This window comes from Nicotiana tomentosiformis, chromosome 6 (genome assembly GCF_000390325.3).
Source record: "Nicotiana tomentosiformis chromosome 6, ASM39032v3, whole genome shotgun sequence".
Taxonomy (NCBI): Eukaryota; Viridiplantae; Streptophyta; class Magnoliopsida; order Solanales; family Solanaceae; genus Nicotiana; species Nicotiana tomentosiformis.
In genome coordinates this window covers 45,548,103-45,620,191 of record NC_090817.1, presented here as the reverse complement: position 1 = coordinate 45,620,191, position 72,089 = coordinate 45,548,103, and the positions used below count along the sequence as shown (strand labels likewise).

The 72,089-nt window shown below is 39.0% G+C and overlaps 3 protein-coding genes across 4 annotated transcripts; 2 read left to right on the top strand and 1 right to left on the bottom strand.

The window, feature by feature from the left end:
- The first annotated feature begins 28,619 nt into the window (after positions 1–28,619).
- LOC104086057 (DExH-box ATP-dependent RNA helicase DExH10-like) lies at positions 28,620–53,788 on the top strand. 2 transcript variants are annotated; one of them, XR_011408551.1, is made up of 17 exons: positions 28,620–29,747; positions 30,389–30,703; positions 30,812–30,916; positions 31,001–31,069; positions 32,674–32,841; positions 32,921–32,992; positions 33,077–33,193; positions 40,783–41,007; positions 41,138–41,296; positions 49,266–49,355; positions 49,478–49,570; positions 50,932–51,085; positions 51,645–51,793; positions 51,867–51,962; positions 52,629–52,828; positions 52,926–53,018; positions 53,297–53,391. XR_011408551.1 is itself a non-coding variant. In XM_070177321.1 (16 exons), the coding sequence occupies exons 1-16, from the start codon at positions 28,779–28,781 to the stop codon at positions 53,405–53,407; spliced, it is 2,985 nt and encodes a 994-aa protein (XP_070033422.1). In that variant the 5' UTR covers positions 28,621–28,778; the 3' UTR covers positions 53,408–53,788. The 2 variants fall into 2 exon arrangements, 1 of the variants encoding a protein (XP_070033422.1); XM_070177321.1 differs by lacking the exon at positions 52,629–52,828 and having other exon boundaries at positions 28,621–29,747; positions 53,297–53,788.
- Positions 34,432–48,482, top strand: LOC138893450 (uncharacterized). The gene is made up of 3 exons (XM_070178058.1): positions 34,432–34,846; positions 34,888–36,525; positions 44,909–48,482. The coding sequence occupies exons 1-2, from the start codon at positions 34,432–34,434 to the stop codon at positions 36,225–36,227; spliced, it is 1,755 nt and encodes a 584-aa protein (XP_070034159.1). The 3' UTR covers positions 36,228–36,525; positions 44,909–48,482.
- Positions 53,789–56,197: 2,409 nt separating the features above from the next.
- LOC104086056 (FCS-Like Zinc finger 14-like) lies at positions 56,198–63,740 on the bottom strand. The gene is made up of 2 exons (XM_009590207.4): positions 63,000–63,740; positions 56,198–56,593 (listed from the first exon to the last, which is right to left on the bottom strand). Exons 1-2 carry the CDS (start codon positions 63,500–63,502, stop codon positions 56,434–56,436), a joined length of 663 nt encoding a protein of 220 aa, XP_009588502.1. The 5' UTR covers positions 63,503–63,740; the 3' UTR covers positions 56,198–56,433.
- Positions 63,741–72,089: the final 8,349 nt, after the last annotated feature.

Sequence of the window (72,089 nt, the reverse complement as noted above, 5' to 3'; positions counted from 1 at the left end):
GGCTCTATCTATAATATGTTATGACTGATTATCTATATATGTTTGTTATTAATCCATAACTAATCACTGAATTCTAGAATTATAAGCTCTTTAATATTATGAAATCAGAGCCACTTACTATTTGGTTATTCTGGTAATCCTAATGAACATGTATTTTGGTGACTTGTATATATTGTTAAGCTTCTGAGAATAACAAAGAACATTCAAACGACCTTAATAGTTTTCTTAATCTTCTGGTGTTCTGTTGTAGCTCTCATGTGTGCTATATTAGTTTGTCTTAGTATTATTGGTATGATTCACTTGATATATGGCCTAAGTGGATATGGATACATGATGTTGAGTATAGGGCTGTCACTTAATCTAAGCATGTTAGTTTACAATGCTTCAACTATCTCCTTCTTTAATGTATTCTTCTGTGATTCTGTAACTTTAGAACATTAGCGTAAGAACCTTCTTTCCACTCCCATAACTGTTTTATCACACCCGTGAACTTCACTGTATGAGATAATATCTCAAAATAACTGGATTAAGCTATAATGAACCTATTCACTTTTGCTTTGTCTGCTGCCATCTAATTAGTTCAAGTCATGCCTAGAAACCTGATTGAAATTTGCACCTGCTATAGTTGAATACCATCCGATAGAATCAAGTGTTGCAAAACATCATTATGACATACTAATCTACTTAGTTTATAACTGAAATATATTTACCTAGTATAAACCTTCACTATTCTAGACCACTATAATGACATTGTTAGTATAATCCCATGTTCTTTGGTACCTAGTCATATTGTAATATTATAGTTTTATAAGAATATAACATGTACATATTTAAAGGTCATCCATTGGATGTTCTGTACTCATCCCTGTCTCAGTAGAGAATTTCTGCTTGTATATTATGTTTGTGATTGTGTTTTCATATTATTGAAACCTACTAAGTTTACTGCAGTTACTCATGGACTTAGGAGACCCCCTTTGATGTTTATCTACCCTGTTTGTATGTAGGACTGTACATTTAACTCTTAACCAACCTAGGAGGAATGAAACAAATCTCCTCAGAGGTCACTTGTTAATGTATTTGCTTGCCCCTGCCATTTAAGAACTTTGAAGTGGACTGTTAACTCTCATACTTAGTGAAAGGTGGAGTGTTGTTAGATGTCCTCTAAGTCTATACATGACTAAGTAGATGTTTATAGCTAATAATTTTCATAAGCGTGAACCTGCTAGTAGGATTATTGAGGCCGATACACCTGATACCTTCTGTGCTCCTTTGAACTGCATGACTTACTTATTCAGAGTTCTTATATTAATGTGTTGTTATGCTTCTATTGCTTTCCCGTACCTATACGGATCCTGTTGAGTAGTCTTAAGCCTAATAAAAGTATATGGCAGTGTATGCTTGTGTGCAAACTATGATAGATTTGATGATGTTTTGGTGTTCTGAACAGTTATTTGTAAAATCATACCTCTCCTTGTGTATAGTCACCACTATGGTATTAGGATTTACATTGAGTGCCTCATTAGTACCTAAACCTACAGAGAAGAGTAAGTGTGAGTAGTTAGGGTATTTGAAAGTAGAATTTTGTTCTTGGTTGAGCTACTCTCCATGACACAAGCACTACTTGGGGTCCTTGAGACCCTTATAAACTTTGAAGTGCCAGGGATCCAAAGGGTATTTTGTCCATGAATGGAATTTTACCCTAAGCCCTTAATATATTGATATTTGCTAATCTCTTTAGGTTTAGTGTTAAATAGAAATAAAGGTTTTTACTATAAATTGCTTTATTATATGTGACGTAATATTAGTCTTGCATTCTTGAATAATGTTGATTGTTACAGTTTATCTTGGGCCTATATTGGTGTTACTTATGTTTAAATAGAATATTCGGCCACATATCTAATGACTTTATCTTACTTTCTATACATGTATCTAAATTTGGCCTGCCGAGTTCTCAAAGAACTCATGCCCAAATTCCTTACCTGAACATTGGAGTCATCAGAGCTGTTTGTCTTCGCTATATGCTAGGCCTAATTTCCTTCCGGCCCAAACCAAGAGTCGATCCCTTTCCTCTATCGCTTTTAATAATTTGTTGCTTTTGTTATTTATCCGACACTAATGATATTTGATTGAATACTTTCTTTTATTTCTTTGAGTTATATCAATAATCTAGGAAAGCCCTTAAAACATAGGTAAAAATAAAAATAGCAATGCAACCTAGTAGTAAGCAATTCAAATTGTCGATCACTTTTATTTAGTTCTTAACTCTTACTAACAATCTTCTTTCATGTAATCTTTGAAATAAAGGTAGATTTGCAAAAGAGTCAACATTTTTCTTTTTTAAAAACAAGAAGAAAATCAAAACGAACAAGAAATAATTTTCAAAAAGCTGTCTATTTATGTGAATCAAACAGTGCTACAATTAAGGACCTTTTAAATGGTTTGAACTCGAGTACAAAATTCGGAAATCAATATTCAAGGTATACCCAAAGTTTACTTCTTTAAACAACCTTTACTTTTACTAGAATTATAGATGTAGCCATACCATTTTACAGGTACAGTATTTTAAACCTATCCATATTTTTTACAAAGCTTGAAAATATAAACACTATATATACTTCCAAAATTCGTTCAATTATGTAGACTTTTCTCAAAGGCTTTTATAAGTGAAACTTATATGCTCTTTTAAAAAGTACATATACTATTTTCTTTCAAAATGATAAGCTCGAAATAAGACATAGAGTAAGCTACCAAACCTTTAAGCTCTAACTAAGTAGAATATAGACATCTAATTCCTTAAACCTAGTCTAAGTCCTATGGAGCTACCTCAGGTAGATTTTAGGGGGTGCCTAACCACTTCTCCTTAAAAGAACAAGAACCATTACCCAAAATTTCACAGTTTAGTTGTTACACCCCATGTTTTCATACATGGAAGTACGCCATACATAAATTAATGGAAGTTCGGGAATGGGATTATTTTGCGTTTATAAGCATTATGCCATTTCAAATAAGTGATGAGTAAATTCATAAAGGTGAGAGAGGAAGCAAGTCAAAGAAAATGAATTTTCGTCCAAGTTTGAGATGTGGGATAAAATATGGCGCGAGCTAAAATACTCGGTATTTATGGACTAGTGCCATACAAGGTACCACATGACCACGATGGTATGATATATAAGGTGTGTTAACATGAGTAGTATTTTAAGTAATTTGAGATAATTCTTTATTATGTGGGTAATTGGTTAATGGGAGAATAACAAGTTGATTAAGATAATTGGTGGTTAATTATTGAACAAAATCCATAACGTGGCAGCAAACCCATCTAAGGATTGTAACTCATAAGTCACTATGATTATGTGAAAAGACTTAAAGAGCATGAGTCATACTCATTAAATAAAGAAGAGACACATTTCATTAGCAATTTTTATAAGTCGTGAATAGATCAGAACGTTAGCCATTTTTGTCAATTCCTACAAATTTTCAAATTCTCATTTTCAAACACTCCAAATCAAATTCTAACCCTTACATTAAGCAACATGAATTCTTGCAACCAAAAGGAATCCAACGAGAATTTTTAAAATCATAGTAACGTAAAATTTTGCGGTTCTAAAGGAGTACGGTGCAACCTTTTCCAAGAACATCATACGGATTTTTTCCTACTCTGATCTTGCCGTTACGTGTTGTCGCAATTGATGTGTGTTAGAGGGATTGTCAAGAGAATTGACTCAGATATGTTAAGGCTATCCCTTCTTTCCTTTTGGCATGATCTATACGACACGAAACGAGCAAATGCACAACTTCCATAAATGATTCTATTCCTAGAAGTATTAGAAGTGTCTATGTTCTTGAATTTTCATGTATCTTATTATTCTATCATCTGTTCATGGGTCTCAGAAAATACTTAAGTTGAAAAAGTTTACTTCATGATATTATTCAAAGGCATAATGGCATTATGACATTCCGAGAGATTTTAATGATGTACTTCTCATGCATTGCATTCATTTATATATGTACATTGACCCATGACCAGATGACGTTATATACACGTATATATATAAGTATTTATATATATATATATGGGATATGGAAAAATATTATGGCGTTATATACACACCACCACCTAATCAGCTAGTATACGTTGATGATTTTGCCCACAGTGGCCGATATTATATGATGGGATGCCCTCAGAGGCCTAATGATGTTATGAAACATGTACCCATGCACGACATGACATTCATACTCATATGCATGACACAATAATTATTTCATAATTTACAGAGTTATCCAGACTTACAGGTTGAGTCATTTAATCTATATTTCTTCCACGCCTGTTATGTACTTATTTATGTGCCTTACATATTCGGTACATTATTCGTATTGACGTCCCTTTTGCCTGGGGACGCTGCATTTCATGCCCGCAGGTCCCGATAGACAGGTCGAGAGTCCTCCAAGTAGGCTATCAGCTCAGCGGAAGATGTTGGTTCACTCCATTTGCTCCGGAGTTGCTTGTTTGGTCAGTATGATTTAGACGCGTATTGTTTGGTATGGCGGGGGCCTGTCCTGACCTTTATGTTAAAGTGTACTCTTAGAGGCTTGTAGACAGATGTCATGTATACGAATGCTTGTATGGCCTTGTCGGCCTATGTTTTGAGTATATGAAAGATCATGCCGGCCTTATCGGCCCGTACGTCATATGCATAAGTTTGGATTACATGTTGGGTCATCCAATGTCGAGTAGTTTCCCCATGTTTTATTCTATTTATCTAACGACAGCCTATCTGGTTCATTTACCTATGGTAGTATGATACGAAAGATATGCTACGTAGGTACTCGGCTGAGTAAGGTACCGGGTGCCCGTCGCGGACTCCAACGCAACTTCCAAAAGGAAAGGTTAGACCCCAGAATAATAGAAATCAATATGGGCTGGTGAATAAGATAAACTAAACGTAAATTAAGGGACTGAGTGATTGGATAATAGTCGGCATTATGAGAGTTTCAAATTTTGTTTCGGCGATGATAGAATGGACAACAAAAGAAGATTCATGAAAAACAAATTCAGAAAATGGTTATTCAGGAAGGCGCTTCCCTAAAGCAAACAATATGAGTAAAGTTAAACTTAAGGAACTGTATGTGCCAATTACACTAAGTGTCACCCCCATGAGTAAGGAATTTTGGTATCCTTGGTACAGAAGGATTACCACAAGGCGAGTAAGGGTCATCGATGATGTGAAAGGATGCCAAAGATGAAGAGGTAAAACATCTGTTGGTAGGTTATCGTAGCTCTAGCTCTTAGTACTCCCCAAAAGGGGGGGGGATATGGAATGATGTGGCATTAAGCCAGAATTAAGTGGTTCTAGTAATTATGAAATGGTAAAGGAAGAATGCAAAAAAATGAAACAGGGATGATATTGTAATTATCCAAATCCTACATATATGCTACAACTCCAGAACTTATGCAAGCGCGACGTCAAGGAAAGGAAGTAAGGTTCCTGCCCGAGATGTTATTGATAAATGAGGAGCGTAAGTTAAGACAAAGGAAATAACCCCAAGAAAGATAACGTGGAATATTGATATGAGAATGGCCCAACGAGTAATTAGTATTTGATTCAGGAAGAGACTAGTTATGGCTAGACAAGAGGATATAGACGAAGCAACAGATCTGCAAGATAAATGTACTAAAACCCAATATAGTGAATTCAGCCTCGCAGTAATATTATTGTAATACATAAGAAATGTTCAGATTGGAGTTGGGGTTGTTAAAGGTACGGTATGAGTATTACGGGAATAAAGGAGAGTTTCATTAGGAAGACAGTCAAAATATCAGTTCAGAAGCAACCCTACAAGCACAAGGGTGTGGAGGTAAGTAACTACGGATAATTGTAGGCTAGGAAGGACATCAAAAATTCTATCGGGAATACGATGTAATAAGCTCGCAGCTTTACAAGAGTCAGAGGGTCCTCCCTAAGTACTACAATGAAAGACTAGCTGAGGAAATAAGAAAGAAGGCTTCAACCTAAGCACAACGACCTAAAGAGGAAATGGTCTTATAACAACAGTCTCACAACAACATTGTATGCACTCCATAAGAAAGTGGCACCTATCGTGGTTAATAAACAGGGAAAAAAATCAAAAGGGTGATATTCAAGATCATATGGGTTGTATGGAATTTTAATATGTGTGGGCACTAAAATAAGCCAAGTATTCATGCAACAAGGGGCAGAACGACCAAGGAAAGTAATTGCTTACATTTAAAGAAAGTTGAGAAGGAACGGAAGGAATAATTCGATCAATGATCCAGAGTTAGTTACGTTATGAGCGCACTTAAGATTTCAGAATATTATCCATGCAGCATATATGTTGACGATCATACAGCTGTAGAAGACTCCGATATAAGTTAAAGAAAGAATTGAGCCCAGGTCATAGATCGAATAGTTAAAGGATTATATCATGGATATTCCATAGCGCCCATGAAAGGCTAAACATAATAACTAAATACCAAGAGCCACATATCGGAAGATAGCTTAAGCCTACATAAAGGCTGATCAGAAGGAAGAGGAAACTAAAGAGTTACATCAACTAAGTAAATTAAGAGTCTGCTTATTGGACCCAGAAAGTTATAGACATCATGATTGGGAACATTGCAGAATCACTCTTAATATCAGAGATGCAAGAGAGATAATACAACCATATTCTACAATGGCTCTACAAGGAATCCAGTTAGAAGGAGTGCCGGCCTTATAAGAAGTCAGTATGAACCTCTCACCGGATTATGTATACACTAGAGGTGCAAGTATTATAATAGAGCTTCAAGTTGTGAATAAGAATTATACCTATGTGGAAGGGAAGTCATGAAAGAGATAAAAGATGTGATGCAAGATTTTAAGGTAACTAAGGTAAAAGTGAACAACATACGAGATACTCAGATGCAGAAGGTTGGGAATAGCCCATACTTCGGATAGAAGGCTAGCAGCGCTGGGATTCAATATCAATAGCGGTGTCGACAGTGGCATATTTTCCAGTCTATGGTTTATAGTTATCGAGAGGTCTAGTTAAAAGAGTAAAGAAGAGTTTGAGACGATGTGATGTCTCACTTGATGTTCCAGATAAGCATAAAGAAATCAGTTGCAAGCTAAAGTATGGTAGAGCGATAAGGGTTTAGGAAGACAGGAGTAAGGATAAGAAAAGGCAAGTGAGAAGGTGACAAAAATGGATAAGTCCTCAGGATTAAGCCTGTGAAAACAAGAAGAGTGATGGTTTCTCTAAGTTATACAAAGCTCACTATAGCCTGAATGAACTCAAAGGAGTCTAAGACTAATAGCATTTAGAAGAGATGGAATGCTACCCTGGTAATAGAATGAGGGTGTAACTATGATAAATAAAGGATGACATTTGGGCCTTTGATTGAGTAATGATCTGACGAAGAAAAGAAAGGGATCTCATGAATTGGACAGGATTAAAATACCGACGCAAGGTAAATCACATTGGGATGTTGTGAGATACGGTCATGAAAGCATGGTATCGCCCCAGGTGGATCAGTCTAATCATTTCAGATGTTCCCCGATGAAACATGAACCCTAGCGGCAGTGTTACAAAAAAAGGTTAAGTTATCAGGGGTAGATTATAGATCAATATTGAGGTGAATCAACAATAGGTAGATGAAAGTTATAAAGTATGAGATGAGATTAGGTCATCATTATTGAGATGAACAGTAATGAGGAAGCATCAAAAGACATAGATTTATATATATGGGATAAACAACGAACGTAACCTGGAGTTTGGTAGCAGACCTCAGTAACGATAAATCAAGGTAAGAGTTATGGTATATTATGACCTACTTAGATGCAGTATAGTCATACGAATGGATAACCGGGTCTATGAAACAAGATATAGCAATATTCGTAAGTTCGACAAAGTACTGAGCGAAGAACTTTAATATGCCTATAGATGCCCAGAGGGACATCTTGTCAAGCTCTGTATATGTTTACAAAGTGAGGCCTAGAGATGGGCTAAAAGTTGGAGGAAAAAGGAGAGAAGAGACGCATAAGCGCACTTACAAGGTCAGAGTCGTACAGGCCGCATGATAGAAGGTAGCAACAGTTACGAGACTGGAAGGATTCCGACCATAAGTCATGGTGTGAGAAAAAGGCCTAACTGGGGGGGGGGGAGGATGCCATGGCCTTTGGATTTATTCACAAAACAGTTGCCTAGATGGCAAGAAGAGTATTAAAGTATTCGCAAGAGCTATGGGTTATGAGAATGATAAGTGCATCAGTCAACATTCGAGGACGAATGTTCCAAATGGGGGGAATGATGTTACACCCCATATTTTCATACTTGGAAGTATGCCATAAATAAATTAATGGAAGTTCGGGAATCAGATTATTTTGAGATTATAAGCATTATGCCATTTTAAACAAGTGATGAGTAAATTCGTAAAGGTGAAAGGGGAAGAAAGTCAAAGAAAATGAATTTTCGTCCAAGTTTGACATGTGGGATAAAATAAGGCACGAGCTAAAGTACTCGGTATTTATGGACTAGTGCCATACAAGGTACCACATGACCACGATGGTATGATGTATAAGGTGTGTTAACATGAGTAGTATTTTAAGTAATTTGAGATAATTCTTAATTATGTGGGTAATTAGTTAACGAGAGATTAACAAGTTGATTAAGATAATTGGTGGTTAATTATTGGACAAAATCCATAACCTGGCAGCAAACCCATCTAAGGATTGTGACTCATAAGTCACTATGATTATGTGGAAAGACTTAAAGAGCATGAGTCATACTCATTAAATAAAGAAGAGACATATTTCATTAGCAATTTTTATAAGTCGTGAATAGATCAGAACGTTAGCCATTTTTGTCAATTCCTACAAATTGTCAAATTCTCATTTTCAAACACTCCAAATCAGATTCTAACCCTTACATTAAGCAACGTGAATTCTTGCAACCAAAAGGAATCCAACGAGAATTTTTAAAATCATAGTAACGTAAAATTTTGCGGTTCTAAAGGAGTACGGCGCAACCTTTTCCAAGAACATCATACATATTTTTCCCTAATCTGATCTTGCTGTTACGTGTTGTCGCAATTGATATGTGTTAGAGGGATTGTCAAGAGAATCGACGCAGGTATGTTAAGGCTATCCCTTCTTTCCCTTTGGCATGATCTATACGACACGAAACGAGCAAATGCACAACTTCCATAAATGACTCTATTCATAGAAGTATTAGAAGTGCCTATGTTATTGAATTACCATGTATCTTATTATTCTATCATCTGGTCATGGGTCTCAGAAACTACGTAAGTTGAAAAAGTTTACTTCATGATATTATTCAAAGGCATAATGGCCTTATGACATTCCGAGAGATTTTAATGATGTACTTTTCATTCATTGCATTCATTTATACATGTACATGATCCATGACCAGATGGCGTTATATATATATATATATATATATATATATATATATATATATATAAAAGTATTTATATGTATATGGGATATGGAAAAAGGTTATGGCGTTATATACGCACCACCACCTGATCAGCTGGTATACGTTGATAATTTAGCCCACAGTGGTCGAGATGGGATTCCCTCAGAGGCCTGATGATGTTATGAAACATGTACATATGCATGACATGACATTCATATACATATGCATAACACTATAAATATTTCATGATTTACAGAGTTATCCAGACTTACAGGTTGAATCATTTACTCTATATTTCTTCCACGTCTGTTATGTAATTATTTATGTGCCTTACATACTCGGTACATTATTCGTACTGGCATCTCTTTTTCCTAGGAACGCTGTGTTTTATGCCCGCAGGTCCCGATAGACAGGTCAAGAGTCCTCCAAGTAGGCTATCAGCTCAGCGGAAGATTGCACTCCATTTGCTCCGGAGTTGCTTGTTTGGTCAGTATATTTTAAACGCCTATTGTTTGGTATGGCGGGGCCCTGTCCCGACCTTTATGTTAAACTGTAATCTTAGAGGCTTGTAGACAGATGTCATGCATACGAATGCTTGTATGGCCTTGTCGGCCAATGTTTTGAGTATATGAAAGATCATGCCGGCCTTATCGGCCCGTACGTCATATGCATAAGTTTGGATTACATGTTGGGTCGTCCAATGTAGAGTATTTTCCCCATGTTTTATTCTATTTATCTCACGACAGCCTCTCTGGCTCATTTACCTATGGTAGTATGATACGAAAGATACGCTACGTAGGTACTCGGTTGAGTAAGGTACCGGGTACCCGTCGCGGCCTATCGGTTTGGGTCGTGACATTAGCAGACCAATAGGATAATGATATTAATGACTAAAATAGGTACCCTAGTAAACCTTTATATATTAGGTGGGGTAGAGTGGCCATCAGAAAGATAGCTCCCTCGAACCATAGGCGAGGCGATTCATAGGCAATTTTGCACGGAGCTCCGCCCATGGCCAATATGGCCAGCGGCTAGCCACCCTCAACGACTAGTTTGCCTCCCCAGTCCATAACTTCATTTCCTAACCCAACCTTAAATAATTCTCAGCACTTAGATTTCTCAAAAATACTAAAACCTAGTTCATTAAATGCAAACATGCACGTAAACAATACTGCCTAGGTTGTTACGCCAATTCCTATCAAGCCTGTCCAATTTTTACATGGAGAACCACTCAAAAAGTGGACTGAATCAGAGGTATATCGAATGAACATCATTGAGGGATTTCAATATGTTGTTATAGGTAAAATCTCTTATGGGTGGCCTTAATTGCATGAAATACGTAGAATCCTTCCCTCTCAATGTGGAATAAAAGGAGAATGTAACGTTGGATTTTTAAGGGATAAGTATGTATTGATTAGATTGACATTGTTTGAAGATTTTGTGAATTTAACGTCCAAGGGTACATATTATTTGATGGCGAAGGATGGGTACCAATATCAAATGTGACCTCTTATTTCTTATGTTAAGTTCAAAGTTAATGAGTAGACTCATTTAGCCCTAGCATGGATTTCTTTTCCAAACCTGTTGCCAACATATTTGGTAAAGTAATGTCTTTTCTCTTTAGCTCTACTATGAAGAAGCCAATGTATTTAGACATGCCAACAATTAACAAAACAATGCCAAGTTGTGTGAGGGTGAAGGTTCAAGTTGATTTATTAGCTGATTTACCAAAGAAGGTGACGATGGATATCGAGAATGAAATTACTTGGGAAAGTGAGAACTGAATGGGTAAAGATTCAATATGACTATATTCCTAAGTATTGTATGGAATGTAGGTTTCAAGGACACAATGAGGAGGAATGTAAGATATTACATTCGGAATTAACTGTAGTGGTGGAACAACAAAGTAGGGAAGGTGTTGAGCATGGTGGAGGAAAGAAGAACAATTTTTAGAAACCAATAAAAATCTTGACAAGTTCTAAAGTTGCTGGTAATGTGGGTGAACAATGGAAAGAGGTAAGAGATAAACGTATAAAAATTGGTGCAAAACAGGTTGATGTTCAAGGAAAAACTGGGAAAGAAATTGTCCCAATTGATAATGAGGCAGTGGCAAATTTCTTTCCCAGTTTTTCCAAAAACAGGTTTAGGAGGCCAACAAATTTGCAGCACTTGAGGTAGAGAAAGTAGAACAATAATCAATTGGCACTGGTGAAAAATAGTCATGTTCATCGCAGCCCTAATGGAAATCCTAATGCGACTAGGAATGTGTCTCCAAAGTTAGCAAACAAATTAATTTCCAAGGCAGTAGTCTTCAAGCCTACATCAATTGGGAGTGAGCCACTGAAGGAAGTTCAACTTCCTACTACCACTGGGCAAAGGAATATTGATCCTATAAACAAAGAATCTTTATCACAATGGGTGCAAATAACTTTTGGTGGTAACCAAGACAAATAATGCAATGATAATAGCGTAAATAAGGAGCAAAAGGAGCATATATGCCTCAACTTGTTACTACGAACCAGTCTTCCCAAGAGGTTCTATCACAAACACTAGTTATTGGCAATGCGCAGCTAGTGAGATTGTGGAGTGATCAAATGGAAGAAGAATCGAGGAAGAGGGTGAATTTAATTCTATTGATGAACATATTAGTGCAGAAGATGATAATCAATCGTGTGGGAAAAATTTATATGAGGTGGTTTAGTTTGTAGAAGAAGAAGAACCTGTTGATGACCTATCACCTGAAGATGAACAACCTGTTGTGGACAAGAGCACTGCAAGTGTTGAATCTGGCAACTTGAATGATAAAAATATTTCTGAACCTAGTCCAAAGCCTCCAGATAAACATACTAATCCTAAACCACCAGCTCATATACCAGAAATTAGCCCTAACCCTAACCTTACAATACATGATACAACCCTAGTAACAGTAAACCCTACCCTTCAATTAAAGAGTAAGCTTAACACTTCAACTAGGAATGATGGTCCAGTGGTATCTGTAGCCCCGACTAATCAAAGAGCATTCAAAGGGAACAATGCAGTGGTTCCTAAACCAGGTAAGAATCAGCTTACAAAGCAACATCAGATTGGGGAAGACGAAAACAATGGGGAAAGGAATGGAAAGGATATGTATGAGAAAACTACTGCACAGAACTTCATGAACGTTGCAGGATATGGTGATCTCTTGTGATGACTCAATAGGTCATCTTATATTTTAGAACCTAATTCGACACTTTAAAGCTTTAAATACCTCATTCTAGCCTTATTCGATTTGCGTGCGCAGTCCGAGTATTTTTCCAAAAAGCTTTTATGTTAAAAACTGAGAAAATATAAAAAATTTACCTTAAAATATATTTGAGTTGACTTTGATCAACATTTTAAGCAAATAGACCCGGATTCGTGTTTTGACGGTCCCGGTCGGTCCGTATCATGATTTGGGACTTGGACATATGCCCGAAACTGAATTCGGAAGTCCCTACCCTGTGTTATCAGACTTTGTTGAAATTGGAAAGTTTGAAAGATTAATGACTTTGAAAGTTTGACCAATGTTTGACTTTATTGATATCGGGTCCGTATTTTAGTTTCGAAACCCGGTATAGGTCCAATACTATATTTATGATTTGTCTGTCAAATTTGGTGAGAAACGGAGTTGGTTTGACATGATTCGAACGTCCGATTGTGGAATTAGAAGTTCATGAATTTTCTTGAAAATTTCCTTTGATTTGATGTTAAATTCGTAGTTCTAGGTGTTATTTTGGTGATTTGAATACGCGAGCAAGTTTGTATGATATTTTTAGACTTGTGTGCATAATTTGTTTAGAGCCCCGAGGGTTCGGTGAGTTTCGAATAGGCTACGGAGTGAAATTTGAACTTAGAAACATTGCTGGTGTGTTTCAGTTCTCGTACAGGCCTATGATCTCGCAATTGCGAGGTCAGGCTTCGCATTTGCGAAGAGAGGTGGGTCAGCACTGAGTTCACATTTGCGATCATTTGATCGCAATTACGAGGAGGCCACTGTTTGCATTTGCGAACAAGTCATCACAATTGCGATGATAGAAGGAACTGTGAGACTTCGTATTTCCAAAGAAAAACTCGCATTTGCAAAGAAAAACTCGCATTTGCAGGGTTTGCAATTGCGAACCCCCAGTCACAATTGCGACACCTACAACTAGTCTAATAGCTGAAAGACGGGATTTATTCCCATTCTTCAAATTTTCAAAATAAGAAAACACTAGAGGCGATTTTTCAAAGAACTCCTATTCCCCAAATCTTTGTTAAGTGATTCTAATCTAGTTTCTTTCAATCCTTTATTACATTTCCTAAGATTTCAACCTAAAATCTTGTGTTTACATGGTGGAAATTAGGGGTTTGAGTATGGGGATTTTACATATTTAAAATCCTTTATTTTTTAAATATGGGGATTCAGACCTCAAATTGAGGTCGGATTCCAAAATAAATTACATAACCGGGCTCGGGGGTAAATGGATAATCGGGTTTTGGTCCGAATATCGGGATTGGACCAAGCGGACCCGGGGGTTAAATTTTTCAATAAAGACCTAAATTGAATCCTTTGCAATCGTGGGTAGTTCTTAAGGCTTAATTTGAATCGTTTGGTTGGTAATTTGCTAGATTCTATTGGTTCGGAGGCTTGTTTGAGAGGCAAAGCCGTGATTGAGCTTTGAGTGGACTTTTGGAGCGAGGTAAGTGTCATGGTTAACCTTGACTTGAGATATTTGGACTTGTTTATCTATTTGCTACATGTTTATATGTTGGGTACAACGTATATATGAGGTGAGAAATCCTAATGCGTTGTTGTCGGGTTAAAGCGTGCAGGTGGGACTTGTTCCTTATAGTTTATTGCTTACTTTAATCATGTTATCCATGCTTAGACTAGTTACTTACTAAATTGATCATTCTTACCGTGTTTACGACCTTTTGTGATAATTGAGTATTGATTCCAAAATTGAGATTTGGTATTGTGGAACCATTGTTGAAGTAAGGCTTGTTCTTGTTGATTCTATCTCCCTGCTATTACTTGTTCATTGTTATGTGGTAAGGGAGAGTGTAATGCACGAAGGGTGTTGTCGTGCCATATTGTGAGTGTAATGCACGAAGGGTGATGTCGCGCCATATTGTGAATGTAATGCACTAAGGGTGGTGTCGTGCCATATTGTGAGTGTAATGCACGAAGGGTGATGCCGTACCATATTGTGAGCGTTAATGCACGAAGGGTGATGCCGTGTAATTTTTTTTATTGTGCTTAATTGTTTCCACTGGTTAAAGGCATATTGACTGTTCTTGTTATCATTTCTGCTATATTTCTCGTATCTTGTATCCCCTTCAGCATGTCCCCCTCCCAATAGTACATGTTTAGATATTATTGTTGTTTTCTTGTACTTATATTGTTATCTGCAAAGGTTTATTATGTGGGTGTCTTGTCATAGCCTCGTCACTACTTCATCGAGGTTAGGCTCGACACTTACGAGCATATGGGGTCAGTTGTACTCATACTACACTCTGCACTTCTTGTACAGATTTTTATACCGGTCCTAGCTGATCGTGAGGCTTAGTTAGACTTACTTATTGGAGACTCAAGGTAGATCTGTTGGCGTCCGCAAACCTTGGAGTCCCCTTCTATATCCCCTATTTTACTATTTCTTTTCAATCAGAACGGTTGTACTTCTTTCAGACTCTGTTTGGGAAAATCTTAGAAGCTCGTGAGTTGTGACTCCAGATCCAAATTTGTATAAGATATTATGGGCTTTATGTTATTCTGCATTTCAGTTTTAGCTTCTGTTTAGTTTAATTGATTTTGTTATTGAAATTGACTAAAATTGGTTTAAAGAATCCTCTAACACTGGCTTGCCTAACAAGTGAAATGTTAGGCGCCATCACTATCCCGAAGGTGGGAGTTCCGGGTCATGACAAGTTGGTATCAGAGCACTAGGTTGCCCAGGTCTCACAAGTCACGAGCAAGCTTAGTAGAGTCTGGTGTATCGGTACGGAGACGTCTGTACTTATCTTCCAGAGGCTATGAAGTTTAGGAACAAATTTCACTTCAATTCTTCTCTGTCGTGCAATTTTGTTCTCTCATTGTTAATTGAACATTTCTGCTCTTATTCTCTCACAGCTGGCAAGAACACGTATCGCATCTTCAGCTGAGCGGCAGCCAGAGCCCCAGTGGCAGCTCCTACGAGGGGTAGAGATTGAGGTCAAGGCCGTACCAGAGGCCGAGGCAGAGGCAGAGATCAGCCCAGAGCTCGAGCAGCAGCACCAGCAGTGGAGCCTCAGGTAGAGTTTGACGAGTAGGTTTTAGGCTAGACTGTTCCTGTCGGACCAGCTCAGGTCCCGGAGGGGTTCATCGCCACCCAGTTCTTCAGGGTGCTTTGGTCCGTTTGGTGGGCCTTATGGAGAGTGTGGCCCAGACTGGCACATTTCCCATGGCACCAGCCGTCGCTCAGGCTGGGGGAGGAGCACAAATTCCCACTACTTCCGCTCCGGAGCAGATGGCTCCCCAGTATCAGACTCCAGCAGCTCAGCCAGTCAGAGTAGTCCAGCCGGTTGTTGCGGCACAGGCTGGTGATGGACCAACTATGTCTTTTGAGGGCTTATTGAGATTGGACAAGTTCACCAAGGTCTTTCCAATTCACTTCAGTGGTGCACCTTTGAGGACCCACAGGATTATCTTGATCACTGCCATGAGGTTCTACGGAACATAGGGATAGTTGAGACCAATGGGGTCGATTTTGCTGTGTTTCCGATGATGGGTTCTGCCAAGAGATGGTGGAAGGATTTTGTATTGACCAGACCAGCGGGGTCGCCTGCTCTTACTTGGGACCAGATCTCTCAGATATTTCTTGAGAAGTTCCTTCCTATCACACTGAGAGGATTTTTGTAGGCAGTTCGAGCGTCTCCAGTAGGCAATATGTCTGTCACTGGGTATGAGACCCATTTTGTATATCTGGCCCCTCATGCTATTCTTCTACTTCCTACCAATAGAGAGAGAAAGAGAGAGAGAGAGAGAGAGAGAGAGAGAGAGAGAGAGAGAGAGAGAGGAGGAGGAGGTTTATTGAGGGACTCACTCACCCTATCAGGCTACATATGGCCAACGAAACCGGAAGTGAGATTTCCTTTCAGGCGGCTACTAATATTGCGAGGAGGATCGAGATGGTTGTTGCACAGGGAGAAGGTCAGGGGTCTGACAAGAGGCCTCGTCATTCCGGTAGGTTCAATGGTTCCTCGTCTGGAGGCAGGGGTAATTTTGGTAGAGGCCATCCTCCTAGGCCGTTTCATTCAGCACTCCAGGCATCCCACGGTGCTTCAGGTGGTCGTGTCCCTTATATGCCTTATTCCGACCAGCTAGCCTATAGTGCGCCACCAACTCCTATTAGTGCACCTCCGCTCCAGAGTTTTCAGGGTGGTTACTCAGGTCGACAGGGTAAGTTTTAGGGTCAGCAGTCACAGTAGCCGAGGTCCTGTTATACTTGTGGTGATCCGAGGCACATTGCTAGATTTTGCCCTCGTGCATCGAGAAGTTCACAGCACCAAGGTTCTGGTGCCATGGTCCCGGCACCGGGTGCTTCACCACCTGCTCAGCCAGCCAGAGGTAGGGGTCAGGCAGCTAGAGGTGGAGGTCAGGCCGCTAGAGGTAGAGGCCAGCCAGTTAGGGCCAGTCCTAGAGATGTAGTTCAGAGATGTGGGGCCCAGCCCTGATGCTATACTTTTCCAGCCAGGCATGAGGCTGAGTAATCTGACGCTGTTATCACAGGTACTATTTCAGTTTGCAGTAGAGATGCTTCAGTTCTATTTGATCCGAGTTCTACTTATTCCTACGTGTCATCCTATTTTTCTTCATATTTGGTAGTGCCTCGTGATTCTTTGACTGCTCCTGTGTATGTGTCCACACCTGTGGGAGATGCTATTGTTGTAGACCATATTTATCGTTCGTGTGTGGTCACTATTGGGAATCTTGAGACTAGTGTAGATCTTCTAATTCTCGATATTGTAGATTTCGATGTTATCTTGGGTATGGATTGGCTGTCACTTGTGAGGAATTAGAAAAATAAGAAAATTTGTTTGAAAAAATAAATGTAAAAAAAAACAAAACTTTGAAGAGAGAGAAAAAAAAGAGATTGTTTATGTATTAGAAAGGAAAAAATTGATTTCTTGCTAGTGGTAGTTCTCATCGTGTTTGTGCTTAAAGAAATTGGGAGCTTGATGCTATTATGTGTGAAGGTTGGGGTTTGCTTCCACACAAGTGTGGGGTGAAATTGTTAATGTATGTATATTAAAGTTCTTAGGGAGGTGTAGTCACTATATCCAAATGTATCCTACCCGACCCGCAACCTACATTACAACCAAAATAAAGTCTTACTTGATCTTTGATTGAATGAGCTCAATTAGTAGAGTATTACACTACGGGCAAGCATATGGTGCGTCTTCGGTGGCACATGAATTATGATTCCTAGAGTGAGTGAATTCTTTATGTCTTGAGTTCCTATTTTTTCTTAAAATTTATTGTGTGTGAAATTACTCTCTATCTTTGGTGTGAGGACACATGACTTGCAAAGGAAAGGCAATGACTTTGACCTCTATGTTAGAGTAAATAAGCAGGTTGTGAAAAATGCGTGGTGCTTTTGAGTCGAGTTTTGAGAGTAGGATGTTATGATATGGTGCTTAGTCTTCTTTAAATATTCTTGGCATGATGCGTTAAGGAAGTTGTTCGATGAGAAGGTCGTCTCTATGTGAAGTGTAGTTTGATTGCTCGAGGACAATCAATGGTTTAAGTGTGGGGTGTTGATGGTACGCCATAAACTCACGTTTTAGCCATATTTTGCACTCTAATTACTACACTTTACTGGTGTTTGAGTTTAATTATAGTGATTTGCACTTATTACGTGTTTTATGCCTTGCAGAAAATGATTCCGGATTAAGAAGATAATTTGGAGCTTTGAAGTCTGAGTAGAAGTCCAAGGAATTAAACCGGGATCGCGTTCGAGGATCGAGATCGTATACACATGTAAAAGATAGAGGAAAAATGCTCAAGGCCATTTAAATGACCTATCATGGCATAATGGCCAAAATGGGGGACAAGGTGACAACAATATGTCACCAGATTCTATTTAGAAAACATTCCCAAGCGTGGTCTAATATGATAGTTGGCCCACGTGTCCAACAAAGGGATTTGCCTATTGAAGTTTGTTTAGGCAGAAACGCATGTCCTCTACTTTTGTCCATTGGCGCGGCGCATGGGATGTCGCTGGGCATGCCGCGCCTGTGCAATTTTGTCAGAGTATTTTCCCACTTCGGCTCAGAGAGGCTAGTTTCATCCCGGCTTGTTCCTACTTGGTATAAATATACTAAGAACACGTTTTTGAAGGAAAATTCGACCTGGGAGAGTTTTCTAGAGCTACTATGGCGTGAAGACACAAGATTTCATCAATTCTCTTGCCAACAATCAGTGCAAAACGAGAGTTTGTATTGTAAAGTTGTCTTTGATATTTTCTATGTTCTTAAACTTATTTGTGATGTCTTTCTCCATATGTATGGAGTAGTTCTTCCCTAGGGTTTTGACGAATATGGTGTTTTCAGTGTTTTTTGTAGATTTAACTCTAGTTTAATTGCATGAATTTGTTAATGGTGCTTTGAATTGATTGCGATTTTTTTCACAAGTTTATTTAATAGAAAGAGGAATATTTTGGTGATTAATTTTGCATTATTTGGTTTGGTTTAATTTAGTGATTTTTCTAAGTAATCGATAGAGCTTTTTGAATTGTTGATTAAACCAAGTTAGGAGAATATTCGAAATATATTTTCCTAAAGACTAGCCCATTAACGTGTTCTTGCATATCTTCACAGTGCTTCATATTAGTTTATTTTGTTGAGTTCAGATTTAATCGAGAGAGTAATCTTGACCTTACGTTTAAGCTAATTATTGAGTGAATTTGTGAGAATCATCAAAACATTAGAAATTAATTTAAACAGAGTTAAATCCCGAATAATTATCTTACACCTCTCATTTAATGGCCCTTATTTCTCATATTATTTACAAACCGTTTTAGTTAATCTCTCATTCTCTGTGATTGGGTCTAATTAATAGTAGTCTTAATTTTATAATTAATTGTAGTAGTAATCACTACAACTCAAGTGTTGATCCTCCTGAATAGCAATTAAGCTATAAATTACTCGAAAATTATTTAAATCCAATCCTTGTGAAAACGATATTTTTCTATACTATCTTTGATTAGCAACCATCAATTTTATGTTGTGCTTTGCGCTCGTCAGCCACAGTTGATTACTTTGTGGGTGTTAGCAACATGATTCGAAGTCACAGTGAGAGAATGAGGCATTGGGTCTCCCTAAAAGCTATCATGGCTGAACGGCAGGGAAATTCTAAGGATTCCCTAGAAGTATTTCATCCAGCTGATAGGACTCGAGGGTATCCAACCATATGCACCATTACAAATTTTCAGGCAGCTTGGGTTGATTCAAGATGTACCTCTCTGGACGAGGACAACACTGTATGAAGATGGGTACACTAGGCAGATCTCGATACCAAGGAAAAGGAGGCTTCAGAAGGAGTGGAACGATCTAATCACGATGCCAATGGTTCAGAATTTGTGGTGCACTCCAGAATACTATGTCTGGATTAATGAACAAGATGAACTAGCTCGACCAAGCAGGGAGAGAATAGCCTGGCTGGAAGATGCAGTGGCGGCCTTGCAAATCTATCATGAGATTTTTCGGCACTACCTCGTGACTACCTCCATGCACCGCCAAGTGGTCCCGAGGTCAATTGATCATATGCTGCCACCTCCCCAAGATGTCGACCGAGTAGTTGAGTGTATACAAATTGAGTCTAAGACAGAAGCAGAGGAAGACCAAGCGGAAGAGCCCGAGTTCAATGATGATGAAGAAGAATTTGAAGAAGACCCGGAAGAAGAAAAAGAGATGGGAAATGATTCTGGGGATGGTTGTTAGAAGCTGGTTGATTTCACCCCTTTTCCATCTTGTATATTTTATCTCAAACCCTTCCACTTCCCTAAAGGCAAGTTTTTTGAGCCCATGTAATCTTATGAATATTGAAAACAATGATGTAACCTTTGCTCCCACCTGTTACAATCCAAATATTATTTATGAAAACAAAGATTTTCTTCGGATTTGAATGTGTCGTATCTATTTGTTTGTCAAATATTCACGATTTAGGCCTACCTCCTACAAAGAGAGGTCCCTCGAATTTCAGGAAATGCGCTAGCTTGAATACGTGAACTAACTACTTTGTGCGCCTGTATTTGTGCAAACACTGAAACTCTCTTATGTTCTTTTTATTTTATTTTATTTTATTACTTTATTATTATTCCCCAAAAGAAGAAGTTGGTTTGTGTTGACCCAAAACTGGCGGAATTACCGTACAACTTGAGATCGAAGGGGAAGATGACTGCGACAGATAACCCGACCGAAGACGCTCTGATAATAGCTGATAGCCCGGGGCGATTGGGAGAGAAGGATGACACTCGGAATGACGAACATGTTGCTAGGATGGCCCAAGAGATGGAATCATTGAGGGAAGAAGTACAACACATTTAGGAATTGGCACATCTGGCCGTGACAACGCTCCCACAACCACCCCGTTTTCCTTCTCTAGATTTAATCCTGGACCACTTTGTTTCAACTACTCGCCAAGCAAACCCACTAAATCCTCCCACACACACCACTTATATACCAAATTACGTTCAAATACCTCAAAATCCAGCAGTTGCTACCAACAAACTTCATACCCTCCTTGTGATGGCGTCACCTTCACCACTAATCAAAACCAACACATACCCGTGGCACATACCGCTGCACACGAGCAATATATTCCTCCTATCTATGGCATTTCTGAACCCACCTTCACAGTGCCCGTCACGATCAAGCTGCCTTATGAAGTTGATCAATATTCCGAAATGGAAAGGAAAGCTAAGTATAAGGAGCAAGAGTCGCTATCCGAACAGTTGTGGGCATTGAGGAAACAAATGAAGAACCTTCAAGTCGCTCGAGGGGGCGAAAGTCTCGATTATGAGGATCTGTGTATACACCATGATTCGGACATGTCGACATGGCACAAGCCTCCGAAGTTTGATATCTTTGATGGGACATGTGATCCCCATGCACACTTGAGAGCCTACTGCGATAAGCTAGTTGGAGTAGGAAGAAACGAGAAGTTAAGAATGAAGTTATTCATAAGGAGTTTGACATGGGAGACACTTACTTGGTATACTCACCAAGATCCCACAAACTGGAGGGAATGGCAGGATATGACAGAAGATTTCATGAATCATTTTCGGTTAAACACATAAATTTCCCATGAATCATTATGCACCACACATAATGTATACGGGTCAGGCAGGAGATAGGAGCAACTCATGCTTATTGACGAGAAGAGAATGGACGCAGTATGCCATAGTCAGCTGTATCAAAATAGGATGGCCATTGCATTCAACAAAAGGGTAAAACCTTGCCAATTTATATTGGGGAAGTTGGTTTTGAAGAAAATATCCACTCATGAAGATGAAGCCAAAGGAAAGTTTGTACTCCATAACAAAAAAAAAATATTTTTTTTTTGTTGAAAAAGAAAGTGCTATTTCTACAACATGAAAATAAATTACTCATTTTGTTGAAATGAAAGAAAATACTTTTTCTACATCATGAAAAGGAAATACTCATTTTGTTGAAATAAAAGAAAATACTTTTTCTATATCATGAAAAGAAAATATTATTTTTGTTGAAATAAAAGAAAATACTTTTTACTTCATTTTGTTTAAATAAAAAAAATACTTTTTACTACATCATTTTGTTGAAATGAAAGAAAAAATATTTTCTACATCATGAAAAGAAAGTATTTTTTTTGGTAAAATAAAAATAAACCTTTTTTATATAGTGAAAAGAAAATACTCATTTGTTGAAATAAAAAACAAACTCTATCTATAACATGAAAAGAAAGTATTGTTAATAATATTTCTATTTAGGGTGGGGGTGGGGGTGGGGTGGAGAGGGTCGGGTAGGGTAGGGGTGTGGGGGTGGGGAATAGGGGGAAGGTTGGAAAACAGTGTTTGAAAATATTTTCCGTTCTCTTGATAGGAAAAATATTTTCCTCCAATTGGAGGAAAAAGAATTCATGAGGAAAATATTTTTCAAAACATTTAAGCCAACCAAACATGGGAAAATTGGAAAATATTTTTCGGAAAATATTTTCCTTCATACCAATCACACCCTAAATCACTAACAATTTAATTCGTTGATTATTTTCTTTAGACTTTCGCTTAACTTATTTCATGTGACAGATATAAAATCCAGCCGCATGGTTTACACATGAAAACTTATAAGTTTTAACAAAGGTGTATCATCAATCTCCAGACCGAAATATGAATTCCATCAACTAACTATTATTTTGCCAGTATTTATTATTATTATTATTATTATTATTATTATTATCCAATGTATCACGCATATTGATCCATAGAATAGTCTTGCCTTTTAATAAATTCAAATAATAAAAAATACACATATTTAATAATAATTATATTAAAAATAAGAGTATAAGTATTTCAAATGAACTAGAAAATTTATTTTATTAAGTCAATATAAAATACTTACTTCTACTTGGTCCGTTCGATACATACAATAAGTACTTGCATAAGAAGTCGAAATTATATCATTCCCATAATTATGATAAACTATATTTAATCTTGTGTTATAATCATTTCGATAGCTTATCCAATTCCATCATTAGATTGTGAACATAATCTTTATAAGTTATAAGAATCGATAATTTAATCTTTCTTGTATAAGACAAACTCTATACATTAAATCATCTACTAAAGTAAAGGACACACATGAATACATCATCTATTTTAATATTTATAAAAATTAAATAAATCATTATTTTATAATAAATGCTATATCTAAACACATGGTTCATAGTTGTATATCCCAATAATCTCCCACTTAGACTTTTAATAATGTCAATTATTAGAATATATTATATCTAAATGCATAATTAATAGTATATACATGTCAACCCCAAATCCTACCAAAGCCATGACAGTGCTTAACACTACTTGCTAGGCAAGCTAACACTAAAATAATAGCAATAAACTCAAATAACATGATTAGATAGTCTCAATAGCTGAATAAACATAAATGGCAGAAGTCAATAACATTCATACAACTAAACCATTCGACGATCTGGTGTCACTGAGTAAATGAGCGCTACAAAATTTGTAAATACATAGTCTGAAATACATAACTGTCTAAAAGATATAACAGTAATAGCATAAACAAAGGGGGGGAGGGACATCAAAGCATACGAACAGAATCAGCAACTACATCGAAATCTCCAAGAAAACTGGTACTGGTGCAACCCACTAACAACACATCAAATAAGGATATCAAGTACCAATAAACAAGAGACAAGGGATACATCCCGGTACCTGATAACACGTATGTATGCTAGAATCAACAATATCGCAGATAAATCAATAAGAATGTCATATCCGAACACATGTGTAGTGCTTGGCACAATTGTCCCCGGACCCTCACACTTAACAACAACAACACTCAGCACTGTATAGGTATCTGACACAAGTCCCTCACCCAAGCACCTATGTGACCCAGTTCCTGCGCCCATGGTTATTACCTAACTCCGGAAATGCAGGTCCTTGCCCAAGTGTTGATCGGATCTAAGTTTGTCATAACCCAAAACCCAACCAGTCATGATAGAGCATAACATACTTGATAGGCAAGCCATACATAACAATAAAGAACCAAAATAGCGGAATTTACAGAAATAACACAAGTCTGGAACCTCACTATAACATAATAGTGCTAATACATGATAAATCCCCCAGAACTGGTAAATACAAAGTCACGAGCTCTAATACGGAAATACATATCCTAAATGACCAAATACAACACTGTATGTAATAAAGACAACAGTATGTAAGAAAAAAGACGTCAAGACTGCGATCGAGAGTGCAGTTCTACCTTGTCCCTCAATGATCAGCTCAACTACAAGCCTCAGCTACTGATGACTGGGTCCGACACCTGGATCTGCAGAATTAAGTGCAGAGTGTAGCATAAGTACAACCTACCCAATATACTCCACAAGTATCATAACTAACCTCGACGAGGTAAAATAAGTAGGAACTATAAATGATACGTGCTATAACTTGTACAGTTTCATAAACCGAACAAGTACGAAACAATAATGTGACCAAGCCATATAGAACATAAATCAACCATCTATGTGTGAAAAATTTCTCAAGTCCTCTGCTTAGTCAATGTTACAACATATAAAGATGGTATGCAATTAATTCAGGTAATTAACCACGGAAATTGCAAGTAAAGATGAAATGCAAAAACCAAACCAAACACTGGCCAGATTCCCCTCAATATTTCTATATCCGTATCAAACCACTGATAAGTTTTCTCAAATCCGCGTGTACACCATCAAGAGAGAAACATGAGAGGGTGACCCTAGGGGGGTGGATCCATATCCACACACATGCACGGCCAATTCAACGTGCTACCAGCCCGACATAGTCACATGCTCAAAATCAAAATTCGCCCGGCGTAGTCACAAACATTACTGTACAATCCACCTGGCATGGTCACAATCACAACAATACAATCCGCCCGGCGTGGTCACATGCATAACAACACAGTTCGCCCCGCGTGGTCACATGCATAACAGCACAATTCGCCCGGCGTATTCACATGCATCCAGTCCAAACCATATCAAACGTAAGCAAATATACAAGAATACATGTATGTGATGAATGGATAATAAATTTCATGCTCCTGGACTGGTATCAATGACATGCTAAAGTGTAGGCATGTGTACAGTGTGCTATCATAGCTCAAATCAGAAATTTCAACACAGAAATAGCAGTTATCAAGTTCATTCAGGGATTTAGCCTCTATGTAACCTCAAACATGGATCAAATAGTTCACAACAAGCTTATAATATGAGAAAACTTATAGCTTAAAGCTTGACAGTGAATTCTAGGCATATTATAGCCTAAGCTACCCCGAGCATGGATAAGTACCCTAATGCTCGCACATGGGTTCAAACCCCACATATGTGCGCACCCGTATCACCAATAACTCAGGCAACTAGTGACTCAATCAAGTTTAGGTAAGATACTTACCTCAAGCAAGCCAAATCACTCCTCTAAGATGCTTACCTCCGGACGATCCGAATCTAGTCAAAATAACATAATACCGTCAATAAAAGCCATATGAAGTGATTACAAATGATAAAGCTATGATCTTTAACTCAAGTCAAAAAAGTCAACCCAAAACGTCAACCACGAGTCCAACCATACTAATTTCGTCCATTTCCATCCACAAATCGACCCACAAATCACCAAATCTCACTCTCCAACCACCTGGTCTAAAATCGCCAAATTTCACTTCAAATTCACATTAACTAGGTTTTAAAATCAATAGGTAATTAATATCTAACATCAAAAGTGATTGAACTTCACTTACCTATTCAATTGTAGCAAAAACCCTCTCAAAAGTCGCCCTTAGCCGAGTTCCAAATCTCTCAAAATGAGAAAACACTCAAACCCTTCGAATATAAGAACCTGCCAGTGAACTCGCACCTGCGCTCCAAATTTTCACTTCTGCGGAGGGTCACTCGCTCCGATAGATCAGGAGTGATGATATCCAACTCATGGCAATGACAATCTTCCTTCATAGAAGGAATACTGGAAGGATGAATGAAAGAAGGGTACTTACTAACAGCCCATGTACGAGGGTTAGCAGTAGGGAATTTCTCTTCAAGGTCCTTTGTGGTACTGAGTTTTCTTGGGATGATGGAACCCACAGTTGGAGGAACAGAGTCCTCGATTTTGTTCTTGTTCTCTGTAGAACCATCACGCTTAGAGGAAGAAGCCATTGAAAAAGAAGAAGAAAAATGTTTTGTGTTTGAAGAGAACTAGAGAAAGAATGGAAAACAAAGATGCAAATCAGGAGCTCGAGAAATTATGAAACACAAAGGAAAAGAATGTGGCGTATAAGTAAAATTTTGGCGGCTAAATTCATGGCCATGATTACCTCGATAATCGACAAAAGTTGTGCTAAATCATGGGATGATGCGTGTTCGGGGCATTAAATGCGGAGAGACGTGCGTCTAATCAACCGTTAGGAACTTTCAGAGGGAGTTATAGTAATTCCCGCCAAAAAAATATTTCTACCAACTTCTCGATACCACAAAGTTATGTCACCAGAAAGCAGGGAGGCTATCTGTATAGGGTGAAATATGATATGACACTTGGTCGTCTAAAGAAGGGACACGTGGAACCCAAGATAGGGATGGCTGAAGACCGAACGCAGCCATTCCGCTTGTCACCGGAAAGGATAACGTTCATAAAGGTGCGTTAAATGCTCTATGTCCGGTAGCATTTAATAGGGAATATTCTGCAGCATTAAGACCAACGGTCCATTACAGAGAATTCGATATTTATGTTCACCGTTACGTCTTCGTCAATGACTCTCATAATTGACATTAAAGGAGGGCACGATCCTAGGACCTCCTTCCCTAGACATAGCTATAAATAGTGAGCTTAGTTATCATTGTAAATGACACAAATTTTCTGGCAAAACTTATACTATATTCTATACGAAGCTTAATATAATCTTACTTTCTTACTTTTTGATCTTATCATTGCTGTGCCCGGAAACCTTATTCCCGGAACCGTCATCTTTGCTGTTTTGTCTATATTTCAAGGCTAAGTATTGTATATTTTTTTCATTATTGCATTATTTCAGGATCAAGTTAGTTTACTTGTCTAGAAACCACGCATAAATTCAACTGTACCTTTTTACAGGTAAATAATACCCTATTATGTAAATTTGAAAAATACTTTTTGATGAATTAGTAAAAGAATTGAATTGGATTATTTTGCTAATTAGTTAATTCAAAGGCTTAATTATTTCACACAAGAAAATACTTTATTCTCTTGTTGATTCGAATTGTTAATGGTAGCTCATGCCAAATTTCAAATATTCAGTAATTATTATTTTTTCCAATCATATTCTATTTTTAAATGGTAAATCAACGATCACTATTTCATTTTAGTGATTTTTGTGTTTAAAGAATCGTTAGTGTTATTAACTTTTCTCAACCACTATTCTCTCTCTCTAACTATTTTCTTACTTATTTGTTCGAATTATTAGCGTAGTTTCCAAATACTATAATGCAAAAATCGATAAAGAAAACAATATTGATTGAGTAGAAAAATAGTTCAATTATATTATGAAATTAATTATAGTTCATACATATAATGATATTAATTGTAGTTTTTGTTGGCTCGAAAATTGACTCGTGAATGATGAAATAGGCAAACTAATAATCATTAGATTAGACTCAAATCACAAAATTTGAAAGCATATACGGTTACATATTGCAATTCTTTAAAAAGAAATCTTGTTTCTCTTCCTAAGAGTTAGCCCCTTTCTCATGTTCTTTCTCTTATTACTATCTTTTTAGTGATCATCAAGTTATAATAAATCTTAATTTATATTTAAATTCAATAGCTAAATTATTTCTTTAAAAAATAATTCTATGTTGGATATATTATATTTTCCTACAAGATAAAATTTAAATCACCGTTAATTTATTAAACTTTAGTTTAGTCATTTAAGATTCTATGTTGAAACATTTAAGATTTTAAAGTCTATTTTACAATATTTCACTTTTAACTTTTTTAGAAATTGACCTTTCGTTCAAAAACGATAAGACTCCATTTTCCTTTAGAAAAAAGTCACGTTGGAGTTAAGAAATGCCCAGGCAATCTAATTTTTCGAAAGGTAAAGGTCCTTATTTTTATTATGAAATATTAAAAGTTAATCCAAGAGAATTGTAAGTAATCGAGTAGAAATGTTAAAATGAGTTTATATAATGAAAATATTTAATTAAAAACTTCTTATATAGTTAAATAAGGAAAGAATTTATAACTAAAATTTTAGTTATTCTAAAGTCCTAAAAATATTAGGAATTTAATTCAAATGACAATTTTATTCAATATAAAATTTATTTTTAAAGGATAAAAAGATAAATAATATTTTTTTAATGGTATTCGTACTTTTAAAGTATAAATTATATTTAAGAGACTATTTAACCAATTCCCAAACTTAAGGGATGATTGTTGTTATTTTCTCGGTGAAAAATGTGAAAGCACGGGTAGATTGCCCTGCGGATCTCAACTCTTTCTTTTCAAGGAATAGGTTTGCTATACCACCGTGTGTTTGTGGTAAAGATTTTAAGACGGGAGGAGGGTTTAAGCCAAAAAGAGTTGGAAATGGAGTCGTCGTCTCCAACATTAGGGAAACGGAAACTAGAGGAAGAGCACGAGGCAGCAGCAGCGTCACAAGAATCTGCTTCGAAAAGGCGAAATTTGGCCGCGGCCAGAACCTGCGTGCACGAGGTAGCAGTTCCCAGTCATTACATTTCAACCAATGACGAATCACTTCACGGTACCCTCTCAAACCCCATCTATAACGGTCAAATGGCCAAAAATTACCCATTTAAGCTGGACCCATTTCAAGAAATCTCCGTAGCATGTTTAGAACGAAAGGAATCAGTCCTCGTATCAGCGCACACTTCCGCTGGTAAAACTGCAGTTGCAGAGTACGCAATCGCTATGTCTTTTAGGGATAAGCAGAGAGTAATTTACACTTCACCTTTAAAAGCTTTGAGCAATCAGAAATACAGAGAGCTGAGTCACGAGTTTTCTGACGTGGGTTTAATGACCGGTGACGTCACCCTCTCGCCGAATGCGAGTTGTTTGGTAATGACGACGGAGATTTTAAGGGGTATGCTTTATAGGGGTTCTGAGGTGTTGAAAGAAGTTGCTTGGGTTATATTTGATGAAATACATTACATGAAAGATCGCGAGAGAGGGGTAGTTTGGGAAGAGAGTATTATATTCTTGCCACCAGAAATTAAGATGGTGTTCCTTTCGGCTACCATGTCGAATGCCACAGAGTTTGCTGAATGGATTTGTAATATTCATAAGCAGCCTTGTCATGTGGTGTATACCGATTTTCGGCCTACACCTCTGCAGCATTATGTGTTCCCTATGGGTGGTTCTGGATTGTATCTTGTGGTTGATGATAATGAGCAGTTTAGGGAAGACAATTTCTTGAAATTACAAGATACTTTTACGAAGCAGAAACTGCGGGGGAGCGCCAATGGAAAGGCTAGTGGAAGAATTGGAAAAGGTGGCTCTGTTTCTGGTAGTGTGTCCGACATCTACAAAATTGTTAAGGTGTGCTGTGTATTCTCGTAAGATTAGCTAAAATAATACTCTCTCCGCTTCAATTTATGCATAATAGTTTGACTCAGTACATAAAGAGGGGCTTTTGAAACTTATAATCTTAAGCACGCTTTAACATTTGTGTGACTATAAAAACTTCTCATTGAGGGTAAAATCAATAGTTTATAGATAGATGCTTCCAAATATAGAAAATGTTTCCTTTTCGGCTAAGTTGCTCGGACTCTTCAGTTTTGGTGCCGCACCTGTGTCGACACGACGTGGGTGTGGGTGTGAGATCCGTACTAGATTTGGTCAATTGATTTTGGGTACTTTGACAGAAATCGACGGAGGAATTCGAGACAAATACAATGGTTTCTTAAATAAAAAAAGAATCTATGGTGGAATTATAATTAGGCATATTTTTATAAATCTATTTTTAGATATTTGAATTACTTTTAGCAGAATCACCGCACCCATATCCGTACCTGGATCCTACCCCTGAATCCTAAAATTTAGATCATGAAAGATCCGACCTCTAGATCCGCACCCGTATCGGATACCCGCACCCGAGTCCGAGCAACTTAGCTTTTCGGGACGGACTAATAAGCAAATAGTATCACATAAACTAAAAGGTTAATTTCTCAATGTTTCAGATGATCATGGAACGGAAGTTTCAGCCAGTCATTATATTCAGTTTTAGTAGAAGAGAATGTGAACAACATGCAATGTCTATGACCAAACTTGATTTTAATACTGAAGAAGAAAAGGAAGCTGTGGAGCAGGTATTCCGTAGTGCAGTGGCGTGCTTGAGTGAGGAAGACAGAAACTTGCCAGCAATTGAATTAATGTTGCCACTGCTTCAGCGTGGGATTGCTGTTCACCACTCTGGTTTGCTTCCTGTTATCAAGGAACTTGTCGAGCTTCTCTTCCAAGAAGGACTTATAAAGGCTCTTTTTGCCACAGAGACGGTAACCCCATTCCTTGCATATCTTATTAGCTTGTGTTAAATTTATCATTACAGGATGCTGATTATACTATTTCCCCATTGTTTTCCCTCCTAATAAATTTTTTAACAGTTTGCCATGGGACTAAACATGCCTGCAAAAACAGTAGTTTTTACCAGTGTAAAAAAATTTGATGGTGATAGCCATCGTTACATTGGATCTGGCGAATATATACAGGTGAGCACGAATTCCATATACACAACATTAGCAATAGTTTGTTTTCAGCTTTTGATTGTTATAATGTATCTCTCTTTCATGCAGATGAGTGGAAGAGCAGGACGTCGTGGCAAAGATGAACGTGGTATTTGCATTATCATGATTGATGAGCAGGTGAGTTAATAATAATATTATCCTCTGAGCAAGCATCTTTTAAGTACCTGCTACTGTCTTCTTGAAATTTATGTCTATTTTCTTCCTACTTTTTTTGATAAATCAAAAGTATTTTCTTTGATTTCATACTAAGTTGGTGGCGGAATTGCATCTCACTCCTACAAATTACAACAAAGAATATTCTTTTTTTGATAAGTACAACAAATGACCCTTGATAGGAAGGTATGGATGTCGAGGATTAGGGTAGTAGAGTAGGTAGTCTAGAGTGTTCATAACAGTAGTATTGGCACGCAGTCTCGCTTTCTGTTGGTAGTAGGTTTTTATGTCTAACCGTTGTTTTCTTTCATTGTTGATCACCTTACTGGCTTGTTGTTTTTATTCTGCTTTTATATGGCTTTTTGGTACTGTCCCTTCTTGTCTATATTTTCATTAATGTGGTGCTTATGCTTTCCTGAGCCGAGGGTCTATTGGAAACAGCCTCTCTATCCTCACAAGGTAGGGGTAAGGTCTGCGTACACACTACCCTCCCCAGACCCCACGGTGTTTGATAACACTGGGTATGTTGTTGTTGTTGTTGTACAACAAAAATATCCTTTTTACACCAAAATACAGAAGGAAGAAAAGGGAGTTTTTGAATCTACCTTCACAATGGAGTTTCAACTGCTCAAACATTCTACTACTCCTTTCTCTCCAAATAAACTAGAAAGAGTGAGAAGCAGTCTTCCACGTTACTTTCCTTCTGGGATCCATCTTTCTCATTCTCCAGCTTGCATAACTTCTATCCTGAGTTCTAGATAGAATCCAGAGTATGTTAAACATGGAAATACTATAGTGGAGCTTCAGTCGATGACTCATCCCGCCAAGGTTGCTGCCTCGTTTAAGACTTTGTAATGATAGCAATGTTCATGAAATTTCCCGTGGGATCTGAAGTCCAATGTACAGAGAACTTGATCTCACTACATGTTTCCATATAATTATAGTGGTTCTATCTTGTGCATGTGTTGGACTTCTGCAGCCTAACATTCAGTCCTATAACGTTGCTGGTCTTATAACTGTGTGCCACTGGCCCTCAGGGATTTCTCGATTATCAGGGGAAAAAGAAGAAGTCTTCCAAATCATTTTCCATTGCTAAGATTTTTCAGGTACAGCGTGATGAAAAAGATTTGTCAAATAAAATTGCTTCAGTAAGGAATCTGTAAGCTGATTTTACTAAAAACACTCCATCCTTTTCCCCTATCCAGTATAGAGTATTTTCTACTAAGTTCTGAAGCTAGAAAGTATGTAACTCCTGCAGCAATTGAGTCATCCTTTCAGGCTCCCACTCCTAGTCGTTAAAGTTCTTCTGAAAGTCAAAACGTACCCTTGTTTTGGTCTATACTGTGGTATTATAGCTTGCTTGCTGCTAGTAAAGCAAAACAGATCTGGATATCTAAGGCAGGAGCCAATTCCTCTTTCCTCTTTTCACTTCCTACAGCTATAGTTAATTTGTGTTGCTTATTGCTGGGTACACCTATGCATGAGGCATACTTAACTATGTCTAGGACAGTCTTATGTGATGGTGTTAGCTCTATAGTGATAACTTACATATCGTGTGATGGTTTCAGATGGAGATGGATAACCTCAAGGACATGGTTTTGGGTAAACCAGCTCCGTTGGTCAGCACTTTTAGGCTGAGTTACTACACAATTTTGAATCTAATGAGCCGGAGTGAAGGTCAATTTACCGCTGAGCATGTTATCAAAAACTCATTTCACCAGTTTCAGTATGAAAAGGTTCGTTTTTAGAAAAACAGCATATTCTATGTCACTACTTTATATTCTATGATTGACAGTGACACTGTCTCTTTGTTAGGCTTTACCTGACATCGGGAAGAAGGTTTCCAAGTTGGAAGAAGAAGCTGCAACGCTTGATGCCTCAGGGGAGGTATAATGTTTGTTTTTCCTTTTACTCGAGAACATATAATTTTTTCTGCACTAGATCCTAAAATAGCTTCTGTTCAACTTGTAGGCTGAGGTTGCAGGGTATCATAAACTAAAGCTTGAGATTGCCCAATTTGAGAAAAAGTTGATGGCTGAAATAACAAGGCCTGAAAGGGTTCTGTATTTTCTTCTTCCTGGTAGGCTGGTAAGTGGTTGTAGGCATCTCTACTATTCTGCTGACTTCCTACTTGACCTGGACATGTCACTTGGCCCTTCTCTGACCCAATCTATGAGTGGTTGTCTTCCCTTTTCTTTTCTGGATAATTCATGCATTGGGTTGAACTTTGTTTAGTCTCTGGAAATATTTTTTTTGACATTGCTAATGCCTCCCCTTTGTTAGTGTACATGGACTTTCATCTACTGCCATATCCTGTAAACTTTGAAATGAAATATGTAACAATGCTACTTACTATTGGTAGCCGGAACCGTTTGCATGGACGTATGCTTCCCCAATGGGAAATGAGCTGCAAGCCCCTTGTATTGCCTTTTTGCAACTGCAATGTAGACACATCTTAGAATTCTTTCTTCTTAAACTTTACTCGTGAATGTTAGATTCACATTTCTGGATTAATTGAACTTGAATAAGGAAATTATTAAAAATGAAGAAAGATTACTTGAGCTTATTTGAGATTTTCTTCCCCCTCCTTTCTTTCTTCTAGCTTTTCCTTTTAAATGTTGGAGTATTAACCTTTTTCAGCAACCTAGCTCGATTCTTTTCCAGTAGGTTCCGGGACGTAAGAGTTCCAGTAACTTGGTTGTGCATTACTTAGTGAATGGTGTTTAGCACCACACATGAAATACATGAGTTGATTAATGATATTAGATTGAGAACACTAATTCTTCTGCCAGAAAAAGCAGAAACAAAAGGGATGGCCTAACAGTGGCAGAAATGACCAAGCCTCTTCCATCTCTTCTTCTTCCTAAATTTCCACCACACCACTCAAGAGCCAAGCCCCCCGCGAGCAAACCCCAGTAACTTTCTCCGTCAACCGATACCTCACGCGCTCCCACGCGCCTCCCACGCGCCTGACTTTCCGGCGAGTCTCAGCCACGCGCCGGCGCGTGTGGCCTTTTCCGGCGACTTTTCAAAAAAACTTTCTTCAGACAACCTCTTCTCGAGGCATTTCCGAGCCATCCCGTACAAGTTTCACCAAATTCCGATGACTTTTTCTTTTTCCGGCCTTTAAACCCTAGTTCTTTTTCTCTTTCAGACAGTAGTGCGAGGAAACATTCCTCCCTTCTGTCTCCACCCACTGTGATTACTGTTATTCTAACAATTGAGGTTTTTCCGGCCAGTTTTTCTGTGGCAGCCGCACTTAGAATATGATGGATTATACAGAGAGAAACTCTTTTTTCTCTCTAGAATCCAGAAAAATGAAAAACATGTCGTTTATGAAAGCTGTCTCTTGGCCATCCCTAGAACTTGGGGGAAGATGCCATCGAAAGCACGACGTAGGACAGGAGCCGCACTTCACGCTGTCCGAGGAGCACACTCTCAGACGCAAGGGTTTCTTGGAATCTAGTCTCATTGGTTCTTTCTCCAAATGGGTTGGTTCTCCGGAGGCTGTTAGAAACTGGGCAGCAGAGGCATGGAACGTCAAGGACGGGCTGAAAATTTCGCAATTGGGGGACACTCAATATCTCTTTCGTTTTGTTGACAAGTCTCAAGCTTCGGAAATTCTTGTCAGAAGAAATAGGTGGTTCGATGGGAACTTTTTAAATCTAGACAGATGGGTGGAGCATGATGGGTGTCTTGACCCTCGCTTCACTGGCGAAACATTGGTGGTCAACATGGTGGGTCTCCCGGTGCATCTTTGGTGTCTTGACCTATTCAAGAAGATAGGGAAATCTATGGGGTTTTTATTGATGTCACTTGCAGTTTACACGATCTCTCGCGAGTGAGGATTGTGGTGAGGAAAGGGGGCAGAATCCCTGTCTCCACTGTGGTGGAAGATGGCTACTTGAGTTATAGGGTTTGGCTGAGCCCTGAATTTCTCCCTATCTTTATGCCTGTGATAGCGATAGAAGAAAAGGGAAGGTTAAACAGAAGAGAAGGGAGGGGAAATCAGTCTCTGAGGGGAGGGGAGGGTTCACCGGATCACTGGATTAAGCCGAAATCAGACGTAAGATCGAGAAGAGACGGGAGGTTTGAAATTGGGGGAGGAAGACAAAATCATAACAGGAGAAGACGTGAATGGGTCAGTGATGCGGGCGGGAAAGGCAAAATGGGACAGTCCGCTTCTACTTATCATAGGGCCGGGCATGCTTTCAGCAAGAATAGGCCTGGGCCTCCTCACATGGGCCCAGCAACTTTCCCCAATTCCATTAGAATTGATCCTAAGGGGCCCAGTTTATTTCAAGCTGCGCATGATAAGGCTTCTAAGCATATGGGAACATTGGTTCCTCCTTCCTCTGGCCATGGTGCTTCACACAGTGACATGTGCCCCTCTACGATGGCCGCCACTGCAGGGGCAAAACTGGCAGAGGATGGTGCTGTTAATCCACGACCCCCCACCTCTGTGGGTCCCGGTTCCATCAACCACTCAACTGCTCCTGGGCTTAGTTGTCCTGAGGACACACTCAAAGTTTCTTCTTTTTCTGGGGAGATTGGTGAGCATGTCCCAATTGATGTTAGTGTCAGACCAGTATCTTCAGTTAATATGCCACCAAGGGTTCCATGCTCTCTTCCGCCATGCTACCCTACTGATGGTTCTGGACTTTCCTATAGCAGCGGGGTGTTATTTTCAGAGGTTGTTGACCCCCAAGGAAATGGTGAGACCATTTCGAAGGTTAAAACTCCTAGTGCTAGCAATGCTATGGTCTTGTATTCCTCTGGTAGTAGCAAGGAAAGGGCACATACAGAAGAAGCCTGCCCAATTTCGTCAAGGACCGGAGGAGGGGATATGTCTTTTTGGATGGAGGACAAACTCTTAAACTTTGGGAAGTTTCTAGGTGTATCTGTTACAGGGAAGAAAGATAGGGTGTTAGAACTGTTGAGGGAGATTGAGCAACAATCTCTTTACGATGGTGCAGGGAGGGAGTTGGGTAAAGATGTTAAGCAAAATAACTTAGGGGATGTAGTGGTGTATCAGAGAAGGGGGCGAGGGTGTGACAAAGAGAAAGGGACCTCGGCTAGGGGAGGTGGGAAAATGGGGGATATTGTCGCTTATGGAAGTTAAGATCCTTTCATGGAATGTGAGGGGGATGAATGACCCAAACAAAAGGGCCATCATCAAAGTGGGAGTTAGGGAGTAGGGTGCCAACCTAGTTTGTTTTCAGGAGACCAAAATGGAAGTTTTGTCGGATGCGATCGTGAGAAGTGTCTGGGGAGGTAGTTGGGTGAAATATGACTGGGTCCCAGCAGCGGGAAGTGCGGGGGGCATCCTACTTATGTGGGATGATAGAAGCTTGGAGGTAAAGGAGATTAGGAAGGGAGTTTTCTCTTTGGCAGCTCTCGTCAAAGATAGAGTAAGTGGGGTGGAGTGGGGATTTGGGGGAGTGTATGGGCCGGTAGGGGAAGGGTCCAAGGTGTCTTTCTGGGAGGAACTGGCCAATATTATGGGGGAATGGGACATTCCATGGGTTCTAGGGGGAGACTTTAACACTATTAGATTCCCGGAGGAGAGATTAGGGTGTAGTGTGCTTTCGAGGGCCATGGAGGAGTTTTCTGACTTCATCAATGATCACCATCTCATTGACCTTCCTCTGTCAGGGGAAAGGTTTACTTGGGCCAGGGCGGAGGATTCCAACTCAAGGTCTAGAATTGATAGATTCCTGACATCTCCCTCCTGGGATGAGCTGGTGCCGAATGCGCTGCAGATTCCTTTACCTAGGTTGACTTCAGATCATTTGCCTATTTTGCTAGATGGATGCAGAGGGAGGGGGTGCGTGCTCCCTTCCGATTCGAAAACATGTGGTTGAAGGTGCCAGGATTCGGTGACAAGGTGAAAGAATGGTGGACAAGCTATGGGGTATCAGGGACACCTTCATACCGGCTTTCGAAGAAACTCAAATTGCTTAAGGGAGATATTATTAGGTGGAATAAGGAGGTTTTTGGGAGGGTAGAGGTTAAAATGAGGGAGCTTATGCATGAATTGAGGGATTTAGAAAGAGGGGAAGGGGCGAGGGAGTTAGACGAATCTGAGAAAGAGAGATTGGGGGAGGTTAAGAGTGAAATAGTCGAGTTAGCAATAGCTCAGGAGACTAGTTGGCGGCAAAAATCGAGGGCGCTCTGGCTAAAGGAGGGGGATTCTAATATCAAGTTTTTTCATAGGGTGGCGGTCGCAAATCGAAGGAGAAACTTCATAGAGTCCTTAGTTGTGGATGGGGTGAGGATTGAGGGAGAGGAGGAAGTAAAAGGGGTGATAGTGGGGTTTTATGAAAACTTATATAAAGAAGAAGTTAGTTGGAGGCCGACTTTGGGGGGAATAGAGTTCAACCATATAGGTGAGGGAGACAACGAGTGGCTAGAAAGGGTTTTCGAGGAGAAGGAGGTGCATGAGGCTGTGTCGTCTTGTGCTGGTGATAAGGCCCCCGGGCCTGATGGTTTCTCCTTGGCTTTCTTTCAGATCTTTTGGGACACCATCAAGGGAGAGTTGATGGAAGCCATTGAATACTTCCATGCGAATGGTGTTTTCGAGAGAAGTATCAATGCTTCCTTTATTACTATTGTGCCTAAGAAAGAAGGTGCATCTTGTATCAGAGATTACAGGCCTATTAGTCTCGTGGGAAGCATTTACAAGATTATTTCTAAAGTGCTTTCCAACAGACTTAAGAAGGTTCTTGACATGACTGTTTCGTCCTCCCAGAATGCGTTTGTGGAAGGTAGGCAGATCCTGGATGCTGCCTTGGTGGCAAATGAACTTGTAGACTCCAGAAGGAAGAATAGAGAACCCGGCTTACTATGCAAGTTAGATCTTGAGAAGGCTTTCGACCATGTCAATTGGGAGTTCCTGGACTTCATTATGATGCAGATGGGTTTTGGGGAAAGATGGAGGGGATGGATAAAGTTCTGCATTTCCTCAGTCAGATTCTCTGTCCTGGTTAATGGTAGCCCGTGTGGTTTCTTTGGCAGCTCCAGGGGTCTCAGGCAAGGTGGACCCCCTATCCCCCATGTTATTCATTCTAGTGATGGATGCTCTGAGCAAAATGATAGATCGTGCGGCGGGCGGATGCTTCTTGAGAGGATTCTCAGCTCCGATTGGGGTGCTCAGTGCCCGAAGAGTCTCACATTTGCTTTTTGCGGATGACACACTGGTTTTCTATGATGCCGATATGGATCAGTTGACCTACCTGAAGCAGGTCCTGCAGTGGTTTCAGTTAGTATCAGGACTCAAAATCAACATCGGCAAGTGTGAGATTTTTCCGGTAGGTGAGGTTACTAATTTTGATGCCTTGTCTGGTGTTCTCAGATGCAAGGTGGGCTCCCTTCCCACTACTTACCTGGGCCTCCCTTTGGGCGCTTCATATAAGGATACTACGGTTTGGAATCCAGTGATCGAGCGGGTTGAAAAAAGATTAGCAGGGTGGCAGAAACGGTATTTGTCAAAAGGAGGTAAGGAAGTGCTTGTCAAAAGCACTTTATCGAGTATGCCAACCTATTACTTATCCCTGCTGCAAGCACCGGTGATTATCACAGAAAAACTGGAGAGACTTCAAAGGAACTTTCTATGGGATGCGGCGGATGGAACTAGAAAGTTTCATCTAGTGAATTGGCAAACAGTCACTTCCCCAAAGAAGTGGGGTGGACTTGGAGTGAAAGACCTTAGGGTATTTAACAGAGCTTTAATGGGAAAGTGGCTGTGGAGATTCGGGGTAGAAGAGCATGCTCTATGGAGGGAGGTCATAGTAGAAAAGTATGATTCAACGGGAGGGGGTGGAGGACCAAGGCGATCACAACACCTTTCGGGTGTGGCATGTGGAGGAGTATCATGAAGAATTGGGAAGCATTCAGTGGCAACATCACTTACAGGGTGGGAGATGGAAGGAGAATCAGCTTTTGGAATCATAGGTGGTGTGGAGAGGACTCTTTGAGGGTCTCCTTCCCCCACGTCTTCAGAGTTTCAAACCAGAAGGAACTGATGGTCCAACAGATTCGCAAGGAGCATGAAGGGAGGGTAGTATGGGACCTCTCATTCAGGAGGAACATGCAAGATTGGGAGATTGCGGAGCTTCAAGTTTTGTTGGCACTGCTATACGGGCAAGACATGCTCCAGCCATCCTGCGACTCTTGGAGATGGGGCTTGCGTGGCGATGTTTTGTTCACCGTAAAGTCCTTTTACCAGAGTATGTTGGTGAGAGAGGAGACCACTTTTCCATACTCCTCGATCTGGATTCCTAGGGCGCCCACGAAGGTGTGCTTTTTTGCATGGCTAGCGGCAAGGGGAGTGATCTTGACTGCTGAAAATCTCCGAAAAAGGGGAATTACACTTGTTAGTTGGTGCTACATGTGTAAAAGCTCAGGAGAAGAAGTTGATCACCTTATGTTGCATTGCCCTGTGTCCTCAGCTTTGTGGAGGGCAATCCTGAATCTCTTTGGTGTTCAATGGGTGATGCCAAGCACTGTAAAGGAAATGTTATATAGCTGGGGCAGTTTTCGTAGAAGAAGAAAGCAAAAGGCATGGAAATTCGCTCCGTTAGCTCTCATGTGGGTAGTATGGGGGGAGAGAAATAGGAGAGCTTTTGAGGAGATTGAGTCTCCTTTTTCACATCTTAAGAATAGTCTTTTATCTTTGATCGCTTTTTGGTGCACTCACTTAGCCCCTACTTGTATAGAAGATTGGGCGTCCTTTGTAGAGAATCATGTTCTGATGTAAATTCTCTACGTCTTTGGTATACTTTGTGTACACGGGAGTTCTCTCCCTTTTGATTAATACAATTTACCTTATCAAAAAAAAGAATAAGGAAATTATTATAGAATGTTATATGTGATACATTAGGATATACTGTATTTAATTTTAGAACTACTTTATAACCCTTCTTGCATGCTGGTAATTAATCAAGTAGTAGGAAGTTCTCTTGATTCTTTTTTTCACATTTTCCTTTTCTTGGTCTAATTATAGCTCTCTTTCACCTGTCAAAACATGATTTGGGACATTAGGAGGGTAAAGTAGAAGTTCAGAACATGTTATGGGAGTTGGGACATTGAGTAGGTAAGGTTAAAAGTTTATAGCTTTAAATGGTGGGTCAATGTTGAATTGCAAGATGCTCTATATTTGATTATATCCGAGTCATACTGGGAAAGTGAAGTGCATAAGTAGACAGAGGAGTCCATTTCTCCTGATGAAATGTCATTGCTGCTAGTCTGTGTGCATTTCAAACATAGTAAAGATGGTGAATCACACGAAGGGGAACCGTCCATGCTAAAGTTGCTTCTATCGGGGAGTGGTTTCAATTGAATCCCCTTTGTTGGAATTTTTTTTACAAAAGGGCAAAAGCTAGTTTCTTTTTTGTTATATTTAAACTGTTGAATCCCCTTGACATAAGGGAAAGTTCTTGTAAAGCGGAAGAGGGGTTAAAGATATGCTTTAGGTCACAGGTTCATATCCCAGGTGTGACATTTTTGAATCCCTTTGTTTAAATTCTCACTCCGCCACTGACTTCTATGGTATTTTGTTCGTATTGCTGTTTGTATTGACTGGAAATTCATTCACCTAATACATTTTTTGGTAACTCCATTAGAGAGTTCATGTTTATCTTTTGCACGGACACTGAGCATTGCATTGTTAATGGCAGGTTAAGGTACGGGAAGGTGGAAAAGATTGGGGTTGGGGTGTTGTAGTCAATGTGGTGAAGAAGCCTCCAGCAGCATTGGGTTCTTTGCCTGCTGCCCTCTCTGCTTCACGTGGCACTGGCTATATTGTGGATACCTTACTTCATTGCTCGCTGGGTTCCAGTGAAAATGGTTCTCGACCCAAACCATGTCCCCCTCGTCCCGGGGAAAAGGGAGAAATGCATGTGGTGAGTACATAATACTGCTGTGTTGTAGTTTTCTAAAAGTCATATATTGCACACAAGTGAATTAGATCAAGAGCAATAGTTGTATTCTTGAGTGTGTTTCTGGGACATGACACAACATTCCAATTTGTAGGTTCCTGTTCAGTTACCCTTAATTTCTTCTCTCAGCAAGCTTAGAATATCTGTTCCTTCTGATCTTCGACCTTTGGAAGCGAGGCAAAGTATTTTGCTTGCAGTACAGGAGCTTGAAAAACGTTTCCCCGAAGGCCTCCCAAAGCTTAACCCTGTAAAGGTATGAATTTTCAGTTGCTGGTTTCATTCTTGATTTGGAATTTTTCATTTTAAAAAGGATCAGGTCATTGATGAGTATACTCTCTTTTCTCGTTCCGGGATGTTTATCTGACTATAATAGCTATGGGTCAGAAACATTGCTAGTGATGTATTTGCAAAAACCGCAGGTCAAAAACCTGAAATACGTGTCGCTCATAGGGATATTTTTCTGACTGAAAGCTGTGTGTCAGGAACATTGCTAGTGATTTTTAAGCAAAACCTGCTGTCAAAAGCTGGAGATGAGCATCACTTATAGGAACTGTAGCTGACTGTAATGCAGTAGTAATTATGGCACGGGGTGTCTTAAGAAACAAGGAAGGCTCTATACGCTTTGTGTTGGTTTGTAGGGTTTGGTAATATCATATAGGTGCCTTTAGCAGTTAGTCAAAGTGAAAAGATGTCCTATGTTGGTGACTGATGCGCCCTGTGATTGTTGTTCAAGCTACCTACTTGTAAGGCATTTGTCAATTAATTCTCTCAGTTGATGCTTTTACGACTAGGCTGGATAGACACTAAAATAAAATCCTATAAATAATATTTCAGTGCAAAATGGGAGATATATACCACATAGATATATTAATTGATTTCTTCAAGTCCTTAAATGAGAGATAGGCCTGTATTCTTCTGCATCTTAACTACATACACCTTTGGTGCGTTTCTTTTTGTTTCTTTAGTAAGATACTAAAATTCATATCTTACTTATCCAAAAGGAAAAAGTCTCACAGCTGATGCCTCCTTAAAGCACAAAAAAGAAAACAAAATATGAAAATAAAAGATCACAGTTAAAAGAAAGAAAAGTGGTGGAAATTGTTTCTGTGGAATACTGGGTTGGTAATTGAGGATTTTTTTGATAGGTCCTTTTTGATACTTTCCTACCATTTCCAACTCTGAAGTTTGACTTGTTAATGAGCTTAGGCCAGCTGCATGACAGAAGAACTGCATGACAGAAGAAGACCTGGTAGAATGAGTGAAACAATTCCCACTCACCTGAAAGTTGAAGATTCCCTCAAATCTGATGCTAGGATACGGATCTGATGCTATCGCGACCATAACCCAGCTAGAACCTCCGGCGTACGACCACCCACGCGCCCTCACGCGCGGCCCAGTTCCAGCGACTTCTCAGCCACGCGCCGGCGCGTGAGGCAGATCCCGGCCAGATCTCACTTTTTCCCCTTCAGACAGCCTCATCGCGAGGCTGTTCCGAGCCTTCCAGTCCAAAAATATCCAAATTCCGACGACTTTTACTATTTTCCGCGAGGGGTGAGGCTTTCTCCGACCAGACCTCACTGCTTCTCCAGACAGCCTCTTCGCGAGGCTTTTCCGAGCCTTCCCATCCCAGTTCCTCCTAAATCAGAAGATTTTTTCTATTTTCCGGCGAAAAACTTCAGATTCAGGCGGCATTATATGAATTTTACGGCATCATGCAGCACCAGAGCTACGGATAGCATTTTGGGACAGTCGAATTTAGATATGATGGACTCTAGAGAGAGAAGCTCCTACTTCTCTCTAGAATCTAGAAAGCTGAAAAACATGTCTTTCATCAAAGCTGCCTCTTGGCCAGCCCTAAAACTTGGTGGAAGATGCCATCGAAAGCTCGATGTAGGGCAGGAGCCGCACTTCTCGCTGTCTTAGGAGCACACCCTCAGGCGCAAGGGTTTCTTGGAATCTTGTCTGATTGGGTCCTTCTCCAAATGGGTTGGTTCTCCAGAGGCTGTTAGGAACTGGGCAACAGAGGTATGGAACGTCAAGGACGGACTGAAAATATCGTAACTGGGGGACACACAATATCTCTTTCGATTTGTCGACGAGTCTCAAGCTTCAGAAATTCTTGTCAGAGGAAACAAGTGGTTTGATGGGAACTTCTTAAAGCTAGACAGATGTGTGGAGCACGATGGGTGTCTCGACCCTCGTTTCCCCGGCGAAACTTTGGTGGTCAACATGGTGGATCTCCCGGTGCATCTTTGGTGTCTTGACCTATTCAAGAAGATTGGGGAAATCTGTTGGGTTTTTATTGATGTCACTTGCAGCCTACACGATCTCTCGCGAGTGAGGATTGTGGTGAGGAAAGGGGGCAGAATCCCTGTCTCCACTGTGGTGGAAGATGGCTACTTGAGTTACGGAGTTTGGTTGAGCCCTGAATTTCGCCCTATATTTATGCCTGTGGTAGTGGCGGGAGAAAATGGAAGGTCAAATAGAAGGGAGGGGAGGACTCACCGGATCAGTGGACTAAGCCGGAATCAGACGATAGATCAAGAAGAGACGGGGGGGTTTGAATTTGGGAGAAGAAGACAAAATTTTATTGGGAGGAAAAGACGTGAATGCCCTTGGGTTAGTGATGCGGGGTGGAAAGGCAGAATGGGCCGGTCCTCTTTTAACTATCATAGGGCCGGGCAAGATTTCAGCAAGTATAGGCCTAGGCCTCCACACATGGGCCCAACAACTTTTTCCAATTCTATTAGAATTGATCCCAAGTGGCCCAGATTATATCAAGTTGCGTTTGATAAGGCTCCTAAGCATATGAGAGCAATCGCTTCTTCTTCTTCTGCCAATGGTGCCTCACACAACGGTATTTCTTCACCAAGCACTAGTGACCTGCGCCCCTCTTCGGCCGCTGCTCCAGGGGCAGCACCGGCTAAAGCTGGTGGTGTTATTCCACGGCCTCCCGCCTCTGATGGACCTAGCTCCATCGCCCCCTCATCTCCCCCTGTGCTTAGCTGTGCCGAGGTTACAATACAAGCTCCTTCCTTTTCTGGGGAGATTGCTGCGCCTGCCCCAATTGATGTCAGTGGCGGGTCAGTAATACCAGTTAATATGCCGCCAAGGGCTCCATCACGACTCCCTGCCAGAGGCATTAATTTCAGAGGTTGGTGCCTCTCAAGGAAACGACGAGATCCTCCCGGCACCTAAAGTTCCTATTGCTAGCAATGCTATGGTCTTGTACTCCTCCGGTAGGGGCAAGGAAAGGGTACATACAGAAGACGCCTGTCCAATTTCGTCACGGATTGGAGAAGGGGATATGTCCTTCTGGATGGAGGATAAACTATTAAACTTTGGGAAGTTCTTAGGTGTTTCTTTTGAAGGGAAGGAAGATAGGGTGCTAGAACTGTTGAGGGAGATTGAGCAACAGTCTTTTTATGAAGGTGCAGGGAGGGAGTTGGGTAAAGGTGTTAAGCAAAATAACTTAGGGATGTAGTGGTGTATCAGAGAAGGGGCCGGGTGTGTGACAGGAGAAAAGGACCTCGGCTAGGGGGGGTGGGGAAAAGGGGGCTATTGTTACTTATGCAAGTTAAGATTCTTTCATGGAATGTGAGGGGATGAATGACCCAAACAAAAGGGCCATCATCAAAGTGGGAGTTAGGGAGTGGGGTGCCAACCTAGTTTGTTTTCAGGAGACCAAAATGGAAGTTTTGTCGGATCAGATCGTGAGAAGTGTCTGAGGAGGTAGTTGGGTGAAATATGACTGGGTCCCAGCAGCGGGAAGTACCGGGGGCATTCTACTTATGTGGAATGATAGAAGCTTGGAGATTAAGAAGGGAGTTTTTTCTTTAGCAGCTCTCGCCAAAGATAGAGTGAGTGGGGTGGAGTGGGGATATGGGGGAGTGTACGGACCAGTAGGGGAAGGGTCCAAGGTGTCTTTCTGGGAGGAACTGGCCAATATTATGGGGGAATGGGACATTCCATGGGTTCTGGGGGGAGACTTTAACACTATTAGATTCCCGGAGGAGAGATTAGGGTGTAGTCTGATTTCGAGGGCCATGGAGGAGTTTTCTGACTTCATCAATGATCACTTTCTCATTGATCTTCCTCTGTCAGGGGAAAGGTTTACTTGGGCCAGGGTGGAGGATTCCAACTCAAGGTCTAGACTCGGTAGATTTCTGATATCGCCCTCCTGGGATGAGTTGCTGCTGAATGTGCTGCAGATTCCTTTACCTAGGCTGACTTCGGATCATTTGCCTATCTTGCTAGATGGATGCAAAGGGAGGGGGGTGCGTGCTCCTTTCCGATTCGAAAACATGTGGTTGAAAGTGCCAGGATTTGGTGACAAAGTGAAAGAATGGTGGACAAGCTACGGGGTATCAGGGTCACCTTCATTCCGTCTGTCGAAGAAACTCAAATTGCTTAAGGGAGATATTATTAGGTGGAATAAGGAGGTCTTTGGGAGGGTAGAGGTCAAAATGAGGGAACTTATGCATGAATTGGGGGAATTAGAGAGAGGGGAAGGGGTGAGGGAGCTAGATGAATATGAGAAAGCGAGATTGGGGGAGGTTAAGAGAGAAATAATCGAGTTAGCAATAGATCAAGAGACTAGTTGGCGGCAAAAATCGAGGGCGCTCTGGTTAAAGGAGGGGGATTCGAATACCAAGTTTTTCCACAGGGTTGCAGTCGCAAATCGCAGGAGAAACTTCATAGAGTCCTTAACTGTGGACGGGGTGCGGATTGAGGAAGAGTAGGAGGTAAAATGAGCGATAGTGGGATTTTATGAGAACTTATACAAAGAGGAAGTTAGTTGGAGGCCTACTTTGGGGGGAATAGAGTTCAACCACATAGGGGAGGGAGACAGTGAGTGGCTAGAAAGGGCTTTCGAGAAGGAGGAGGTGCACGAGGCTGTGTCGAGTTGTGCTGGTGATAAGGCCCTCGGGCCTGATGGTTTCTCCTTGGCCTTCTTCCAGCTCTGTTGGGACACCATTAAGGGGGAGTTGATGGAAGTCATTGAATACTTCCACGTGAATGGTATTTTCGAGAGAAGTATCAATGCTTCTTTTATTACTATTGTGCCTAAGAAAGAAGGCGCATCTTGTATCAGAGACTACAGGCCTATCAGTTTCGTGGGGAGCATTTACAAGATTATTTCTAAAGTGCTCTCCAACAGACTCAAGAAGGTTTTTGACATGTCTGTTTCGTCCTACAAGAATGCGTTTGTGGAAGGTAGGCAGATCCTGGATGCTGCTTTGGTGGCAAATGAACTTGTAGACTCCAGAAGGAAAAATAAAGAACCCGGCTTACTGTGCAAGTTGGACCTTGAGAAGGCTTTCGACCATGTCAATTGGGAGTTCCTGGATTTCATTATGATGCGGATGGGGTTTGGGGAAAGATGGAGGGGATGGATCAAATTCTGCATTTCCTCAGTCTGATTCTTTGTCCTGGTTAATGGTAGCCCGTGTGGTTTCTTTGGCAGCTCCAGGAGTCTCAGGCAAGATGACCCCCTATCCCCCATGCTATTCATTCTAGTGATGGATGCTCTGAGTAAAATGATGGATCGTGCGGTGGGTGGAGGCTTCTTGAGAGGATTCTCAGCTCCGATCGAGGTGCTCAGTGCCCGAAGAGTCTCTCATTTGCTTTTTGCGGATGACACCCTGGTTTTCTGTGATGCCGATATGGATCAGTTGACCTGCCTGAAGCAGGTACTGCAGTGGTTTCAGATAGTATCAGGACTCAAAATCTACCTCGACAAGTGTGAGATTTTCTCGGTGGGTGAGGTTGCTAACATTGATGCTTTGTCTCATGTTCTCAGATGCAAGTTGGGCTCTCTTCCCACTACTTACCTGGGTCTACCATTAGGCGCTTTGCATAAGGATACTACGGTTTGGAATCCAGTAATTGAAAGGGTTGAAAAAAGATTAACAGGCTGGCAGAAATGGTACTTGTCAAAAGGCGGTAAGGAAGTGCTTATCAAAAGCACTTTGTCGAGTATCCCTACCTATTACTTGTCCCCGTTGCAAGCTCCTGTGAGCATCACAGAAAAACTGGAGCGGCTTCAAAGGAATTTTCTTTGGGATGCGGCGGATGGAACTAGAAAGTTTCATCTAGTGAATTGGCAGACAATCACTTCCCCAAAGAAGTGAGGTGGACTTGGAGTAAAAGATCTTAGGGTATTCAACAGAGCTTTGCTGGGGAAGTGGCTGTGGAGATTCGGGGTAGAAGAACATGCTCTATGGAGGGAGGTCATAGTAGAAAAGTACGATTCCACGGGAGGGGGTTGGAGGACCAAGGCAATCACAACACCGTTCGGGTGTGGCATGTGGAGGAGCATCATGAAGAACTGGGAAGCTTTCTATGGCAACATCACTTACTGGGTGGGAGATGGAAGGAGAATCAACTTTTGGAATCACAGGTAGTATGGAGAGGATACTCTGAGGGTCTCTTTCCCCAACATCTTCAGAGTTTCAAACCAGAAGGAATTGATGGTCCAACAGATTCGCAAGGAACATGAATTGGGGTAGTATGGGACCTCTCTTTTAGAAGGAATATGCAAGATTGGGAGATTGCGGAGCTCCAAAATTTGTTGGCACTGCTATACGGGCAAGACATGCCCCATCCATCTTGCGATTCTTGGAGATGGGGGTTGCGTGGCGATGGTTTGTTCACCGTAAAGTCCTTTTACCAGAGTATGTTGGTGAGAGAGGAGACTACTTTTCCATACTCATCGATCTGGATTCCTAAGGCGCCCACGAAGGTGTGCTTTTTTGCATGGCTAGCAGCGAGGGGAGTGATCTTGACAGCTGAAAATCTGCGAAAGAGAGGAATTACACTTGTTAGTTGGTGCTACATGTGTAAAGGCTCAGGAGAAGAAGTTGATCATCTTCTGCTGCATTGCCCCGTGTCCTGGGGTTTGTGGAGGGCAATCCTGAATCTCTTTGGTGTTCAATGGGTGATGCCAAACACTGTAAAGGAAATGCTATATAGCTGGGTCGGTTTCCGTAGAAGAAGCAAGCAAAAAGTGTGGAAGTTCGCCCCGTTAGCTCTCATGTGGATAGTTTGGGGAGAGAGAAATAGGAGAGTTTTTGAGGGGATTGAGTCTCCTTTTTCACATCTTAAGAATAGTCTTTTATCTTTGATCGCTTTTTGGTCCACACATATAGAAGATTGGGCGTCTTTTGTAGAGAATCATGTTCTGATGTAAATTTTCTACTTTTTGGTATACTTCTTGTATGCGGGATTTTTTTCTCCCTTTTGATTAATACAATTTACCTTATCAAACAAAAAAAAAGAAAGAAAAATTACAGAAAAGAGTAAAGTGGGGAAGTAATATCTTAATAAGCTAAACGGACCATTGTTATCATTTTGTCTGATCTTGCTGCCGAGTTCATTGCCAATTTCCATATTACAGAGCTTCCGTAATATGTAGCTGAGAGAAAAATTACAGAAAAGAGTAAAGTGGGGAAAGTAATATCTTAATAAGCTAAACGGACCATTGTTATCATTTTGTCTGATCTTGTTGCTGAGTTCATTGCCAATTTCCATATAACAGAGCTTCCGTAATATGTAGCTGAGTAACAGTTCTTCTGTGATATGGGTAAAAATTTCTATATTTGTATATTACTTTGGTTGTCACGTAAGTTTAGCTTCACAAGAAGTAATAGTTTGTATTTGGTGGACAATTGGGAGAGAAAGAAACTCAAGATGCTTTGAAGATTTGGCCAACTCTGAACAAAGGATCAAGCTGAACTGTATATTTTTATTCTACTTTTGGTGTAAAGAAACTGTTGTACAAGATGTAGAGATCTCTAGTAGATCTCATTGGTTCCTTGTAGCTGTTACAAGATTGTTTTTGCAACTTTTTGGGTCTTGTAACACTGTTTTTACTCCTTAGCAGTCTTTGTGCTAAGGACTATCTTTTAATATAATGAAATCTGTTACCTTCTCCAAAAAAAAAAAAAAATGAAGTAATAGTTTGTTCTCTTTTTGATATCTGTATGTATGGCCTTAGCACAGCCTTTGTGCTACAATTATATAATATGTTGCCATTCTCAGAGAAAAACAAGAAGTGATAGTTTGTTTCTTGTGTTAATCATTACTATGATGGAGTTTGCTGGTTATGAAATGATCCTTGCAAAACATTTTAGTATATCTTTTACTATATGTTTATTCTTCAACTTTGAGGCACTGATTAAAACAAGGGTTTGGTGCTTTCCTAATTCTTAAATTTGTAGGACATGGGCATTGAAGATCCTGAAGTTGTTGATATGGTAAACCAGATTGAAGAACTCGAGAAAAAGCTGTTTTCTCATCCACTTCATAAGGTATGACAAGAAATTTGGTATTGAATGATCTGTTAATTCAGTGATGAGACATTAAATCTATAAATCATGGTTTACTTACTGTCACTGCTTTTGCCATTTTCTGTTGCATACATGTGAGACAGTCACAAAATGAACACCAGCTTAAGTGTTTCCAGAGGAAGGCTGAAGTGAACCATGAAATTCAACAGCTCAAGTCAAAAATGCGTGATTCACAGGTAAATCTCCTATGTTGCTTGCTTGTCGACATTAAAGTAATTTTTTTCCTTTCTTTATTCTTTTATTTTTTTTCTCAATTCGGCTGGATCAAGTCTGATCCATTAGCCGGGTTTAAGTTCTTATCATTTAAAATTCTAACATTATCTATCTCATGGCACATAATTATTAGCTTTCATTCTTCTCTTGTTACAGTATTTAATTATTATTGCTTCTCTATTTTGCTTATCCATCTTTTATTAATATTTAGTTTTGAGATTTTTCCTATGTCTTCAACTTTTCTAGTAAGTGATCCTTAGGCCTCATTTGTTTGCACTTAATGGTGGTCTGAATCTTAATCATTCAGATCTCAGACATCAAGTGCGTTTGTTTTTAAAGTCTGAATTTTAATTATGCAGATCTTAATCATTAAGCATGTTTGTTTTTTTACTTCACAACCACTTAATGGGTCTGAATAGGTCTGTATGATTAAGATCCATAACAGAGACTCAATTTCATTAAGATACTATCATCCATATTCATTATTAATTGTCGCCACCGCCTACCATTATCAACTACCACCATGCTACCACCACCACCACCATACTCAACCACCATCACCACCATCATCCTCAATCATAGCCGCCACCATAATCGACTACCACCACCCGCCATCCGCACCACTTCCACAACCATCATTCTCAACCACAAACACGCATCCACCTCAACTACCACAACTAACCACCCCTTCACCATCAACAATCATAACTGGCACTACCCATCATTATAAACTACCACCACCCACCACCACCTTCCTCAATCACAACTACCACCGCCACCCGCCATTATTAACTATCACCACTTACCACCACCATCATCGATCATAATCGCCACCACTACTAATCACCACTAGCTACTACCCTGAACCACCACCATCAACCAAACCTACCACCAACCACCGCCTCTAGTCGACATTCACAAGCACCACCGTTAGCCATCACTACCAGCAACTACTATATTTTAAAAATATTATATATATTTTATTGATAGAATATTAGATTAATTAGTATTTCATTTGAATTTTATGTTTATTAATTTTCAAATAAAGATAAACTTTATAAATTCAGATATTAAAAATCAAACAGTCTTAATCATTTAGTATTCAGATCTTAATACGCATTTTAATATTCAGATGTGTATTCAGATTTAGATGTCTTAATCTTAATACACATCTTGATAATCAAATGTGTATTCAGATTCAGACGTCTTAATCTTAGAAAAAACAAATGAGGCCTTAGAGTACTTAACAATTATAACTCTTTTTACTGAATTTTTGCTATTTTATTTACTTATAAGTTATAACAAAATATGGCAAAATTTTCAGCTTAAAAAATTTCGGGATGAACTTAGGAACCGCTCCCAAGTCCTAAAAAAGCTGGGTCACATTGATGCTGATGGTGTTGTGCAATTGAAGGGGCGGGCAGCCTGCTTGATAGACACTGGAGACGAACTTCTTGTGACTGAATTGATGTTTAATGGTAATATAATTGTTGTTCGGAAGCTTTGTGCAATTACTAGCTTCTTTGTTTAGGTGGAAACAAATAGCTTTCATTTTGAAAAATGAGAGCAGATGAAGGCTATGTTGTTTTGAACTTTGAATCTTAAAATGGAAACTGTATCAAATTAACCTGAGTGATTTGCATTTTTTATGGTTTATTGCATGGGCCTTAAACTTGATAGAACTGCTGAAGCTAAATAAAATATTTTACTCTCGTTTCTTGGATCATGTTGAAGATTTGTGTACAACTACGATGGGTTGTTCTGGAACTTAAACTTACAGATCTGCTGAAGTAAAAAAAAAAGGTTTTATTCTTCTCGTATATTTCCTTGTAGCCCTATAGTATAGCCCAAAAACTACATACTTTTGCTAACTGGATTTTGAATACTCTGGTCACTGTAGCTTCACCTTAGGTAATCAGGCCCTTTTAATGTGGTTTAATTTCCAGTGAGACATGGGGCCAGGCGTTGGAATATCTTGTGGCATTCCTTTGGTGGTTAATCGCTGATATCTGGTGTTGTGAATGATTTTGTGGGCAGGTACATTCAATGATCTTAATCATCATCAAGTTGCGGCTCTTGCAAGTTGCTTTATCCCAGGCGACAGATCAACTGAACAAATACTTTTAAGAGATGAACTTGCAAAACCATTACGACAGCTACAAGATAGTGCAAGAAAAATAGCAGAGGTGAGTTGAAAGAGGAATATGACACCTTCTATATTTCCATGTCAGAAGCATGGATAACACCAAAACTTTGCAGATACAAAACGAATGCAAGTTGGAAATAAATGTCGATGAATATGTGGACGCAGCAGTTCGACCATTCTTAATGGATGTTATTTACTGTTGGTCAAAGGTGAGCAAAAAAGATATACGTTTCATGTTTATTTCCCAAAATGATTCATGCCCTTTTCCCAGCACGAGTATCAGATTTATCTTGTTGAATGCTGATACCATCATCTTGCTAGTCAAACTCTCAAGGCAGTTGGAGATTAAAGCCTGTTTGGCATTCTCTTCCATTCAAAGAATTTTGTCATTAATAGGACATCATCTTGCTGCACCATTGCCTTACAAGGTCCCTCGCACCCCTCCTTCCTTTATTGTTTGCTTGTCCTGATTGATAGGTACACCCTCGGTCTTATTTATGTGACGGTGTTTGATTGGGCACAGTGTTTAAGAAATTTAAGAAGACTTTTAACATGTAAACCAGATATATGAAGTACCAAAAGTTCTCCTTTTTATTTAAATGAGTGATGATGGGGGTTCCAATGTCACATCATTAAGGGTAAATGAGGATATACTAAAATTAAATAGTTTCCAAAAAGAGAAGGGTGTCAATCATTTTGGGACAGACAAAAAAGGAAACCATGTCACTTAAATTAGGATGAGGAAGTAATGCCAGTAAACTACCCAAAGACCCAGAAAGTTGGTTGTGGTTATGCTGTAAACATGGGATACTGTTGGTTGTGGTTATGCTGTTACTTCTTGTAGTATTCTTGATTTGTTCATCTTTTTGCTCAAGGTCCAAGATCATGATTTACATGGATCGAATCCCCTTCAGTCTTAGTACGTGATGGATACATCAGCTGTTCAATCTTCAAAGGGATCATTTTTTTTGCATCCGAGGTCCTTTGCTAAAAAAATGAAGGAGGTTGCTAATTACCTGAAATACCTTTAATAGAAACAAGAAGGCTTACTTTGAATCTTCCAAAGTTGACCTAGGTTCTTTCCCTGCCCCAATGAAAACCTAAAAGAAAAGAAAACACTGGAGATTTCATCTTGCTCTAACTTTTGTTAATGTGCATATACTTTCTCTTAGGGTGCATCTTTCGCGGAGGTTATACAAATGACGGACATCTTTGAAGGTAGTATCATACGGCTGGCTAGAAGGCTTGATGAATTTTTAAACCAGGTAACTGATTAGATCATCAGTTGTGTTTATGAATAATACGAGATATTAAGTATCATTGTTCATGGCCATCTACTTAGCGCATCAGGAGAGGACTCCCATTAATGAATTTTCTTTTGATTATACTTATTTGTTCAATAAGCTACAGTAAACAAGCATGTCAATGGTACCTGTAGATCTGCAATAGTAATATGAGTTTCCTGTCCCTTATACCTAACAGCTACTCCGCCTTATTAAATTATAAAGTCAAATTCTGAGACTTGTTTTCTTGGGACTTACAGTTGAAAGCTGCTGCACATGCCGTGGGAGAAACAGATTTAGAGAATAAATTTGGTGCAGCAAGTGACAGTCTTCGGCGAGGGATAATGTTTGCAAATTCTCTCTATCTATAAGAGTGGAGTATATTTTAGAAGTAGATCAGAGCTGGAAGTTCTCATTAGCTGTATATCAATGCTGTGTAGTTTCTCTCCCTCCCTGTTATGGGACTAGCTGACAGATTGTTCTTTTATTATTTTCCTATTTTTCAAAGAAATAGTTTCTTATTTCTAGTGATACCTTGTCTAGTTGAATGTTGCAAATCTATAAGCTTGCTGTCTCATTAAGATTGTAAGTGATACACTTTAGTGCCAGAAGGTACTTTTGGCTGGAGCTTCATTCTTTTTTTCGGAGATGTTGAAGATTAATATTGTTAATGGTGCCAAAATACAAGAGGAGTGGCAAAATATGTGAATTTCGACTTGAAGGATTATGGATCATCCAAATATGTTTTGATATTTTTGTGCCCTTTATCAAATAAATAATGCCTTTTGTGATTTTGGATTTTACTCCTCAGGTAACTGTAATATGTCCCAAAATTTTGAAAGAAAAATGCCTCGTAGGTTCTTGAGGAAACTACAGGAATAGCCACAAACAGATTAACAGTTAGCCATTAAGTCATTTTACCAAAAATAGCCACGAAAAGTTACAAATGATCTATAATATTAAAAAAAACTTAGGAAAAAAAAGGTTTTCTTAATGGATATGGTTGGTATTCGTTGAAAACATACAAACAAGGAATTTGAGATTGGAGGTGATTTGGACCGGGTTGAAGTCAAAATTTGTTATTAATGATGTACAACATTTAAAAAATTAGTCAATTTTATTTTTCAATGGGCATGGTCGGAATCCGTTGAAAACACTTAGATGAGGTAATATATAAAATTTGAGGAAGATTGGAGGTGATTTGAACTGGTTTGGAGTCAAATTCATAGTTAAAATTGAGTTTGAAAATTTCTCTACGGACATATGTATCTAATATGTATCTCATACATAGATATACATGGATACATAAGGAATATATATCGATACACATTTGATACATATCGGATACACAAACGATACATTGGAGATACACAGTGAGATATACATATTATCTTCTTCCATGTTCATCTTCTACCTCAAAGTTGACTCAAATTTCAGTTCAAACCACCTCAAATCTTTACCAAGTCGTCCTTAAATTGAGATTCAAACTCCTTGAGATGTACCCAATCTATTCCAACTCCTTGAGATGTACCCAATCTATTTCAACGCTCGCTCAAAATAAATTCCAATTTTAAAAACCCAAATTTTCAAATTGAAGCTTATGTGAGCTTCAACTAATTTCAATGGAGTCCAAAGCCCAACTAAGAACGGTTGTGATGATGAGGATCAAATGGTAGATAAATGAGACATATAGAGGCCCTTTTCTTTGTAAACACTAAACACCATTAAGTTAGACTATATCCTAACGCAATGCATACAATTCCACTCTTGATTTAGATAATTAATAATGGTAGTAACCTTTAAATCATTTTTAATCTAATATTCATATAATTATAACGTACATTGTAAAGAACAACAATAATTCTCACACGGTCCAAAGACCAGCTTTGTTATGAATGATTTGTAATCCCTTTTCTTTCTTTTTTTCTTTCTTTCTAAGAAGCGTACAAATAGCTAATTCGGTTATTATTGGTAGAATTTTATAGTAATTGACTAATATTAGTAATATTTTATAAATCAGCTAATATTAATAGCATTTATGCTCTTAAAGGCCCCTAGATTCTTTTCAAGGGAAATTGATCTTAGCTTGGATCACACACTATTTCTTAGGTTGGTGTATAAAAATAGTATTATTCAACTTATCTCGAAATATTTTTGGCATTTCTATGTAGTTCATTTTAGTAATTAATTTTATAAGAAACTTCAAACCAACCAACTTTGGATATATTAGTCATGTATGTACCTACAGTAAGTAGAGGCGGACTCAGGATTTTAACGTGAGACTTTAATGTTCAGGATACCAAGTTACTTATCATAATCATTTTCAAAGTTTTTCAAAGTATAGATACATACATATACTAGATTTCTATCGAAACTTACACATCCGGTGACCCCTCATTGTTACAAGTAGGTCCGTCTGTAAGTAATGACTCGAAAAGAAAACACAAAGAAACTCCCGGCAAATAGGACTCTCCTCTCGCTCAGCGATTTCATTGGTAATGCAGCTGATGTGGTGTTCTCGTCTTGCCTCCAACATGATCTTTTTCCATTCTCAAAAAAAAAAAAAAAAAAAAAAAAGAGGAAGGGAAGAAGAAGAAGAAGAAGAATCTCACCAACTGAACATTCGTATGCCTCTAATTCTTTAACAAAATCTGTCCACTTGTAACACATTCTTATTACGTATATCCATGATGAAGCAGTATTGCAATGGGAAACTTTTGGAGTTTGATACCTTGGCAAACATGAAATGCTTTTGATTGGAATGTTTTCACATAAATCACATCTTTATATCCAGCTTGATATGGTAGTGTCAATTGCCAAATGAAGATTTAATTGTGTTTCACTGCATTCAACTTCTTGTTCGATTAAGCATGATGTTAAAGTGTTATCATATTTGAATCTTTAAATGGATTAAGAATAAGATACGAGGATATCTTTTCCTAAATAATCTACCGGTGCACTTTTGCTCGGAAGCCATTGTTCTCTCTATTTGCTTCAACAGAAGGGATCAGTGGACAAAATGAATGACCTAGTTGTTGCAGTTATGAAGTATGAATATTTACAAGGACTTCAGATTTGGAGAATTAAAACACTGATATTAGGATCAAGTTATGCAGAAGCGAAAGACAAGTGAAACGGAACATATCATCAGGACTTGCAAGGAAAGAAAGAATAATGATTAATTTTTATAGATGAACTTGTCTATGGGTTTAAGAAAAATAAGAAGTCCTCTTCCTCTCAATAGGGGCAGGCTGAACAACATTCCATTCAGAGAGATTGCCTGCTCAAAACTGAACATAACCCATCTACTTATGACCAAATCTTATTGGGTTAGCTTTCCAAAAGCAGTATAAACAGTTTCCTTATTTATTAGTTTGAGTTGCGTACCATACAAGACTTATGCCACAGCAACACCAGTGGAAAACTGCATTGGACCAGAACAAGAGGAGGCAGAGTACTCGGGCGATTTCATGGCTCCAGAACCACACTTATCTTTCTGCTCATCGATTGAGATTTGCTTGTAACGGCACTCTGAGCTACAAAATGCCTTCTCTCCTCTGCATGAGCATTACATAAGAAAAGAGGTGATCTCACCAAAGCTTCACAAGACAGGGACAACATAAGAAAAAAGATAAAATATATTTCTTTCCTTACAGCTTGTTTGGATCGTTGTTACTCATTGTATTATATTGTATTGTTATTGTTATCCCAAAACAATGTTTGTTTTGATTGTTTAGTTAAAATTGGTTGTATTGTATTGTATTGTTAAATCCATTGTTCCGGAACAATGAAAAGTCCCATTTTCTAAAACAACCAATTGGGTGTGGTGGGATTGTTTCCTATTTTTCTTTCCAATTATGCCCTAACTTATTACTCCACAATTCTATTTTACCCTTTACCTTTTTTTTATTTTAACTCCAAATCTCTAACCTAGAACCCACTTTCTCTTAGTCTCTTTTTTTCTGCCAACTCCAACATCAAAGGTAAAAAGAATAGATTTTGCCTTCTTCTTTTTTCTCTTAATTTGATTTTAACTCCAATTCTAATTATTTTAATCTCCAATTAGCTGCTACTATTGGTTGTTTTCAAGTGTGGCTGTTGTCAAGTGTACAAGTGTTATCTTCCCAACTCCCTGTTTCTTTATCATTGTTTTTTTTAAATGATAGTTAAACTTATTTTTCAGGTTTTTACTCTTGTTTTCACCTGGCAATTGAGTTAGAGTAATATTTTTTATGGTATAATTGCTAAGGATTTTATGGAATATGAATATTTCATTATGGATTATACGTCACGTTGTTAGAAAACTATTATGTTATGCACTTTAAGTTATTGATTATATGTCATATTGGGAAATATTACTTATGATCTAAATTCTGAATAGAGTGTACTAAACATTTTATTTTTTATTTATTATTATTATGATCTACTTATGAATGGAGTGTACTTATAATTCTTTTTAATATTATTAACTTGTTCCACTAATTTTGTTAGAATTTGCATGAATTTAATTGCTTAATCTATTTATAAGACATAATTGGTGATAGATTAGTAAAAATAGATTTTCTTAAATTATTTTTATGCGTAATTCTTGATAAACTTAATATTTAAAACAATTGAGGGTATTTTAGTAAACGTATCAGTTACAGTACAATACGATACAATCAAACTAAATAACAAAATGTTATTTAACAACATCAAACAATACAATCTATCCAAATATCGTATTCATAAAACGATACGATATAATACAATACAATACATTATAAAACGATGGGTAACAATGATCCAAACAAGAGTGTTACTCTATATGTAATATTCATCAAATAGAAAATACACACCACCATGCGTAAACAAACAAGATATATTGCAGTACCCAGAGGAAACAACCGAAATCTAATGAACAAGTGAAAACCATGTGGTGCTTTCCTACCAAAAGCCCCCTTAAGCTTCAATATTACATCGGACAAATAAAGCTACCTGAATTATTTCCAGCTACGACAACTCAATAGCGCAGCAAGAAGATAAAAAGAGTCTAAGAATGTTCGGAATTAAACAGCACATAACTAGGAAATATTAATTGACAATGCAAAAAGCAAAAAAGAAATTAAAAATATCACCATTCTCGTAACAAACGCAATATCAACATCTGCCACAAGCCACACAAAGGCTAAATTTAGCTAAGTTGCTCGGGTACGGGTGTCCAATAAGGGTGCTGATCTAGAGGTCGGATCCAATTCAGGGGTACAAATATTCGGCTAAAATTAATTCAAATATCTAAAAATCGAGTTATAAAAATATGTCTACATTATGAGACATTATGTGAAATACTTACAAGGTATTCTGAGAAGGAGAAAATATTAATCAAGAGAATAATCCAAGAAGGAGATAAAAGGAAAAGGACTGACATAAAAGGTTTCCATTTTCTTCAACTTCACCCTAGTATTTTTTTTATTTTTTATAATAACCGTGGTGTCTGGGGCACCTTGCGCGCACCTCGACTAATTCCACGGATACCCGCTATCTCCCACCAGCACCAGGTACCATGTAACACTGTCCATTGGACAGATGGAAAGAAATCACCAGTGTTTTTCGTCTCCGCTGGGATTTGAACCTGAAATCTCATCTTCTCAACCCACTTCATTGACCACAAGGCCACACCCTTGGGTGCCTAGCTTTTGTTTTGATTTAAAAAATTATTATATTTGTCCCGAATTTCTCCGTCGATTTTGATCAAAGTACCCAAAATTGGTTGACTAGATTCAGTACGGGTCCCACACCCACGGCGTACCGAAAGTGAAGAGTCCGAGCAACTTAGAAATTTAGTGATGAGTTCTAAAATAAAGGAATACAACCTTCATGGGTCTCAAAACACATGATTAAGATTTACCTCAGAGAATTAGGTAATAACTCTGCAAATGTTTCCAAGAAAGCAAATTAAATATAAAATCATGTTTATATTAAAAGCTCCGAAGCACTTGCTTAGTTTGAGCTGTGAATATAACAAAGTGATACAAGCACAACATCAACAATTTACTTGAGTAGATTCTGAGTGAGAGAGAAATAAATGTGTAAATTAAGCACATTTTTTAATCTTAATCTTGTCAAAGAATTTATTCCCCTTCTTCAGGATATACACCGTACACGTATAAACTAGTAAAATATGAGAAGTATATGTCCAGAATTATTTTCAACTTGGAAGAAGATACCAATGGCCCAAGACTGATGATAATTATATAAAACAAGAATATAAAATAATGTAAGAACCAGAATGCAAAGGAGGAAAAACTATTATTTAAGGCTCCTAGATGACTGCACCCTATATGGTGAAGATTATGAATCAAATTAACATAGACAGAACGGCGCAAAAGAAGCTATGAGTAGAAGCTCAGAAATCTCTATTAACCTTAACTGTCACAAGATGTACAAATATAGGTAAACAGGTAGGCACCAAGTATACCCCCGTAATAGAAAGATATCTTCATTTGCATCCAACATGCACGCTAATGATATTTGGATCACCGTAAAGTTGCAATTGGCAATAAAACATTTTTAAAGATAATCCTACAATATAGAGTCGTGCCTACAAAGGTTCTATAGTGTATCCATTAAACTTCCAAGTTCTCCAAAATCACCTCAAGTTTTGATATCGTTTTCCTGCCTATGATCTTCAGTTGAAATGTTTATATCATGCATATGATCTTTCCCTGCCATCTTCTATGTAAAGAAAATGGAATATGGGACAACTCAAGCCAAAAAGGTTTGGTCACTAGGTGAGGATTGCCAAATACCATATAAGAAGACAACATCTCATTCCCTCAACTGGTGCGGAATACTTAAACCACCAGCACATAAAGGACTGGACATCTGGAACTTGGACAACATAAAGTGTGAACCCAACATTAGTAAACCAAGAATTCAGGTAGTCAAGATAAGTTTAAATTAAGTGTGAGAGGACTTATGAATGGTTCGGTCGGGCTGGCTTAGAACCTCCGAGTGCCTATCATATTCCTACTAGGGGAGGGGGTTGTGACATATACTCAACTCTAGAGTAACAAAGTGATTTTGTAAGAACATCTGCTAACTGATGTCACAATGCACCTCAATTCAGTCTTTAGTTGAATAAAATGACAATCTATTTCTATATGTTGTATTCTTTCGTGAAGCATTGATTCAAAGCAGTGTGTATTGTAGCTTGATTGTAACATATCAATTTCATTATGCATCTCCCCACACCTCAACTCTACCTTTGCTATACCTTAGAATGTGAGTCACTACATTCAAATGAGTATTACGCCGAGTTTGGAGAAACTGGCTACCCAAATTGACAGTAAGCAAAATGTCAAATCGTGTTTAACTTGCCAAGCATTCTCTGACAACAACCTGAGCCCTTCAAAGGCTCCCCTTTTATAGGAACAATCTTAATGTTCAAGCCTATAAAAGTATCAATGGGTTTGCAACAAAATAAAGATAGAGCATTTACTACCTGACAAAGTTAGGAGTCATTTGGTTTAAAAGTAAGTTATGCAGGGATTAGTAATGCAACAATTGTGTATGTGGTGATTAATAATGAGCAATTTTTATGCGGTGATTGATAGCAAAGTTATTGTTACGCTGTGATTACTAATGATGAGATTGTTATATATGAATTAATGATTCTAAAAAGGCATTTTTGTCTTTAAATAGTTAATTTCTGCATTGCTAATACACATATTTTAATTCCACATTTTATCCCATATTAAATAAGAAATAGATTCCCACATATTTTAACAGAGATATTATTTAGTACGCCAACAAAACACCATGTTATATTCCTGAAATTAATTATTCCTACACCGCAACCAAATAATGTACTATCTTATGCGAGTTTTTATGCTAGGATTAGTTATTCCCGTACTCAAACCAGACGAACTCTTATAGCATCTCTGTTTCAAACTCTCTAAACCCAAAGGGGCATAACAATTTCATCAACCAATACCGAGAAGATGGAAAACTTGGACATCCACAAATATCCGATCAGATTCACGTGGATACTCGATCGCAGCTTAAAGAACAGATGGATTGCATTAACATGTTCCCCTTTGCAGTATATGCTTCATGATAATTAGATTGAAAAAAAAAAAGTAAATGGCATAGGATATTCATGATTCTAACCCAGAACTTAGCCAACGAATATAAAAATAGAGAGGCCACATTCGAAGAAACAGTTATGTTTTAAGCTTCAGCAATATGAATTGAATGATCAGTCTCAGATCATAATTCTCGACCACCAATACACCAATACAAGGTCATTCAGATATTATTTTAACTGCAATTTGACACCAAAGGATAAAAGAATATGAATTGCATTTTGAAAGCAAATGAAAATACTATCCACATAAGGTAAAAAGCCAAATAAGACCAACATCATTACTGATAGGACTTGAGGATACTCCGATTGGGTTAAGCAAACTACTTCCCCGTGGTCTAGCTATTATATTGATAAATGGCCAAAAGTGCATGATTTTGAGCGTATTTTCATCTCATTTGTCGTGTGAGTTGCGAGAGATTATATGATATTTGAAGTGAACTATACTCATTACGTATTTCTTATTTGTAGGAGTGAGCTTGAATGATAATGGAGCAAAAGATATCAAATTATTGCAAAAAGGAGAAAAATGGAAGGATTGGGAGCTCATCTATTCTCGTGCATGGCACGAAAACGGACGCGAAATGGAAGAATTTCAAAAGCTGAATCCGCGTCCATGGGCGCGCGACACGCGAAGGCGGACGTGGATTCCAGCTTCTCCCATCCGAAGTTGGATTGAAAAGTTCCGCCCCTCATCAACCCTAAGTGATATAAATACATCAAAGAACGAATTTATAAGGGTTACACAACATCTTTGAAGGCAAGAACAAGCAAGGAGCAAGACGGAAGATTCGGAAACGAGTTTTTATCTTTCTTCTTCCCTTTTTCTATTATTGGTGATGAATTCTTATATTGTAGTTGTGAAAACAATTATAAGTAGCTAAACTCTTTATTCTAGGGTTTGATGGAACCTCTTGGAGGATGAATTTTTGTTGCGTATAATAAGAGTTTGCCATTGGATTTTCTCTACTTGTTCAACTACGCGATTATTGTGGTTTATTGAAGGGCTCTCAATCGGCTATGCCTATTTAGTGTGTATTACTTGGAAAAGGATACATATTTAGGTAGTTGTTGAACAACATCACTCCTAACGCATATGGGGGATCAATACAGAGGGATTAAACTTTAAAGGTGGGATTAGGAATAACGAAACCTTGGTGTGAACTTAGTGAGCTGTAAACTAAAGCTAGCTAGCGTAGTTCGGAAGAATATGTCTAGTATATTATTGTAGTTGCTAGGAAGAGAGTTACGACACCTAAAGTGCACACGATCGGTAGAGAATATCTAAGCAAAGTTATAGGAGACATGACGGGGAGGATTCCGACGAGAGGGGAAATCATAACCCTAGACCTTTCCAATCTTGTCTACAACATTTGCTTTATTAGTAATAAAATTACAGCTTTTTAATTACCTTGCTTTTAGTTAGTAAACACTCAACTCATTATTCAATATTTCTGAAAGTTGATTACTTGAATTCTTGCGAAACTAGCAGTTGTGATTAGTAGCTTAATTCCCTGTGGGATTCGACTCCGGACTTGTAAACCGGATTATATTTGCAACGACCACTTAGTCCTTTTTATAAGGCATAGTTGGGCGTGATCACATATTCATCGATAAAAAAATTATCAAATGAATTTCCATTACAATAGATACGATCGAAAAGGAAATAAAAGTTGTTATATGCTCTAAGGTTGACTTGAATATAGAGCTTTTTAACACAATTTTCAATTTAATCCGCAGTTAAAGCCTTTAAATCATAGATTCAAGAAAAGCAGCACAAATTGTATGACCAAACTCAATACAAGCTCAAACGCAAAATGAAGAGTTGGAAAGTGAACCTGTAAATGAAAATGTCCAACCCCTGAAGCTGCTTCTGACAAAAAGAGCAAGTATTGAGAAAATCCGCCGTCCTAAAAGCTTCATGCGGAGCAGAGGAGGCAGCAGCAGGTGCTTTTTTCTGATAGCCATTCCTTATGAATTGGTCATCAAAGTATTCCCTTTTCTTAACCAAATTGTTACCCTTATGAGAAATCACACAAGTGTACTCTTCACACATCTCCATTTCCTCCTTATTATTCGTAGGATTACAATTATTAACCAAAATCGGGATGGGGTTTGAGGTTAATCTAGGGGAAATAGCCAGAATTGCAGTTTTATTATTATTACTATTGTGATTATTATTGGACATGGCTGCAACAATTCCAAGCCCAACACCATTACCATTTGGGTCTTCAAACTTGTTAGGAGAGGATTTGGGCGAGTTAGTGTTGTTATCAGTGAGGGCAAAAACGGAAAGATTGATCGATATTTTTTTCTTCTTGTGACCCCTCACTTCAGCCATTTTCGGAACAAAGAGAGACTCCTTATAGGATCTCCCTCTGTTCCTTAATTTCAATTGAGGTTTTACAGATTGGAAAGAGAGAAGGCTTCTTGGGTTTAGAAAGAGAGAGAGAGAGATGGGTATGGATGAAAAGCACCAGTTTTCTTCCCTTTTGACACCTCTGGTTTTCAGGGGAGGTGGAGAATATAAAGAGTTACGTAAATCATAACAGTAGTACTCTCATTTCCCATTCAAAAATAGCCCAAAATAAAATATCTACTAAAAAAAGGCCCAAATATTATTTTAACCCCAAATAGTTTCAATTAATATCAGTTTTTTTATATTCGTTATTTTTGTTTTACAGACACCGTTCTCTCTCTTCTCTAAGTTTTCACTCACTCACTCTCTATATGCGATTTTTTGCTAAATTGAACCAAAATTGCTGAAATTGACGACAACACAAGATACATTTGCAGTTATTTTTGTCTGATTTCGGGTAATTTGGAGTAGAAAATCTCTTGTTTAGTATATTTTTTCGGATTGCATGTGTTTTTGGAGAAGCGATATTGCTTTTTTTAGGCTTTTGCGACTGAATTGTTTAGTTAGAGTTCATTGTAGGTATATGTTATAGATGATTTTGTTAGTTTTGTATCAATTTCTTCACAAATTTTTGTAACCGTTTGTTCGTATAAATATTTTTTTAAAATTTTTCTCATTCAACCTAATTTTAATTGTGAAACAGAGCAATATGACAAGACAAACTCGTTCGATGAATTTATCTCCTTATTCAAAGCCGGTTTCAATTGAGAAATCGAGCAACATGAGAAGAAAAACTAGGTTGATGAGTTTATCCCCTCATTCAACCCCGATTTTAGTTGAGAAATCGATTGATGAACTAAATATGGGAAGACAAAATCGTTCTGACAGTGTTAAAGTGTTAGAATCTCGAAAGGATGTTGTTGAACAATCTGAGAAAAAGAAAAGCAAAAGGGTTAGAGTGGATGGTGTTGAAGGTAAGAGAAAACGTGTCGTGGAGGACGAAGTAAATTTGGGTGTCAAACCAAAAAAAAAAGTAAGGTTCAGAAGGTAAAAAAAATTAAAATTCATGACAAAGTTTGTAAGGTACATACAATTTCAGTTATATTTTTTTCTATTGTTGAATCTTCTTTTAAAATTGAATTTAGTTTGTATTTGTTTGTTGTTAATTTGTGTCATTTATTTGTAGCCTTGGAAGCTTTATATTTCAGTTGGTGAGCTTTTTCCTGTTACTCATTGGACATCATACACTAATGTAGACATCGTACCAGCTTTACAATCAAAGTTGACTGCTGTCCACCTTCGGATGTTTTGGGAAAGTTGTTTTGGCTATTTCCTTGATTTTTCTCGAGTTGCTATCCAGGCACAACTGATTCTTTCTTTAATGTTTAGGGAGTTGATTCAAGATAAGCATGATTAATTTTATGTGAAATTGAATGACGAGTGTGTTTTACGTTTTGGTCTTTGGGAATTGGTGTTGTAAGTGGTTTAAACTGTTGTGGCAATGAACATATTGAGGGTAACTTCAATGGACCCACTAGGTTGGTGGATACTTATTTTTCTGGTTTTGAAGCGGTATCAAAGAAGTCGCTTATTGATTGTTTTGAGAAGAAGAAATGGCAGTCTGATGAAGACGCGACTAAGATTATAATTATTTATTTCATATACACATTTCTAATGTCCACTCAGGCTCAAAAGACATTTATAAGTAAATGTGATTTCCATCTTGTCGAGAGTGGTGAGTATGCGTCTTTTTTCTGGGGTAAGATTGCATTTCGAGCTTTAATGAAGTCGGCGAGGGACAAGTTGAGGGGAAAGTCTGAGTTTTATAGGATTTGTGGATTTCCTCTTGCACTACAGGTGTGGTTCTATGAATGTTGCACTGTAGTTGATAAAAAGTTTGATGTTCGCGTTGGAGCATACACCACGCATATTGAATTGGGAAATGACAGACATGCCAACGCGTGAGGACTTCTCTACTGGTTTCTTCAATATCACAGGGAATAAGGTACCAGCTTTTATGTATTGATGGGTTATACATATATGATACACTATAATTCATTGTTATACATCAAATATGCAGTTTTTATACATCTTTGATACATCTAAGACTGAATCACTTTTTGTTAAATTTGCAATTTAAAAATATTTCTCCTACAACTGAAGAGCTAAGGAGATTTACTTTGCCTGTTGAAGTTAATGATGCGTATCAGAAATATTTGACATCACGTAACAGGGAAAAACTTCCTATTGATGATAGCGATGATTTTGTCACACCACCCCCGAAATAGATTAAAGAGCCTGTCTCACCAAAAAAGGCGCCGGGTATCCAACCTGTTGATTATGATCGTGAGTTGCAGAAGTTGAAAGCTGATGTTAAACAAGTTTGTATTGGTCTTTTATATTTGTTTTGAAAGTTTTATTAAAAATGTATATTCAACGTCTATTATTTTTCTTATTTGTTTCCTTTTGTCGCTCCATAAGCAGTTAAAGTCCTTCATGGAATATGTTTCTGATAAATTCAAGGAAGTCTTTGAGTTGATAAATTCCAAGGTATGTGTTTCTTTTCCATTGTGCATTTTCTTTTATTTTTTAGTTAATTTACTGTATCTTTTTTTTTTAAAAATAGCTTGGTGCAATCAAAGACAAATATGGTGCACATCCAGAGGAAGACACCAGTGGTCGTCAAGACAATAAGATTTTTTGAGGAATATGGAGTTTGGTGGCAATGGAGATGTTGACATGGATGGTTGTAAGATGTGTTTAGTTGTGCATTCTGCCATTTTCTCTTTTATTTTCTTTGTTGTTTTTGATAATTCGATTCTTTTTTAAAAAAAAAATAGGTCGGTGGAAGTGAAGGCAAAGATATTCCACATTCTCAAGGAGATACCATTGCGCATCATCATAAAAACTTTGTGCTCGATGAAGCAGATCAGTTAGGTGTCAATATCATGGAAGAACTTTCTAGTGGTGTCCCTATCATGTTCATTGCTAAAGTAACTTTCACACCAGATGTAGCGCATGCTGGCACTATTGGTGAGACAGCAGATGAGGCGGCAGTGGAGATGGAGGCAAAATCTGAGAAAGAAAAGGTTCTCGAATCTTAGACTAGCGTTGTTTGTGTGACTGCAAGTGTTGATAAGGCAGTAAGGGAGATAAAGGAACAATCTGAGAAAGAGGTTCCTGAATCTCAGATTGTTCTGTACTAGCCTGAATTACTTCCTGAAGTTTCGCCGCAAATGGAAAAAAGAAAGAGATGTCCTGCAAAAGCTATGCAGTCTCCGTTCATTACTGTATTTGATTCAGGATCCAGTAGTGATGTTGTTGCAGCGAAAGAAAAAAAGCAAATTTATGTTATTAAGTATCCTTTTCAAAGAAAAATTGGAATTGACATTAACAACTCGTTGTTGAATGTATTTGCTGTATGGGTCAAAGAAGGGAAGTCGAGAAAGAAGTATGTTTTCAACTTCTGACTTTTGTTCAGTTTTATATTTTAATATATTGTCATTTGTAGCATTATTTTATATCAAATCACTGTATCTCTTTTGTGTATATCTGTTACCAGGAATGAAATTTACCCGAACCATATTAGTGAACTGAATCCTACTTATGATCTTGGTGTATATCATGTTGAAGACAAAAAATAGTTTCATAAATTGGCATATAATGGTTAGCCTTTGTATGACTCGGTATGTAAGAAATTACTTTTACAGTTTTTTTATAATTTTAGCTAGTGTACACGTGATCAGGCCTCTTAAGTTAGAACAAATTATTAATTGCTATCTTGCATGGCACAAGAGAAGTAGTCAGCATTCATTTTCCTTTGTTTCCTGTGAATTTGGTTTTGAGAAAGTGTAGCTGCTTAAAGCTTACGAGCCTACAAGTTGTGATGATTTCTACTGTCACACCTGGAATAGTGACTACATATGGAACTTTCTTTTGACCTCTAAGGCCTAAGCTTGACGAAACACATCTCTATTAGTGTAATACTTATCCTAATTACTGAAATGCATCTCCAAAGGAGATAAATGAATTTTAAATTTTTTGAGTTTGCCTCTAATAATGCTAATGAAAAGAGAGACCACGGAATTGGTTGACGCAAATTTGTCATCATTTGGTTACCCATTTTATACTATTACATCGATTAATTATTTGTTATGTTTTGTTTCAGCACATTGATATTTTGTTTTATTATTTGAGACAGAAGGGGAAGTATGACATAGACCTACCTGTAACATTCACCACCACAGATTGGTACTTCGACGAGAAAATTAATGAGTTGTGGCAGGCATTTATTGATACAGGTGGAGATAGTGAAGTGTGCAATTCGAAACATGTCATTGTAGAGTATATTCAGGGTATGTCTTGGATGCCAATGTTACATGGCACACTGTGGAGCACGTCTTAATGCCAATTAATATTGCAGAACAATGGCATTGGATAATGGCTATGATGTCCTTCAAGGATAGGTGCATTTATGTGTATGACTCTATGCGCGGTGGAGCTGCTCATCAAGCCAAAGTTCATAACACAATGCGCAAGTATTCTGTGTTCCTGCCTCATTTTTTCGTGCACACACATTTCTATTTAAACAAAAAAAAATCAATTGGTGCACTGGTGTCTACAAATCAAAGGACTTGATTACCCCATTTGATGTAAAACTGGTTGAAGAATTGCCTCAACAAGTCGAAGCCTATGAATTTCTTTAAACATAATTTTTTTTTTATATTCTACAGTTTGATAATTATTGTTATTTTTATTTTTGTAGTGATTGCGGCATCATTTGCCGAGTATTTTATTGAGGGCAAGACGCCTCCTAAAAAATTTAATGCCTATGCACACAGGCACAGATTTGGTGCTCTCTTGTGGGATTATGCTAGAAAGAAGATGGAACTGAACGTGCAAAGTGATGATGAGATTACTGGCCGATAAAATAAGTCGCGGAAGTGTAAGAAGTAGTTACCTTTGTCATTATTGTAGGATGAACTCAATAATTTCGTTTTGTATTGTGTTCTGTTATGTTTTCATTATTGTAAGACGAATCAAATTTGTTTGTGTTTGAATTTTATGAATACTTTTAAGATTTGTACAGAAAATGAGATGTCTACTCTGTTATAAATGTTTAATGAGTTTTAGTGCAATATTGGAGTATTAAAGTTTAGTTTATTTTGGTATTTTCTCCCTTGATTTTGTGTTGTGAATTCAAGATATGAAAAATATATACAATAGTTTATGATAGATTATTTATTCCAGATACACACATGATACAGATATGATACACACATGATACATAGATAATACAGCTGTCTTGGGTTGCTGCACAGTTAATTTCTTCATAACTTCTGCAGTTTGTTTGTTTCCAAATATGTATTTGTAACGACCCGACCGGCTGTTTTAAGTATTTTAGCCTCGATCCCCTAAATTATGCTTCCTCTATGCTATATTGTGGTTATGTAACTCGCCGGGGTGGTTGTTTTTGATTTCGGGTGAGTTTTGGAGTGAAATAAGATATATAGTCCCTAAGTTGGAAGGTTAAGTCGTAGGAGTTGATCATAGTTTGACTTGTGTGAAGATGAGTCCAGAATGGAGTTTTGACGGTTCCAATAGCTCTGTAGGGTAATTTTGGTATTAGGAGCGTATCCGGATGTTGATTTGGAGGTCCGTAGGTCGTTTCAGCGTAAATTGGCGAAAGTTGGAAGATTTTGGAAAGTTTGACCGGGAGTGGACTTTATTGATATCGGGGTCAGATTCCGATTTTAGAAGTTAAAATAGGTCCGTAATATCATTTATGACTTGTGTGTAAAATTTGGTGTCAGTCAGAGTTATTTTGGTATAAATCGGCGTTGGTTTCGGAATTCAGTAGTTCATAGTTGCTTAGGCTTGAATTTGGGTTGCAATTCATAGAATTTAAGTTGTTTGCTGTGATTTTTTGCCTCGAGTAGGTCTGTTATGTGTTTTGGAACTAGTTGGTATATTCGGACGGAGTCCTGGGGACCCCAGGTGTGAATCAGATTGAAATTGGATCATCCGTGAACTTGTTGGATTGCTTAAGGTGCCCAACTTCTAGTATTTTTGCACATGGGAAGGGAATGGCCGCAGGTTCAGGCTCGCAAAAGCGAGCCATTGGTCGCAGAAGCGGAAATGTCCTAGACTAGCTGGGATCGCAGGTGCGAGGTGTTGACCGCACTTGTGTGTCCGCAGGTGCGGAGAATGGTTGCAGATGTGGAGGAAGGTTGTTTGGCCGATCATCGCAGAAGCATAGAAGACTCCGCAGGAGCGCACTCGCAGGTGCGAAGCTTGTCCGCAAAAGTGGAACTTGTCTGAGTAAGTGAAATCCTCACCTGCGATGGAAATTTCATAGGTGCGGAGCCGCATATGCGGCAACAAGGTCGCATGTGCGGTTGATAGGCTTACCTAGTTTTAGAGACTAGGTGTCGTCACGACTTCCTACAGAGGGAATTTGGGTTCGTGACAAGTTGGTATCAGAGCCCTAGGTTCATAGGTGTTATGAGTCACAAGCATATTTAGCAAAGTCTCGCGGATCGGTACAGAGACGTCTGTACTTATCTTCGGGAGGCTATGGAAATGCTAGGAAACGCTTCACTTCTTTGATTCCTTATCGTGCGAAATTGTTGACATCATAATCCTAAACTTCTGTCTTTCTATTCTCTCACAGATGGTGAGGACACACACATTCGGAATCAGATGACCAGACACCCGCGCCCCCTGTAGAGCCGCGAGAGGCCGGGGCTGGGGTAGAGGCCGAAGACATCTACGTGGTGCAGTTAGAGCACCTACACAAGCTGCTACAGAGGAGCCACCAGTAGCTCCAGCTGGAGAGCAGGCACCTGAGACCCCTGTTACTACCCCAGCACTTTAGGAGACTCTCGCCCAGTTTCTGAGCATGTTTCACACTTTAGCTCAGGCAGAGTTGATCCCACTTGCTCCTGCCACATCTCAGGGGGAGGAGCACAAACTCCCGCCTCCCGCACCCCAGAGCAGCGGGTTCAAGTTGACCAGGTCCTAAAGGTTATACCAGTGTATCCGGTCGCCCCAGTTAAGCCCGAGGTTAGGGCAACAACTTCTAAGGGGGAGCAGCTCAGTCTCGAGAGGTACAAGAAGTACCACCCTCCTACTTTTAGCGGTTTGGCTTCAAAGGATGCCCAGGGTTTTCTTGAGGAGTGCCACCGTATCTTCCGTACTATTGGTATTGTGGAGTCTAGTGGGGGTTGCTTTCACTACGTTCTAGCTTAATGGAGTACCTTATCAGTGGTGGCGGGCATATGTGTTGGGTAGTCCGGCCGAGGCAACTTCACTCACTTGGGCTCAATTCTCAGACATGTTCTTGAGGGAGTTTGTTCCCTAGAGACTCAAAGATGCATGGCGCGCAGAGTTTGAGCAGTTGCGCCAGGGTTCTATGACCATATCGGAGTATGCGGTACGATTCAGTGATTTGTCTAGGCATGCACCAGCCTTGGTTGCTACTGTTAGAGAGAGAGTCCGTCGATTTATCGAGGGGCTCAACCCTGGTATCAGATTTAGCATGGCCCGAGAGTTGGATATGGACATCGCATACCAGCGGGTAGTGGAGATCGCTAGGAGATTGGAGGGTATGTGGGCCCGTGAGAGAGAGGAGAGGGAGGCCAAGAGGCCTCGAAATTCTAGCACATATAGTGGTGCCCGTGCCCCAGTTGCAGCTCGTCATGGTAGGGGCTATGTGAGACGCCCTGTTCATTCAGCACTTCCAGCATCCAGCAGTATCCTGGCCACTCCTAGGCCCCATGCTTCCTATTATGTACCGCCATTGTCTACTGCACCTCCTACATGGGGTGCTTTTAGTGGTCAGTCCAGCCGATCAGGCTCGAGCCAGCCACAACAACCACGTCTTCCGAGAGCTTGTTTTGAGTGTGGTGACACTCGTCATATGGTAAAGGATTGTCCCAGGCTCAGGAGGGGTGCACCTCCACAGACTACTCAGGCTCCGCATATTCCACCGGGTCCTCAGACTTCTCAAACTATGGTTACCGCACCAGCTGCCACTCCATCTACACAGCCAACTAGAGGTGGAGGTCAGGCAGGTAGAGGTCGCCCGAAAGGGGGAGGCCAGGCCAGATATTATGCTCTTCCTACTAGGACAGAGGCAGTTGCATCTGACTCAATCATCACAAGTATTGTTCCGGTTTGTCATAGGGATGCATCGGTCTTATTTGATCCAGGCTCCACTTATTCCTATGTGTCATCTTACTTTGCTCCATATTTGGGTGTATCCCATGATTCCTTGAGTTCTCCCGTCTATGTGTCCACACCTATGAGAGATTCCCTTGTTGTTGACTGTGTGTATCAGTCGTGTTTGGTTGTCCTTAGTGATTTTAAGACCAGAGCAAATTTATTGTTGCTCAGTATGGTAGATTTTGATGTTATTTTGGGCATGGACTGGTTGTCACCCTATCATGCTATTCTTGACTGTCACGCCAAGACCGTGACACTGGCTATACTAGGTTTACCACGGTTAGAGTGGAGAGGTACTTTAGATTATGTTCCTAGTAGGGTTATCTCATTTCTAAAGGCTTAG

What these genes read in the sequence shown, in the direction of transcription:
- LOC104086057 (XM_070177321.1), top strand. Translation starts at nt 28,779, where the DNA reads ATGGAGTCGTCGTCTCCAACATTAGGGAAACGGAAACTAGAGGAAGAG. An exon ending in CGCTTGATGCCTCAGGGGAG is followed by an intron (nt 32,993 to 33,076) that starts GTATAATGTTTG and finishes TTCAACTTGTAG; the next exon opens with GCTGAGGTTGCAGGGTATCA. An exon ending in TTTCTCATCCACTTCATAAG is followed by an intron (nt 49,356 to 49,477) that starts GTATGACAAGAA and finishes CATGTGAGACAG; the next exon opens with TCACAAAATGAACACCAGCT.
- LOC138893450 (XM_070178058.1), top strand. Translation starts at nt 34,432, where the DNA reads ATGTCGTTTATGAAAGCTGTCTCTTGGCCATCCCTAGAACTTGGGGGA. An exon ending in ATTGGTGGTCAACATGGTGG is followed by an intron (nt 34,847 to 34,887) that starts GTCTCCCGGTGC and finishes CTATTCAAGAAG; the next exon opens with ATAGGGAAATCTATGGGGTT.
- LOC104086056 (XM_009590207.4), bottom strand. Translation starts at nt 63,502, where the DNA reads ATGGCTGAAGTGAGGGGTCACAAGAAGAAAAAAATATCGATCAATCTT. An exon ending in TTGGACATTTTCATTTACAG is followed by an intron (nt 56,594 to 62,999) that starts GTTCACTTTCCA and finishes ATGCTCATGCAG; the next exon opens with AGGAGAGAAGGCATTTTGTA.